This window comes from Cervus elaphus, chromosome 18 (assembly GCF_910594005.1).
Source record: "Cervus elaphus chromosome 18, mCerEla1.1, whole genome shotgun sequence".
NCBI classification, from domain to species: Eukaryota; Metazoa; Chordata; class Mammalia; order Artiodactyla; family Cervidae; genus Cervus; species Cervus elaphus.
In genome coordinates, this window is record NC_057832.1 from 84,304,928 (window position 1) to 84,372,883 (window position 67,956).

Sequence of the window (67,956 nt, forward strand, 5' to 3'; positions counted from 1 at the left end):
CCCAATTCACAAATTCAATGCCTCTCCAGTGCAATTATCAGCAGCATTATTTTAGTGAAATGGGATGAGTAGATTTTAAGGTTTATATGAAAGATAAGAGGCTTATGGTAAAAAAAATTTTGAAGGGAAAAAAAGGGAGATGTTTGTCCCAACGGATATAAAAAAAGCTAAAAAGTTATGCTGACTGAAAGAGTGTGGCATCCACAGGAATGGACAGAGAGATGTCTAGTTCATAGACAACTGTGGGGCTAAGACGGGACAGGCAGAGTTCTGAGAGTCATTTTTGCATTCAGACAATTTGTTACTGACACAGGCAGCAACTTGAAAAAGAAAGAAAGAAAAAGGAGAGCACCCAAACGTGCTGTTTTCCATCCTTGTCCCATGTACCGGAAAGAATGATACTCAACCAAAGAGGCAGGATGCCTGCTCCTCAAGTCACCCCAAGGCATTACCTCTGGCTGGGACCCCAGTCAAGATCGCAGCTACATGCTGAGGGGCTGGGGCAGACAGCCTCACATCTCAGAATCAGAGAGGAGGGGGAACTCTACTGGATGTCTCCTGGGCAGATGGGGAGAAGAGTGTGAGGTGGCCTCGGCACAGCCCCTCCCAAGTCCAGCTTCACTTCCTAGAACACCACAATGCTTAGGCCAGCTGTACACCTCTGTGCACCTATGTGTAGTCCTGCAAGGTGACCAGAGCTGACCCGTTCCCTCACAACAGAGAAATACAGCAACGGAGCACAGACTGTGGTGCAGCCAACAGCACAAGTCAGTGGGAAAAGGATAGCCAACAAGTATTAGACTCAGTTCAATGCCGTTCAGTTCAGTCGCTCAGTCATGTCCAACTCTTTGCAGCCCCGTGGACTGCAGCACGCCAGGCTTCCCTGTCCATCACCAACTCCCAGAGCTTACTCAAACTCATTAGACTCCTACCCTCAAACTATGCACTAATTAGAGGGACAAAAGTGCTGAACATAAACAAATTTGGAAAATATTAGAAGGAAATGTGGAAAAGCATTTTTCTAATTTGGGTGGAGAATGGTTTTCTTAGCAAGACAAGAGCTTCACAAAAGAAAGCAAAGAATAAAATTCATAACAAAGAAATACTGTGTGATGAAAGACATCAGTGATCAAGCCATATGCTTAGCAATAGATGGGGGACAGGTATTATAGCATATTTAACAAGCAAAGGATTATTAGATATTATGGATGGAATATAAAAACAATTAATACAAACTGAAAAGTAGAAGACAATTTAATAACAAAATAGTTAAGTAATAAAAACAAATCATCCTTATGAAAAGAAATACAAATAACTATAAACATATGAAAAGGTGTCCAACACTTTGCCACTCAAATGATAATGAAACACAACAGATAAGTAAAAGTTATAAAGATTTATGAACTCATGGGTTGGTCAGCATGGAACCAAACTTCCAGTGACTGTGGAAAGATTAATTAGTGAAGCCATTTGAGGGGATAATGTAGTCTTTTGCAAGCAATCCTAAAACGTGCCCAGCATCTGACCTAGCAATTCAGCCCCTAGGAACCATCCAGGAGAAACACATGCATGTGTTGACTCTGGTAAAAGACCAAGATTTGCAATGGAGAAAAACTGAAACTGCCCAGATGACCATCAGTACAAAAGTGGCTTAAAAATGTTACAGTGGATCCATTTGGAGAATTCTCCCTGGTCACTCCTTGCTCCCTCTGCTGGATACTAACGTAGCTCAGATTTCCAGATGGTAGGCAGGGAATGCAGTGACCAAGCTTAAGAGTGGTCTGAGCACGTGTGGCCATGCCAGTGGCTAAGACACCCGTCCCCTCTCCTCTGGTTCCCAGAACCCCAGGGGCCTCTCCCCCTTAGGACTTGAGTTTGGAAGACCCTCTGAGTCTCCCCTGGGAACTGGACAGGTGGCAAAGCCTACAGTGATAAGACGATCAGGCTGTCGCTATGGTGATGTCAAGATGGAGGCCTTTTGCCATCAGCCCCAGTTTTCTGCATGGCAGCTCTAATGACAGGATGGTCAGCCCTGCAGAGGCCGGAGGGCGTGAGCACAGAGGCCTGCTCCTGGTTGCCATGGCAGCGTGGGCCCTCACAGGAGTGCAGAAAGCCCTGGCAGGAGAATTCCCCACTCCACACCTGGTCGGAGCAGGAAGTGTTGGGCGGTGACGGAGCCTCAGGGAAGCAGGTTGGTGTGTGAGAGACGCACAGTCTGCAGCCTCATGACTCAAAGGCTGTCCCCCAGACACGGGAGGAAGGAGGACCTTTTCTGCTGAGTCTGTTTAGAGAGCACCACACCGTCACAGCTCAGCACAGCCCAAAGAGAAAGCTGACCAGCCCTGGGAGCCCAGCAATGGCCCTCCCCCGACCATACCTAGCCTGACGAGGCCTCAGTGGGGAAAGGTCCCGACTGTGACCCAGGAGAGAAAACTGGAGAGCAATGAAAAGGAGGAAACTCTGTGATTGAACATCAAGCCAGAAACCAGCCAGAAGGTGGACCATACTCAACCAGACACCTGGGCCAGCCGTGACCCTTGGTTGGGAGAAGTCCAGGGATATTTCTGCCTTGGAAGCCTGTCGAGGAACGCTGAGGGGTCCCAGCTCCCCTGGGCTGGCTGCGGGACAAATGCTGGATGACAGAGCCAGGATGGAGATCGCCAAGAAGGAAAAGGTAGCTCTCTGCCACAGTCAGTTTTCTAGAAGAGTTTCTTCCATGTTCTTGCATTCCGTGGCTTGTTTAACTTGACCGAGTGTTTGTGCCTCCGTAGCCGAGTGTATGCGCAGGCGCTTTAGGGACAATCTGCTGGGAGTGAATTGTGGGGCACTGGCTTGGCTGGGCACGCTGAGTCCTCTACCTGCTGCTCTAGAGTCCAGCCCTGTGACCTGGAAGTCATTGCTGCCAGGAGGCCTGGGAAGTGACCCCTGCTGGGTGGAGGGTCTGGGGAATTTAAAACCCCAGCTGGGGAGGGGGGTGGGAGGATATGGGATCTTAGTGGCAGAACCAACTACTTAGCCATGAGGCAAGACTCAGCAGACATCGTGAGAGCTCTCAGATGCCCACACCTCCCCTCCAGAATCACTTAAGCCCAAGAACTGTTGCTCCTGGTAAGAAGTGGAGAGCAGTTACTTTTTCCAAAACAAAGAAAAATCCAGACATCCTGTGAGCCAGCTCTGTGCCCCAAGCAATGAGGAAAGGAGCCAGAACTGGTGACAGGGCGGAGGGGAGCGCCTGCCTGCTCCCCTCAGCCAGGCAGGGTGGGGGAGATGGGGGAGAGGGCCCAGATCCAGTCCCTTTGGCATGGTTTCCCCCTCACATGTCTTTCCTTCTCCTTCTTCTGTGAAATGACGAGGTCAGCATAAACACTGGCCTGGTTCTGCTCCTGGCAGGGCTAATGATGTTAGGAGAAAAACAACCAGCCCGGGTCGGGGCGCCCACAAGCTGCAGGCAACAGGAAGCCCGCATCTGCTGGTCACCGGGGCTCTGGCCGGAGTTTGGATGAGAAATCCTATGCGGAGGGGCCATGGAGGGGGGCAGCTGGAGAGAAGGGAGAGGGGGTCTTTGGCACAAGCAGAGAGCTGGCACGGTGGCAGTGAGAGGTGGGGCCTGTGGCCTGCTGTGGGGGAGCCCACCACATCAGACAGGGGCTGGCCCATGCCGCCTTCTTGTTTGTCCCGGGGATACAGTGCTTCCCATGGTGAACTGTTTCTGTTCCACATGCGTGGGGTGCTGGTTGGCTCCAGGGTACTGGGGGGATGGGGGTCACCAACAGCCTTGTCAGGGTCAAGAGGAGAGGGAGGCCCCTCCTCTGGCCCATTCTTTAAAGGGGCACCAGAAACATCAATCGTCAAGATAAATATTTTAATGCAAATTCTAAAGAATCAAAAATCAATGCAAAAAATTCTGATGAGCAAAATGCCGAATTTCCAAAGAGGGCCCAAGTACTGCTGATTTGTTCACTTGTCTCAGGCCTGTGCTGGCTGCCCTTACAGCACCAGTCAGCAGGCTGCCAGGGCCAGACAAGGGAGGTAGGGGCTGCTGGCGATGCGCACACCCCTCCTGTCTGTCCCGGCTGCCCAGAGGGCCCACCTCTTGTCTGGGAGCCGGGAAGCTTCAGCTTGGTTTCAGGGCCCTCCTGAGGGTCTGAGGTCTTGCTGCCAGGCCTGCCCAGGTCCAGCCCTGTGCCCCTGGCAAATGCCATCCTCACCACTAGCCATTTGGCCTGGAGCAGTGAGCAATTTCAAAATTGTCCTCAGCAGGTTGGCTGGGGCTGTATCCACTGCAGGCTCCCAGAAAGAGAGTGTTCTGGTTGCATTGGAGGGGCCTCAAGTGTGGCTGATTTTGTTCTTTCTGTTTCCCTGGTGCCTCTTGCCTATGCTGACATCTCAGATCACCTGGGGTCATCCTCTAAGTTTGCAGGACTGTGTGGCCTCAATACCATTTTTAGTGACTTCCCCGGGGGGATGGCAGCTTCATACATGGTTCTTCTAGAGCTCCTTGGGAGCAGGCCTACTCCTGTGATGCCGCTTCCCCCCACCTCCAGCCTGTGGCTGTGGAACCTCAATACCGTGAGTCATTCCCTCGGCGTGGAGCTCTATCTTTTCCCCATAGTTCCATCCTCTGTAGACAGGTTAAAAATATCTTTTTCTTTTTTTAAAAGAATTTTTTGATTTGTATTAGTTCAGGTATACAGCAAAGTGAGTCAGATATATATGTGGGCTTCCCTTGTGACTCAGCTGGTAAAGAACCCACCTGCAATGTGGGAGTCCTGGGCTCAATCCCTGGGTTGGGAGGATCCCCTGGAGAAGGGAAAGGCTACCCATTCCAGTATTCTGGCCTGGAGAATTCCATGGACTGAATATATATATATCCTTTTTCATGTTCTTTTCCATTATAGGTTATTACAAGATATTAAATATAGTTTCTGATGCTATACAGTAGATCCTTGTTTTTATCTATTTTTTATATAGTAGTGTGTATCTATTAATCCCCAATTCCTAATTTACCCCTCCCTCCCTCTCTTTTCCTCTTTGGTAACCATATGTTTGTTTTCTATGCCAGTGAGTCTATTTTTGTTTTGTAAGTTAGTTCATTCGTATTATTTTTTAGGTTCCACATATAAGTGATATCATACGGTATTTGTCTTTGTTTGACTTACTTCACTTAGTGTGATAATCTCTAGGTCTATCCTTGTTGCTACAAAGTGGCATTATTTTTATCTTTTAATGGCTGAGTAGTATTCCAGTGTATATATGTACCACATCTTCTTTAGGGCTTCCCAGGTGGCCCAGTGATAAAGAATCTGCCTGCAAATGAGACTCGGATTTGATCCCTGGGTCAGGAAGATCCCCTGGAGGAGGAAATGGCAACCCACTCCAGTATTCTTGCCAGGATAAGTCCATGGACAGAGGAGCCTGGCGGGCTAGAGTCCATGGGGTCGCAAAGAGTAGGACAGAACTGAGCAAGTGAGCACACACACACCACATCTTCTTTACCTGGTCATCTGTCAGTGGACATTTAGGTTGCTATAGAGTTCTATCTCTTGATGGCCACCACTTCTGAGTGGCCTCAGGTTGGGTTCTTGGAGCCCCCTTGGAAGTTTCTGGTCTATTCTTTACCCTCTCTCATCTGTGCCCCTCTGCTAGTGGGCAGGAGGGATGGGGGCTCCATAGCCCATTTAGTTAGCTGTGTGTGGTGGATTTGGGGAGCACTTTTCAGGAGGAAAACTGGGGAGGTGTTTTAGTCTGCCCAGGTGCCAAAATAAAATACCATGGACCAGGTGACTTAACCAACAGACATTGCTTCCTCACAGCTCTGAAGACTGGAAGTCTGAGATCAGGATACCAGCATGGTCAGCTTCTGGGGAGGGCTCACTTCTTGGCTTGCAGACTGCTTCTTTATTGCTGGGTCTTCACATAGTGGAGGGGGGATGCAGAGGTAAGACAGCATGTTGGTCTCTTCCTCTTGTGGGGACTCCACTCTCATGCCCTCACCTAACTGATCATTTCCCAAAGGCCCCACACCCTGATACTATACACTGGGGGTTAGGGCTTTGGCATATGGATTTGGGGGAACACAGATTCAGTCTATAGCACTGGGGTGGGGGGAGAGCTGGGGAGGAGGCGGACCTCTCTTCATTCAGCCTCCACAGCTGCCCTGGGCACTGTGCTGCTGAAGCAGAAGGCTCAGAGATGGGGTGAGAGTGCATCACTCAGCAGGCATGCTCTCCCAGTTTCCCCGGCAGAACTTGTCCCAGCCTATCTGGGGCCCCTGCCCCCTGAGCTGGTTGGAGGCCCTACTACTGCCAGATGCTCAGGACACAAAGCTCCAGGTGGCCCCCAAGCAGATGTGTTGGCAGAGGGGCCAGAGTGGGGAGGAGCAGATGGCTCCCCCGAGCAGAGTGGTGATAAGACCCTGAGCACGGGGCGACCGGGCTCTTGGGACCCAGTAAGGTGTGGATTCAGCAGTGGGGGCTGGGGCCATGCCTGCCTGCCGTGGGCCCCTCTCAAGCAGGAGCTGCTGGCTCTGAGCATGTGACACGCTGTCCCTGCGGTCCCGCAGGGGGGCTGAGCTGGCAGACTGTGAGGCAGAGACTGCTCCAGGAGAGCTGAGCCTGCATCCCAGGCCCCAGGGTCCAGGCGCCTCAGAAACAGAATTAGAATTCCAAACATCTCCCTGCTCCAGAGAGGCATTGTCGTCTGGGGTTTCTGGGGTCAGGAGCAGGCCAAGGGGACCCAGCAGTGAGAGGCAGTAGGGACCCGGCGAGGCCCATGCCTGCTCCGACAAGAGCAGGACCGGAGGGCAGACGGGCTGAGAGAGAGAGGAACAGAGAGGAAGAGAGAGGAAGAGAGAGAGAGGCACAGAGTGCTCTCGGCCTCCTCCCCCAGTTTCTGCAGAGCTGCCCTGAAACCACCCTGAGGCAAGAGAGATGAGAGTTGTGATGAAGGGAGGCCCTCCCGGGAAGGATCTGGAATACCCGCCCCCCCCAGTCCTGTGTCAGAGGAGCAGGCCTGGCCCCTCCCCTCCACCTTCATCTCCCTTCCTGTCTCAGATAGATACTGATCCTAAGGACAGTTCCTGTATGTGTGTGTGTGTCTGTCTGTCTGTCTCTTCCTCTGTCTCGCTTTCTCTCTGTTTTTCTGTCTCTCTCCTCCTGTCTCTTCATCTCCGTGTGTCTCTCACTGTCTCTATGTGTCTCGTTTCTCTTTCTCTCTCTCTCTTTCTCTGGCTGGACACACAGTGAAAAGAGACCCCCTTTTCCTCCCCAAACCCCCTCCCTTCCACATCACCCCCTGCGCAGGTCCCTCCAAGACTGGAATCCCCTTGGCCCCTGCTCTGCACCCCTGCTGTACTCAGCCCCAGGGTGTCCCTGGGCCCACACACTCCTCTCCCAGGCCCCTTCCCTCCTCAGCCTCTGAGGGCCTCTGGGGATGCTGCTTGGCGTCAGCCAAGGCCCCTGGAGCTCTGACTGCTGCCACCTCTTCTCTTGTGCCATGTATTCTATCCCTTTATTTCTGAAACAGCAGCTGTTTCCTGGTGACCAGTTTGTGTACAGGCCATCGAGCTATTTGGAAAAGCCTGTTTTATAGGACTAAGTTCCAGTAAGTACACGTGCCTGGTGAGGATCCATTTCTGTTTGTTTACTTCTGCTCCAAGGAATCCCTTGCTGCAGCCACTCACGTTTCAAATATAGCTACAGCACTAGCTCCAGCCTCCCCTTTTCTCAGTGAGGTTTAAACCCATCTGGCATGTTTCTTAAAAAGCGGGGTTTATATCTAGAAAGAGATGTACCTTCTACCCCAGAAAATGGACCACTTCCCCCTGACTCAGATGATGGCTTTTTTGGTGGTGGGGGTGTCTTTCTTTGCTTTTTGGACAAGTATTTACATTTCCTCTCTTTGGTCTTGGACCCTCCTTTCCAAGAGAGTCGAGCTCCTGGTCCAGGCCTCTCCCTGACCCCTAAAAAGGCCAGTCTGGCTCATCCACCTCCAGCCATCGATGCCAGAGGTCCTGGCTGTCCTCCTGAGGGCTGGGCTGGGTCAGGGTGCTCCAGCTCTGAATCTTCCCACAGGCTCCTTGAGCTGGATGCTGGGGGTCCCGCCAGCAGCTGGAATCAGCGGGAATTGCACCAGCCATAAGCTAGACTGCAGGGAGGTACCTGGGAAGGGGCACTGGAAGGAGCGGGGCTACAGAGGCCGTGAAGGTTGGAGGGTGTTCCTGGAGCCAGAGCAATCCTGTGGGATAAGGGGGATGAGGGGCCAGATGTGGGGGCTGGCCATACCAGAGAGCCCACCTTTCCAGGTGGGCAGCTAGCACCCCCTGGACCCCAATTCCTCAGCCCCTCTGCAGTCGTCCTGCCCTACTCTTGATCCCCAGCCCGTTCCCATGTTCCTCATGCATCTTAGTCCATCTCTGCTTTGCTCTCTTAGCTGACACCTGCCCAGGCGGGGGCAGGGGCAGGCAGGGGAGGGGTGTTCCAAGTATCCGCCCCCAGTGCTGGACCCAAGCAAGAGGGGAAGGGCCTCCGTGATGGGTCCTTGGTCCCAGGTCCCCACCGGCCGGGTCTGCCCGATGCTCAACTGCACTGGCTGTTCTGCTCAGAAGCTGTCCTGCCCCTAATGTCACAGAAAGAAGGCTCTGCAGGCAGAGAAGCCAAGTGACTTGCTGAAGTCACAGGGGTGAGTGATGGAGACCTGGGTTCAGTGAGCACATTTGTTCTTCAGCAGTGACTTCATGAGCCCAAAGGCGGCTGCTGGTGAGGGCAGAGCCTGCCTGGGCTCTGGAGTTGGCTTCCTTGAGGCCTTGTGAGATCTGGGCGGCTCTGGGCCTCACTTGCCTGGTCTGTAAAATGGGTTAATAGCAGCATGTGCCACATGGGCTGGGTGTGGAGACTTCTGCGAGGTGGGGTCAGAGGGCGATCGGATGGAGACTGGGGGAACCAGGAGCTTTTGAAGTTATGCTGTCTGAGAGCACCAGGGCTCTGGGTGGAGGAAGCATCCCCACACCCACCCAACTCTGTGAAGGAAGGCACTGCTCACTGCTCTAGCGTGGACACTGACTACACTGCTCCTTGGCTCCCACCCCTCCAAGGGGCCTAGCACAGCCTACCTGGGGATATGTAGTCAGGACCACAGCCTTTTGTCCAACGAATGCCTATAGATGCCTGCTGACCTTCCAGTTGACCCTGACCCTCCACAGCTTGGCAGACCCCTAAGCCCTGGGCAAACCACATAAATGCTGAGGAGTGGTGGAGCTAGCTCCCCACGGGCTTTGGTCCTTCAAGCAGGGCCCGTGGGGGCCCACTCCTGCTGGCCATCCTGCCCAGGGGGGAGCTCTGCTGACCCCCCACAGGACAGTGGGGACAGACCTGGGTGAATGTGCTTCCTGCCCATGAAGACCCAGCAGATCTGTCCTTCATCTCCAGGGGAGGTGAGGGGTGGGAGAAAATAAAAAACTCCTTTGGTTAGCACTCCCAGAAAAGAAGAACCAGTCTGGGCACCCAGCAGGGAAGGAGGTGGCTCCACCTCCAAGGACTGCCCTCTGCCCCCAGCCTGTGCCTGGCAAGGCTGTGGGTTCAAACCCACTCTTTCCTTTCCTAGCAGGGAGGACTTGGTAACTTTGAAATCCTTCCAGACCTCAGTTTCCCCTCCTGTACTATGACCTGCCAGGGCTACTGTGGGGGTGTGAGCCCCTAAGTGTGCGCCTCTCAAAGGGGTGAGTAGAGGAGCCCCTCATGCTGGGTAACCAAGCACTGACCTTTCCAGAAGAGCTTCCCACTGAGTAGAAGGCAGAGAAGTCCCACAAGTAGACAGGCAGAAGGAAGGTGATGCCACACCGTGACACACCCTCTTCCAGATGATACAGTATCCTCACTCTATGTCTTGGGACATCATTTTCCCATCCACAGGCTCACATGAAACTCGTGTCATGTACATCAAATATATATGTATATGACCTGCATGGCTCCTGGATCTAGCCAAGGTCCTGTTTCCTCCAGAGGTTCCAGGGCAGCATTGTTTCAGCTGATGGGGCTGAGGGCCATGCACACAGGGAGAAACATCAAGACCAGTGTGCTGGGGGAGAGCAGCTGCTTTCTTCCCCTGGCCCTGGCCCGTGTAACCCCCTTAGGCTCACCTGCAGGCAGGGGGTCCCTTGAACATACTATGAAAAAAGCCAATGCATACATTTGTAAAGAAAAAGTCAATGAGAATGGTGATAGATGTCTTTTAAAATAGCCCACGAGGGGCCCACTATTTTGCGGTGATTTCAGTCCATTACAAAGAAATAGTGAATGTTTCCCTATTCACACACACACACACTCACACACACACAATCATATAATCACTGATAGAAGCAAATCACTTGGAAATTATAATAGTAGTGTGAAAAAAATACCATCAGGCAGGACTCAGGCTTTCCAATGACCGAACCTTAGCCTGCCCAGGAGGAGATTATGGGACAGGAGCAGCATTACAGCGCTGGGTGCCAGCCCCTCCCCTGTGTCATCCAGCTCCCTCTGTGGGTGTACATTTACTACCTCCATACCTGAGAGAGGGCACCTGCCTGGAACCTGCTTGACCAGGTCTGTCACAGGCCCACGTCTCATCCCATGGTACAGCAAACGCTCGTAAGTCACCATGAGACCTCAGGCAGGGAAAGATGTGTCAAGGGGGACATGAGAGTGGCCAGCACCCTCTCTCTGAGACCCCTGGGTCCAGTGAGGTCCACATGCCCACATGTGGTGTCTTGGTCCAACAGGTGCTGGTGGCCGTGTCTTCTCCTTTTGTGGTCCAGCCAGTTTATGTTCAAACTGCTCCATGGGATGGGGTGCATCTCTATACCTGTATTTGCTTGTGATGAATCGGGAGCCGTCAGAGGTTGTGCCCAAGGTCACACAGGTGGGCACGTGCAGAGCCAAGATATAGCCAGACCTCTGGACTTCCAAGAAAGCCTGGACCCATTCAGCCTGGATGCCAGGCCTCACAGGTTCTCTGCCATGCTCTGGACCAGTGATCTCCTGCTGCTGTGTACAGTCCTCCTCCGGGGGACTCTGAGGCTTGGCAGTCCTCTTAAAGGCGGGTACCAGCTGGGGACACATATGGTAGGGTGATCCCTTCCTACCCCACAACACTGCTCATCCCTCACAGCATGTCTGGGAAGCACAATTGCCCAGAGTTATATTTATTAATGTGGATACTTTTATTAATGCTAAAAGGGATTCCCAGGTGGTGCAGTGGTAAAGAATCCACCTGCCAATGCAGAAGACTAAGAGATGTGGGTTCAGTCACTGGGTCAGGAAGAACCCCTGTGGTGGGAAATGGCAACCCACTCTACTATTCTTGCCTGGAGAATCCCATGGACAGGGGAGCCTGACAGGCTATGGTCCATGGGATTGCAAAAAGTCATACACTACTGAGCACATATTCACACAGTTGAGATAAAAATATAAATGCTGGCCCCTCTTTGCATGAGTTTCTTATAGCTTCTGTAAGAAATGATCACAAATAGTGGTTTAAAACAAAACAAATTTATCAACTGATGGTTCTGGAGGTCAGAAGTCTGAAATGGGTCTTCTGGGCTAGAATCAATGTGTCAGCAGAGCCAGTTCCTCTGCAGGTTCTAGAGGAGAGTCCATGTTCTTGGTCTTTCTGGCTTCTGAAGTCCATGTGCATTCCTTGGCTCATGCCCCTTCTTCCACCTTCAAAGTTGGCAGCTGCTCCCTCCAGCCTCTGCGTCTGTCATTACATCTTTTCTGACATTCCTGCCTCCCGCTTATAAGGATGCTTATGACATTATTGGGCCCATGAAATAATCCAGGACCATCTCCCCATCTCAGGGTTCTTAAACATCTGCCACGTCCCTTTTGCCATGTAAGGTCACGTTTCACAGATTCCAAGGGCTAGAATGTCTTGGGGGCTGTGGCTCTGCCTCCCACGCTGCCCCACCCCCACCTCAGTGATGAGCGCAGCCCTGTCTGCCTGCCTTACACTTTGGCTCACTGGCTTCGAGGACTTTTTCTTTTCAGCTGTACATCACCTCCCCCATCCCAACATACATACACACACACTTAATCAAATTCTGACACGTTTAGTCAAAATAAAATAAAAGAGAACATACAGAGCTATTTCCCCTCATGGGCAGCCCTGAGGAGGGCAAAAGAGGAGGCTTCCCAAACCCAGACCCATGCAAGGTCACAGCTTGAAATTTTCTTTGCATTTGGAAATTGGTACCAGTGTCCTGCATGGCCCAGTGGAGGGCAGGAGGGACCAGGCTAGGGGAGGGGCTAGGGGTCCACTAACAGTAGAAGGAAGGGACTGAGGACCAGGAAGGGTGGCTTGTGGGCATCTTAGAGAGTTTGGGATGAGGTATAAGTCCTGGCCTTCCTTTCTGTTCCTTTCCAGGTGGGTTGGCCAGGAAGGCCAGCAAGAAGGGATACTGCATAGGGACCTGTGGAGGAAGCTAGCCAGACAGGATATGTCTGTGAGGGCTTGGAGGCAGGGAGAACGTCCAGGAGGGGACACCGTGGGTGACAGGAAAGAATCACTAGTGCTGGAGAGAATCACTGTCCTAGGGGACGGGCACTTGGACTTGGCACTTCCTGTCTGTGAGGATGAAGGGACAGCAACACAGGAGTTGACTGCTTTTTCCCTTGTGCACGGCTGAGTGTTGTGCTTGTGTCTGAAGGTGACTCTCAAGGTGCTAGCCTTCTCTCTAATGCAGGCACAACTCCACACATCACTGTCCAGGGGAAATGCAGGGTTTTCTAGCAGCTGTGTTACAGAAGTAAAAAGAAATAGGAAGATTAATTTTCATAAAGCTTTATTTAACCCACTATAAACAGAATATTAAGGGCTTCCCTGGTGGCTTAGATGGTAAAGAATCTGCCTGCAATGCAGGAGACCTGGGTTTGATCCCTGGGTTGGGAAGATCCCCTGGAGAAGGAAATGGCTACCCACCCCAGTATTCTTGCCTGGAGAATTCCATGGACAGAGGAGCTTGGTGGGCTACAGTCCATGGGGTCGCAAAGAGTCAGACACGACTGAGAGACTAGCACACACAAACAGAATATTATTGGGACTTCCCTGGTGGTCCAGTGGTTAGGACTCCACTACACTGTTGAGGGCTCAGGTTTGATCCCTAGTCAGGGAACTAAGATCCTGCAGCATCCACACTATGCAGCATGGTCAAAAGATTACATATGTATATAAACAAAACAAAAATCCAGAGTATTATCAGTGAAACATGCAATCCACATAAAAATTGTTAATGAAATATTTTACACGCTGTGGTTTATATTGCCTTCCAAAGCCATGTGTATTTTCCACGTACAGCTTCTCCCAATTTGGACTTGCCACGTGTCAAGTGACCAAGAGCCACATGTAGTCAGTGGCTACCACCCTGAAGAGTGCAGTTGACAGCTTCTCTGATAGATGATTGTCCAGGGATTCGTCAGGATCTCTGGCCATAAGCAATGCAAACTCAATGGAAGCAGGGGAAGCAAAGAGGGGATGGACTGGCTGATGGGACCAAGTTCCATGTGCTGAGGTGAGATGAAGGGAGGGGAGCAGGATCTGAGGTCCAAGGGTGGCTGAGGGCCCTCTGTCCACCTCTGTCTGGGGCTGGTGTCGCCTTCCCCTCCGGACGATGTGGCCATAGAAACTCCAGACCCACAGCCTTACAGTGTTACAATCAGAGCAAAAGGAGAACTCTTCTCCATGAGTTCCGCTACACACGATTCCCAGGAAGGACTGGGGGCTCTGCTGGGGCAGCGCACCCACTGGAGTTCCCAAGGCGCTGGCTCCCTGAGGCACTAGAATCAGCTGCCTTCTGGAGTCAGAGAGCTGGTGCGGGGACACAGGACAGGGGTTCTGTTCTGGGCAGGCCCCCTGACCCTCGTCCACGCCTGTCCTTACTGCAGTGTGGTCTCCAGGCAGCCCAGCTCCCTTCACCAAGCCACTCACGTGGGTGCTCTCAGCTTTGGCCCAAGGCCGCCTGTCTGTCTCGCAAAGTACATTGTTGCTGTGTGTTCTCCTGTGGCCAGCTGGCCCCCAGCAGCCTTTCTGCTCTCCTGTCCTCCCCACTCCCCTTGCCTATGCTGGCTGTCCCACTCCAGATCCTCGCCTTGTAAGTCAGCTTACTTTCCCTACAGGGTCCAGAGTGAGCCATTATCAGTGCAATTCCAGCGGGGCTTCCCCTGCACAGAGCCTCCCATGACCTCAGCGCAGAGCCAGACCCTGAGAAGACAGCCCTGACTGTAGCCTCACAGCCTGAAATCTGCCACCACACTCTGGCTGCCCTAGACCCAGTGCATTCACTGTACCCAGCCCAGCTCCTGGGACTTGGCTCCTGTAGGTATCCTGCCTGGCTACTGACCCCAGGAGCAGGGCTGACCAGGTTGCAGTCATAACTTTAAATTCTGTGGGGCTCTTCCTGTATCTCTTGTGGAAGCATCCCTCCTCTGAGAACCAGGACCCCTGGGCCCACAAAACCTCAGGTTGCAGGTACAGAAAGAACAAATCCCCTCCCATCAGTCATGAGGAGTGATGAAGAGCCCTTGGTTCCCAGACCATGTATTTTACCTTTTAGGGACACAGCATCACCCAGTGGCGGTTAGAGTGGACACTGCACTCTGGAGGACACGGGTCCCTTCTACTTGGGGGTGGGCATCTTCAAGCTGACAGCTCAGCTGTGCCTTCAGGAGGTTGTTTGACTGCTCTATCGGGGGCAGCTGCTAGGTGGGAGGACTAGTGCGTCCTGATTGTGTGCTCACTGCCAAGCCTCCTTTGCCATGAAGCAGGTCCTTGTTCTGCGGTCGTGTTGTGGGGGATCTCGAATCAGTAGATTTGAGGTCCCTTGGTTGGTGGTACTGGCACTGGCTGAGACAGTGAAGGTAGGAAAGGCAGATGTGTGCCTGGAAGAGCAGATGAGTGGTTGCCCCTTCTAGAGTGGAACGGTTCTGTGTGATCAACTTGTACCAGGTTGTGGCTGGTTGGTCCCCTGGAGGAACTGTGTCACCCCAGGGGTTTAAGGTTGGTCTCTGACACTGGCAGGTCATACATTTGACAACAGCAAAAGCTAGGCTGGCCTTGGCAAGACGGAGCTTATGCTTTGGGGCGTAGACACAGCTTCCACATCCGCCGCCATGGTTAATGGTTTGTGGTGGCATCGTGGTAACGCCGAGAAGCTACTGACATGAGAAGCTGCCAGCCAGCCCTCCGCGGGCTTGTGCCGTGCCTCTTCTCTAGTGGGTGGCTTCTCACAGGCTGGAACTCTGCCGACTTGTTCCTGAGCACCTGGATTTCTCTATACTCCTCCTCCCCGCCCCATTCCTGTCCCCAGTCCTCTAATCTCGCTCCTTCCAGCTAAGCTGTTCACTCCTGTCCATGGTCTGTGGGTACCTTCACCTGTGGGCCATTTCTCTCTCCTCACAAGGGGAGTCACTGGGTGCCTGCCCCAAACTCTGACTCTTGAGAGCCTTTCTCCCCATTTCTGTCTTCCACGGCCACACCCCTAAGTGGGACTGCTATCTGGCAAATGCCGGTTTCCAGCTTGCACCAACAGGCCAAGCTGACCTGTCTGTGGGCCAAGCGGGTGGATTTTGCCCCCTTCCGGCAGCCAGACAGAGGGAAGGCCATCTGTGTGAGCTGAGGGGGGCATGGGGGCATCTGTGCAGGAGTGGTAGTGACAGGAGGTGGGTGTGAGCCTCCTGCTCCTGCTTGAGCCTGATTGCAGACGCCCTTCTTCCGTCTTATGATGGATGGCTGTGGCGTCTGCCTGATCTGATGACTTAGCAGCTCTGACATCACCCAGCTCAGGATGGGCATTTCTGGCCACATGATCGGTCACTCAGTGTCCCGTGGTTAGATGTTCTGTCTCTATTGGGGCCCAGTAACAGACCAGGAGCTGCCTTTCAAGTGGTGTTTTGTTCTCTGCTGCAGCTGGTGGGCCCTTGGTCTAGAGCCTGGGGTCCGGTCTGTGACACTCCTCTTGGGGTTTATCACACTCCACACAGTGTAACATCTCAAGTATCACAGCTGCCAGGTCACATGGCCTCAGAGTCAGGGCTGACTGTGGCCGACTGGCTGCAGAGCGCTTTCTTTCTCTGGCTCCACTTAACCTATCAGCCTTCTGTTTCATCCAATAAATATGTTAGAATAGTATCGCCAAGTGCAGAATATGCTGCTTCCAAAATCTGAAGAGGCTTATCAAGCTCTACACACCTTTCTTAGTGATAAGAGAAACAAGGCACAATCATTTGTTACTCACTTTAAAGTAATTGCCCCTGGCATGTCTCAGACCACTGGGCCCCTGCAAATTTTACGGAGGTGGCAACCCCTGAGGCTTTTCGAGATGTGCCTCACCACGAGACATCCACGGTACTTGACTCTTGTGTTCAACTAGCATGATGTCCAACTAGGATGATGTCATCAATGTGGTGAGCTGATATAATGTTCGGTGGTCTGCATAGATCAGATGGTTTCGGTCTCTTGGGACCATACTGTGACGGAGAGCAGGAGAATTCACAGACTGAGGCTGGGTGCATGGGGGACGTGGCAAGACAAGGATGGAGGCAGATTCACATTTAGCAGAAGTCAAGCTGCAGTCTAATCCCATGGGGAGCTCTGGGGCATGAATGGCCTCATGTGTGAGTTGTCTCTCCTGAGGCCAGGTAGCCTTTGCCCTTCTATACTGGGCAGTTATTGGTTGGGGGCCCTGGTAGGAGGGTAGGGGCTGCCAGATTCAGCAAATAAAAATGTAGCAAAAAAAAAAAAAAAGCCCAGTTATATTTGAATTTCAGATAAACAGCAAATAAAATTTTAACATATGTCCCAAATATTGCACGACATACTGTATTTTCTCTGCCAACCCTGGAGGCAGATAACCTCCCAGGTATTTCTGAATGGGATGACTTTGTAGATTGAAGGCAAGTCTTAGGAGAAGGGCCCAGCTGTGAGCTGTTGGGAGCCAGCTGGGGCAGGTGGGGGCGGGTACAGTACCTGTACAAGGGGATCATGGCAGCCTCCAACATCTACAACGTGATAGGTTGTGACATGAACAGGATTGTGTGTACTCCATACAATTATAGCCACCATTGAACTCTTTAAGAGTTAAATAATTAGGTAATCGGTGTTTTGAATGTTCCATATTATGCAAAAATCACTGGTGGGTTGCTATATATGAACAGAGTTTTAGTGATACCTGGATAATTGGATGGAGTTTTTGGATGGGCATCTTTGCCTTTCATTTAAAACAAGGAATGAAAAAATAAATAAATAAAACAAGGAATGTAGGCTCTTGCTGTTGTAAATTAGTTCTCTAAGATGTTTTCAAAGTGATTGCAAAGCTCCTGAATATAGCTCGACCATGCAGGGAATCCATGTGGGGAGCAGCAGCAGACCCAGCTTGACCAGTGGCATCGTTAGACCTGGTGTAAGTCAGAGGGTGGGACAGAGCCCCCACTCCATCTGCAGGTGGTAGGGCCAGAGCGACAGGAGCGCGTGTGGCGGACCCCTCGTGCTGTGGTCCCACAGCCCCTGCCAGAACCGCAGCCTCTGCGAGGTGGCCCAGCTAGGTCAGAGGACCAGGTCCTAGGGAGGCTGGGGCGGTGGCTGCAGCCCGTCTCCACTCACTTCCTCCACTCGGGCCTTTTCCCCTGGAGAGCCAGTTGTTAAACATTTTCCAGCTGAGTTTCCATAACCTTGAAGGGAGTGGAGTCCAGTTCCTGCCCCACCTCCTGGGGGCTTTCCTGAGCCACTCTGTTGAGGGTGATTACCAACATGTGCCCCTCTTTGGGCTTGCTCACATGAAGAAAAGCAGAATAACTTGTTAGTCCTCATGCGACAATTATGGTCTGTTAGGCTGTACCCATGGAGAAGGCAATGGCAACCCACTCCAGTACTCTTGCCAGGAAAATCCCATGGACAGAGGAGCCTGGTGGGCTGCAGTCCATGAGGTCTCGAAGAGTCGGACACGACTGAGCGACTTCACTTTCACTTTTCACTTTCATGCATTGGAGAAGGAAATGGCAACCCACTCCAGTGTTCTTGCCTGGAGAATCCCAGGGACTGGGGAGCCTGGTGGGCTGCCGTCTATGGGGTCGCACAGAGTCGGACACGACTGAAGCGACTTAGCAGCAGCAGCAGGCTGTACCTGACATCAACGAACACTGAATTCTTTGATAGGCTCATAATCTCACATAAAAAATAGTCCAGAGGTGGCTCCCACCCCAATACAGTGACACCCCGATGGCAGACTCTGGGTCAACCCCACGGTTTGTCTTGTCCTCCCCATCATGACTGTATGGGGTACCAACAGATCCAGTGATGCTCCAAATGCAAGAGGGGTGGGGCTTCCGCTGCCACATGTTCCCTAGCTGCCTCCCTCCTGTTGTCTCCAGAAGAGGAAGGGGGTGAGGCCAGGCAGGTCCAACTCCCAGCACTGGGTGCGTTGCCACAAACGGAGGCTCTTTGAGTAAGAATGAAGGGGAACCAGCTGTGGGTGGCAAGAAACAATGTTTGCCCCCACCCCTAAGAGCACACATGTCTAAGGTACTGCCCAGGAGCAGGCTACCCACCTGACCAGGGCCAAGGCTCAGGACTGTTTTATAGGCACAGAAACTGAAATTTTGAATATATCACTTATCTGAGATCAGGTAGGTTGCAAGATCAGGTAGGTTCCAGCTCCCTCTTCCTGTTCCAAGTGCCATGAGGGAGCTGGAACAAGGACTTCCAGGGTCGTGTTTCCTACAAGGGAAAGACCACTGCCCAGGGAGGCTTGAGGATGAGGCAGCTCTCTCCAGGGGCCCTTGTCTTTTTCCATCAGTAATTCGGACCCCTGACTCTTCTACTTCGTCTGTTACTCTTCTTATTTTAATGTTGATATAAAATACATGCAATGAAATTCACCTTTTTAATCAAGATTACTTTTTGTTTTTATAGATATAATTTAAAAATATTTATTTATTCATTTGGCTGTACCAGGTCTTAGTTGTGGGATTTTCTTTTAAAAATTTTTTTATTTGTTAATTTTTGACTGCGCTGGGTCTTCATTGGGCTTTCCTGGTGGCTCAGATGGTAAAGAATCTTCCTGCAAACAGGAGACCCAGGTTCGATCCCTGGGTCAAGAAGATCTCCTGGAGAAGGGAATGGCAAACCACTCCAGTATTCTTGCCTGGAGAATCCCTGGATGGAGGAGCCTGGTGGGCTACAGTCCATGGGGTCTTCATTGCCAGGAGAGAGAGTTTTCTCTAGTCGTGGCAAGCAGGGGCCACTCTCTAGTTGCAGTGCTACAGACTTCTCATTGTAGTGGCTTCTCTTGTTGCAGAGCATGGGTTCTAGGACACTTAGGCTTCAGTAGCTGCAGCACATGGTCTGAATAGCTGTTGCTCATGGGCTCTAGGGCACAGGCTCAGTGGTTGCTGCTCACAGGCTCAGCTGCCCCACAACATGAGGGATCCTCCCGGACCAGGGATCGAACCTATGTCTCCTGCATTGGCAGGTGGACTCTTAACCACTGGACCACCAAAGGAGTCCTAGTTGTGGGATTTTCAATCTTCAGTTGTGGCGTGTGGGATCTAGTCCCCTAAACAGAGATCAAACCTGGGCCCCCTGCATTGGGAGCATGGAGTCTTAGCCACTGGACCGCCAGGGAAGTCCCTCAAGTTTGCTATTGTATTTTTTTTTTTTAATTTTTAATTGAAGGATAATTGCTTTACAGAATTTTGTGGTTTTCTGTCATACATCAAGAAGAATCAGCCATAGGTACATCCATATTTGCGTATTTTCTGTAAATTTGTTTCTATTTTTATCATTGTTGATTCCTTTATTCTTAGGTTTACTTTATATTCTATGTGTTGGGGTTTTTTTTTAATATCTTTAGAGAAATTCTTTGCTCGTTGATTTTTCTGTTTTCTTTTTGTAAGTGAATTAAGGGTTCCTTTGAGTTTTGCTTTAGCTATTATTCGTACTTTTTATATTTGGTACACTCATGGTTATACATTTATAAAGAGGGCTGTAACCCAACTCAGATTTCCTCTTTAGCCGAAGTGCCATTTACAACAGCCTAATTTCCTTTGTGTACCCTTTGAGTGCATTATTTCAAGTCACTATAAATATATGTATTGCTCCAAATGGCTCTGACTTTGTTCTGCTGGCCCCTCAATCTAGAATGTGCTTCTCTGCTGGCCATTTCCTGCTCATACATCAAGGGCTGCAGGAAGAGGTCCTGAGAAACCCTGTTCTCCAGAGAACCCTCCCAGCCTCTTTCGTGTTCCCCCAAGACTCTGCAGCTCTGCCAGTATCAGTTAGTATTTGTTTATTTGCTTGTCTCTTCTGCCAGATTGTAAGGTCCTTGAGAACTAAAAACTAGTCATTTTCATAACCTCGGACTGAACACAAATTAGGTGCTCAATAAATCTTAAATAAATGTGTGATTCAATCCCTTCCGAAGCTCTGTTTGGGTCATTAGTGCTTTCATTCTGAGAGTTAATTAGGGCAGGTTTAATCGCTGTAACCAATACCAAACAGGAAATGGACCTACAGAGCCGAATTGTGTTTGCTCCCATGTTACCTCAGCATTATCCTGCCTCCTTTGGGTCCTGAATGATCCTGCAGCTAGCCGATATGCAGGACACACCCTGTTCCTCACCCAGTCTCTGCCCCGATCCCTCCCATGGCCCCAGCCTTTAGGTTTCACCCCCACATCTGGCCCCAGGCCTTCAGGCCCACCTGTTGTCAGAGGCAAGCACTGTGCTGGACAGACCTCTGCGGCTGCTGCGGCTCCCCCCAGCCACCCCTTCACTCCTCCCCACCTCCCCTGGCTGAAGCTGAGGTCTCTGAACATCTCCATCATGGAAGCAGCTCCAGAGCTACTTCCTGACCCCCAGCATGTGCTTGACCCTGGAGGGACCCGCCCCATCTAGTCAGACTCATCTTCCAGCACACCCAGAGTCAGGCTGAACTGGGGGTGAATCCTGGTTAAGTCACTGATGGCTGCTGTGTATCAGAAATCCCTTCACTCCCCTGGGTCCCAGTGTCCCCACATTTAAAAGGACGGCCCTGAGCTTGCCGGCCAGTTGTGATCCATGTAAGCATCTGGCACAGCAGCTGGCCCATGGAAGGCACTGGGTCCTCACCAGCCGTGGTTACTGGGACCCCAGCCCAGTCTGCTGTCTCTTGGCTCATCTCCCCCTTCCTCTGTCCCTGACATGGCCACACTACGTGATACCCTCTCATCACCAGGCCCCTGGTCTGCCCTTACACGAGGGCGCAGCCAGTCTCCCGGCAACCCTGCTGTAAGCAAACACTTGCAACACCATACTGACCTCCAGGCCCTGTTGCATCAGGTCAGGGAGTGCCCACACTGTTGCCCAGCTGGTGGGGAGGGCTGTCAGGCCAGTGGGGAAGGCGCTTGCAGGCGGGGTTCTCCGATTCCCAGCCTCACTTTCTTTCCCATGGAATATGGAGTCTGGTAATCTGACCCATTCAACTTTGAGCCTCCATCCTCAGAGCCTCTGTGCAAAGATAGCAGATAAGGCCCAACCTTTTGTTTTTAACTTGATTTTTAAATGCTATTTCATTAGTACAAATCCATTGCAGAAAATGCAGGACATACAGATAAGCAAAGAGGAAAATAAAGTCACTCATATTTCCATCATCAAGATAACTACTATTACTATTTTTCTGTATTTCCTCCCATGTGTATATCATATATACACATATATGACAGGGTCTTCCCTGGTGACCCAGCAGTTAAGACTCCAAGCCTCCACTGCAGAAGGCACAGATTCAATCCCTGGTTGGGGAATTAAGATCTGCATGCTGTGTGGTGTGGCCAAAAAAAAAGAGAGAGATTTAAATATATATATGTATGTATAAATAAATATGGGAAAAATGGATTGTGTTATATTTTTAACCTGTTTTTGCTCTGTATTTGTCATCTATTACTATATAAACACTTAGTGGCTTGAAACAACAAAACTTAATCTCACACCATTTCTGTGGGTCTGGAATCCAGGAGTGGCTCAGCTGGGAGGTTCTGGCTCAGCATCTCTCCTGAGGTTGCAGTCAAGATGTTGCCTGGGGCTGCATCATCTGAAGGCTTGACTGGGGCTGTTGGATCTGCTCCCAAGGTGGTTCGCTCACCTGCCTGGCAAGTTGGAGATGCCCGTTAGCAGGTGGCCTCAGTTTTTCTCAGTAGACCTCCTGATAGAACCTGAGTGTCCTCATGACCTGGTGCTGGCTTCCCATAGAGTGAAGAAGCCAATAGAGAAATGCGGAAGCTTCTTTGTCTTTGATGGCCTAGCCTCACACTTCAGTCCATCATTTCTGCAATAGCTTGTTAGTTACACAGGTTAGACCTATTCAGCATGGGTGGGGCCTACACAGTGGCTTGAATGCCAGATATGAGGCTCACTGGAGGACCTTTCAGAGGGTAGCCACCATGTTCTCTCCTTTAAAAGAAAATTATTTATTTGGCCTTGCTGGGTCTTAGTTGGGGCATATAGGACCCTTGATCTTCACTGTGGCATTTGGACTCTAGCTGTGGCATATGGGATCTAGTTCCCTGGTGAGGGATCACACCCGGGCCCCCTGCATTGGGAGCATGGCGTCTTAGCTACTGGACCACCAGGGAAGTCCCACATTCTCTTTAAACAAAATGTCATTAACATCTTTCCATGCCAACTAAAGCAGATCAATCTTATCATTTTAAATGACTGCATATAAATGTAGCATAGTTTATTTAACCAATTTCCTAAAGTTGGGTGTGTGGATTATGTCTCATTTTTTGATCCTATAAAGAGTAACCTGGAATATCTATCACTGAATTTGTTAGATTATTTCCTAGAGATAAATTAAAAAGAAAATTAAATCATGCCTATCAATCAGCTCCTTGAGCAACCAAAAGATGAGGACACTAATGAGGACATAGAAGTCCTTCAGCTCCTACTCTCTCTAATACCCCACATCTCTCTCTCTCCCATTAAGTCAGGAGCTTACTATCTGCTGAGACATCCTAGCCCATTGCTGGGCAGCTCTGTTGTTTTATTTTTGAGAAAGTCTAAGCAGAGACCACATACATCCAACTTCCTTAGAACAACCCTTGCAATACTGAAAACTCTGTGTCCCGGGCATCCCTCAGGAGCCATTATCTTTGATGTCCTCCCTCTCCTGGCCTCTCTTCCCTGGACAGGTCTGTTGCTTGCTACAGTGATCCTTGACTCCAGCCCAGTGCTGACCCTCTGGTGTCACTCCCTCACCTGAAAGGGAAGCGATGAGCCAGGGCACACCTCCTGTGGTGGGAGCATAGGAGAGCTGGCTGAGGCATGAGAGTCTGGCTCTGGAGGATTAACTAGTGTGGGCAAGTGGGGGTGTTGGCCTCCTTCCTTCTTGCCCTCACAGGTGTAAGGAGGAGGCCTGGGAAAGGGGTCTGGGGAAGGATGCTCACTGGTCAAATTGAAAGCCAGAGAGGGCCCCGGAAGTCCAGCAAACCAGAAAGGGACCCAGTGATCTCTGCCCAGCCCTGTCCTCTCCAGCCTCCCAGAGGACAGAGCTGGGGGATTCTGATCCTCCTGTCAGGTGCTGTGAGCCTGGACCAATAGAAGGGCAGCTTCTCCTTGGTCTGGCCTGTCCAGAAGGCCAGTGTGGGGACTCCAAACCCAGGGATGAGTCCTGCCCCCTCTGTGAAGACAGAGGCACAGAGCCAGGGTCTGGTGGGACAGTGATCTGTCACATGTGGGTCTGGTGAAGCCCTTTTTGCTCTATTTTGGGAAAGAGATCAATCATGTCAAGGGCTTCCTTGGGGATGACCACACTGGCCATTGGCTGGAGAGCCTGGCATTCTGTCCAGACACCCGGCCCACTTGTGAGCTCTTGCTAATTTTAGCAGTGCTTGGCAGCTGCAGGCAAGTCCCACTAGACAAGTTCACTCCCAGGCAAGGAGCTGGGAGGTGGGGAGGAGGGATGGTTCTCAAAGTGAGCGCTGGCCTGGACTTTGCAGACCCCAAACCCAAGAATGACCTTCCCCACCTTTTGAGGCAGGTTTTTATGATTTACAGTTGAAGACTTTTGATGAAAATAAGCATTTTCTACTTGGGCGGGGAGGAGGGGGCATGGCCCTGAGGTAAGGGTGGAGCCAGTCATCAGAGTGGTGCCCTGCCTCCATCTACTCCCCACCCTTGCCCCACCCCTCCCCTTCCCACCTCCTGGCCCCACCCCCAGCCCCCAGCGACCATCAATCCTCACCCCCAGCCTACCCCTGCCTCAGCCCAGGCCTGAGCCTGGCTCTCAATGACCCAAATGATGTCTTAGGTACACCCTCCAACCCCTCATTCAACCCACCTGCCTGATTGGACAAATGATGGCTTTGAGGGCTCAGGAGAGGAGCCGAGAGTCTCAGGAGGTCTCTCACCCTTTGCATCCCAGTTTCACAAGGAGTCTGCCTTGCTCAGGTCCTCAGGCCAGGCCTCCCTGCCACCAGCCTGCCTCTCCCCTCCCAAGCGCAGTACAGACCTCAGGGGAAAACTGGCCAGGGGTCCCCATGGTCCAAGACCAAGACCAGGTCCAGATTCTTCATCCCACAAAGGATCAGGCCCTCAGCAGCCCCCTCCCGGCCTGCCAGCTCTTCAATGTGCTTTCCTGACCTGGGCAGTGTGAAGACTGTCCATCCTGGATGTCCAAGTACTGGAGGGGACATAGACTGGTTCTGCCCCCTCTCCAGAAACTCTGGGCAACAAATCTCCACCCCCGTGGGCTGAAGGCATGGGGCACCACTCCACAGCCGTTGTCACTCCTGACCCCACGCAGGCCTCCTTTGCTCTTTTGGCCCTGCCTGACTCTGTGGCAGTGGGCAGAGTATTTTAGCAGCTGCCTGCTGATTGTTCTCTGCAGAAGCCCCCGGCAGCCTGAGTGGGCAGCTCTCTGCTCCAAGGCCCATAGCTGCACAAGTGGGCCCCTGACTTCCAGGCTACAGGCCAGCCCTGTGCCACAGCAGATGCAAGTGTCTCCACCTCCCCCCAAACCTACCTCTTGGCCTCTCAGAGAAGTGGTGATGGAAGCCACAAGGAGCCAGGTCCAGACAGCTTTGAACCTGGTGAGGGTCACTGCAAAGCCAGGTGAGTGGTCCCTGGGGCCATGGCCGGGACAGCAGAGGTCGGGGTGACGCTGGACCCCCTGGAAGGAGGCACGGAAGCTAGGCAGCAGCTGATCCCTCCACTGTCCAGCCTCTCTAGGAGGGGTCTCCATGGACAGTGTCTTCTTGGGGACTTGCTCCTGGGTTGACAGAGCCAGACTGTCTGCTGCACTCTGGCCTCACAAATCCAACTGCTCCTTGGCACCAGTCTCCCCTTGACTAGCAGACACACTGACATGCCAAGACCAGGTGGATTCCCCCAGCCCTACCCACACCTCTCGGTCCTTGGAACCTCCCCTCCTAGTGCGCAGCCATCGGTATGCAGATAGTCCTTAAGGCCACAGGTCTGGACAAAGCCATTGGATGTATAGGTTGGAAGCAAAGTGGGAGGGGCCAGGTTGGTTGGGCAGAGATGATGGGGGCTGGGTCTGTGGGACTTGGTTGAGGACGACTGCCCTCTTTATGCCATACTCGGCGCTTTGGGACCCCACTTCCTTGGCTCAAGAAAGAAGGCAGGACATGCTGCCGGGCTAAGTCCTTCTGATGGATGAGATAGGTGAAGGTGTGAGAGTGCCTCCCACCCCAGCATAGTACTGCGAGGGCCCCAGAGGGCCAGGGCATGGGACCGCTGGGTAAATGCTGGACACCCTGTGGGCTTTAGAGCCCATCCATTTCCCTGGAGGGCAGTGTGAGCCCCATGTGCATCCAGCTGCAGCCACTGGATGGCTGTGTACACACAGAGGGTGACCCTGGGCCAGCTGCCACGTACTCCTGGGGAAGCAGTTCCCCAATCTGCCAACCCCATACCTGCCTTGAGAATCCCAGGAGAGCCAAGATGGGAGCACCCAGGAGAGCCAGAGGGCCGGGGCACCAGAAGCCGGGATCCTGGGGGCCATGGCACTGTCAGGTGGCGGCGGTGGCCCTGCCTGGAGCATAGTAGAGTTACTCAGGCAAGAGACCCCCCCCACCCCACACACACACACAATATTCGGGTGTAGCCGTGAGCCTTGATGCTGTGTCCTGTGACCTCTTGGTGAGCAGGCAGGGGTGCAGTTGTGGGGTGAGAGTGGGAGACAGGCTCTGTCTGTGACCTGGGGGACAGGTGGCTTCTTGGGGTTCCTCAGGCAACTCCCTGCTGTCCCTAGGCTGCTCAACAAGACCTTTAAGCCAGGGCTCCTGGACACCCGGCCCGGGCTCTGGGAAGGGCTGGGCAGCCCACTGGGGTGGGGAGGGGAGGTGGTCTCAGAGCCAGTGCCCGGGTTCAAAGCCAGATCTGAGCTGTCTAGATCTGTGGCCTCAGAAAGGAAGTAGGGGTAATAAAATGCTTGGGTCCCAGGGATTAAGCATAAAGGAGAACTGGAGATGCCCTGGGCAGGGTCTGGTGCACAGTGCCTGCTTCTGGGGATGTTCGCAGGGGGTCTGTGAGGCAGACCTCTTCCCTGTGACTTGAACCCCACCTGGACACACAGCCTTGAGAGTTGAGGGACTGTGCAGTTAGGAGCACCTCCTCTCGGGGTTGCAGGCTAAGCGTGGCGCCTGCAGATACTCAAGGAAGGGGTTTGCACCGTCTTGGAGGATGATCCCCACGTCAGTCTATGGCCACCTGCAGTGTTGGTCTGCAGCCACGGAACCTTCCAGACCCTTTCCAAACATGTGCCCACATGGGCCTGGACACAGGAAGTGAAGCCACTGGGTCACGACCCCTCATGGTGCCAGGCTTACGGCTATTGGACAGGCTGCCATAATGGAAGGAGAGGGGATAAAACCCAGCGGGGCCTGAGGGCTGGGCCTCTGCAGGACTAGCATTGCTTTTGATAAGAGCCCGTGATGTCCCACAGTCCTGTTTGGGGAAAGATGCCAGGCAGCCCTTGTGTACCTGGCCTTGGGTGCTGGACCCACGCTGTGTGTTGGCTGCCTGTGGCCACCATCCAAAAGATGAGCAGACTCTAACACCTCCTCTTATGCCAGGGATGCGAGGCAGCTTGTATAGTATATTCAGCTCAGCACCTGGCATACTGGAAGGATTTAACGAATGTTAATGTTACTATTCCTTCTTGGCATGTTTTATGTTTTAAAGTGTGTGTGTGAGAGAGAGAGGGGTCCAAGCTGTAGGTGTGGGCCTCTGAGGACAGCCTGGATGGATTCACAGAGCATGGGGGCCTCTCCAGGGCTGTGTCCTGTGAGAAGAGCCTTGGGGCAAGCTGCACCCCACCTCATGCCCAGAGCTGCAGAATAGCTTAGCAAACATTGATGTTTGAATCTGCGTGCTTTGTTGTAGACTTTGTCAGCCCCATTCCTATGTGACCTTCTGTGGGTTTAAGTTTTAAGCAAGGGGTCTTGGTAAGAGAATTGGTTCCTAAGTAAGGATCTGTATCCATTAGAAATGCTTTGGGCTTCAGGAAATGAAAGACCTGACTAACCATGGCCTTAAGTGATGAGTGCTCGCTTCCACAACCAGCACAGGGAGGTGTGTGGGTCCAGGGCTGACTCAGCCTGTCAGTGACGTCATCAGGGCTGAATTCACTCTGCCTCTCTTCACTGCCATCCATAATATGCTAACAGCCTTTTCTCTTCAGCCTTGTCTCCTCATGGTTCGGGATAGCTGCTACAGTGCCGGTTATCACACCCTTATACAGCTATGTACACAAAGTTGGCAGGGCACTGACCTCCCCCAGAGGGCCCTCCTCCTGCTAAAAACAGGCTTCCCTTCACCTGCCATTGGCCAGAACTGGGCCACAAGCCCAACTATTAACCAAATCACCAGCAAAAACGGGACAGGATAACTGGGCTTGGCTTAGCTCAATCATGGGATGTCCCCTCAGCCTGGTGAGGGGCAGTCTCCCAACAAAATGTGGGCTATCAAAACTGAGGAAGAAGGAGCAAATAGCTGTGTCGTCTCCTTATTGGAATTCAGAGCATCTCCACCCCCGAGCTCACATGGAAAACTGCCAGCAAAAGAGGGTGAGGTTGTTGAAGAGTGGATCCATGGCTTTTATTTGAGTATCTGCCCTTTCTTTTTTGGTCCGAATATCCAGGGAATCAAAATGGCCTTTTCTGCATGAATACGTGCTATTGTGCAAAGAAGGAAGGGCCGGCATACCACTGTCCACATGCAAGGTCAGAGCAGGGTCTCTGCTTCCTGGGGATTCATGGGCACGGGTACTGTGTTTACACCCAACCTCGTGCCACCACGAAGGGGTGAGTGAATGGCCCACTCCTCCAAAGAGTGTTGGGAAGAGACCCTCGCCCAGGCTGTCCATACTCACAGGAATGGTGACATTGAATCTATCTTTTATACATAGGGACCCTTCCTCCCTCTAGCAACTTCCAGGCTGTGGACACATGCCCAACAGACACCTCTAACTAACTGGTGTCACCTCTAACTGGTGCCTTGACTAACAATGAAAATTTGCACCACTGGCCCATTTACTCCTTTAGCATAAACTCCTAGAGGTAGAGTGATCGGATCTTTTAGACAATAATGCCAGCTGCCCATCACCCTCTAGACAGGCTCTTCCAGCCTGTGTCTTACCCACTCTCCTGGTTAACACCTCCCTCTTCCCCTGACCTGGATCAGGGGTACAAAGGGAGGTGCCTCATCTGCCCTCTGCCCCTCACCCCCAGGCTGCATTTGTTTAGAAGGAGTGTTGGGACTCCACTGTCTTAATTTTCCAACTGGTTTTAACTGCGGTAGTTTGAAATGATGGGTCATCCTGGACTCAGGGTTAGGGGGCAAAAGGAGACCCTTGGTGTGGGTGAGAAACACCCTCTCCGCAGGTCCCCCCTCCCCAACTCTGCACAGCTCCTCTCCCACCCAACTGCTCCCCATCCCCCTCCCTGTGCAGGCGGAACAGATCCTGGCGGAGTTCCAGCTGCAGGAGGAGGACTTGAAGAAGGTGATGAGGCGGATGCAGAAGGAGATGGACCGAGGCCTGAGGCTGGAGACCCACGAGGAGGCCAGTGTGAAGATGCTGCCCACCTACGTGCGCTCCACCCCAGAGGGCTCAGGTACTGTGGTCAGGACGGGGCTGGGGTGGAACCCACAGGGGAGCCAGCAGGTCCTCAGCCATAGGCAGCTGTCCCCTGGCTCCGGCAGGGAGAAGTGCCCTAGGCCCTTCCTAATAGCCCTGACTGTCCCTAGCAGCCTCAGTGTGCTGGGCCCCAGACACTGGCCTGTTCTTACTCTTGGCTCCATTGGCCCAACCCTGGGGCCTTCAGGCTCATTCTGACCTCAGAGAAACTGGCTTTTTTCATTTCACAAGGAGAAAAATGGTTTCCTATAGTCATTTGGGGGACTCTCAGCCCAATCCTGAGTCTGGACCATTTTCCTAGATCTTCGGGTGGGCTCTGGGCTTGCGGGGACTTCAGTCCAAGGCAAGGAATTCCTGCTGACTCACCCAGTTCATCTTTGACCCTTTCCACAGTTTACTCTGGGGTCCGGTACCAGGGGCCCCTCTGGTGCCCCCACCATGCCTTTACCTCCTCTTCTCCAGTCTCAGGGGTCCTGCCAGGCGGTGCCCATGAGACTGATGTACTTCTCTCTGTGGCTGCAGAAGTTGGGGACTTCCTCTCCCTGGACCTGGGTGGCACCAACTTCCGGGTGATGCTGGTGAAGGTGGGAGAAGGCGAGGCGGGACAGTGGAGTGTGAAAACCAAGCACCAGATGTACTCCATCCCTGAGGATGCCATGACGGGCACTGCTGAGATGGTGAGCACCCTGGGCTAGGGAATAAGGGGATCAGGGGCGGGTGGTGCAATGACCAAGGTCAAGGCCATCCAGGATCTTGGAGCTTGGTTAGTCCTGGTGTTAGGGCCTACCTGTTCATCAAGGGCAGGTGGCTGGGGGCCCAACTTCAGGGGGCCCTGCTACAGGAAAGGGAAGCAGCTGAGAGGCCTAGGTGGATGGCCGTGGGGCATGGCCCCAGAAAGTCGCACCCCTGCCCAGTTTCCCAGAAGAATCAGAAACATGGTAGGACAGTCAAGAGAACACTCTGGTCCAACAGGCTCACAGTCCATGCACGCATTCTACTTCCTCCCCACGTGGCGTTCCCTCATCCTCCACCAACACAGATGCCAGGTGGCGTGACTGCAATGATAATATCTGCCCATGGGGAGAACTCAAGAAGGACCACAGAAGTAGAATGAGCCCTAGGGGACATGGATGGAGCCAGAGCCAATTTCCTTGAGGCACAGGGTTTTAAGAGCCAATTTCCTTGAGGGACAGGCCCATGGCAGCCTCGTCCTTGCCATACCCTGGAATGCTGCAGGACGGGGCTTGCACCAAGGAAGCAGGATGGGTTGCTGCCTCCCTGGGCCTGGAACCCACTGGGAAGCTTAATCGACCAGCAGGCACTCAGTAATGCCCAGCTCTGTGGACAGGCCTATGTGAGTGGGGTGGTGGCCAGTCCTCACAGGTCCAGGGGTTGGGTGGCCAGGACACTTGGAGGCAGCAAAGAACATTTTGGGTTTTGAAGCCAGAAACCATAGTTACAGCCAGGGATACACTTCTGTCCAAAGTCTGAGGCTAGATGCTGCTGGGTCCAGCTGGGAGGGCCAGACTGGCAGAGCACAGCTGGGCTGGGGACCAGCCCCATTGTCCTGGCATTGCCTGTCCTGAGGACTGCTGTCTGTGGGACTCTGGCATGGGGGTTGCGCACAGGGCTTGCTTGAGTCCCGACAAGCAGTGGTGATCAGGAGCAGGGGACTGAGGGCAGGTCCAGAGGCCATGCTTTCAGGCACCTACAGTTCAACAAGGGCTGAGGAGCATCCTGGCATGAGGCTTGCCCTCTGCAGCCGATGGCCACCTTGGTGTTGTCTTCCAGCTCTTTGACTACATCTCTGAGTGCATCTCTGACTTCCTGGATAAACATCAGATGAAGCATAAGAAGCTGCCCTTGGGCTTCACTTTCTCCTTTCCCGTGAGGCATGAAGACATCGACAAGGTGGGGCTAGGTGTGAGGTTGGCAGGGGAGGAGATGGATGGATGGGTGGACAGGCACCCCAGAAAAAAGGGCCCATGAACTCTGCCCTGGGCTGCTTTCAAATGCAGCACCCCATGTTGGGAAAGAGCCTTGGATTCAAACAAGCTCCATCACTTAACTCCTGTGAGACTCTGGGAAATAGTCATAATATTAGCTGATTCTTACTATTTGACTCAAGCCTTCTCGCAACCCTATGAGGTATGTATAACACCCCCATTACAGAGTAGGAAACTGAGGCATAGCAACTTGCCCACAGTGGGAAGTGGCAGCTCTGGGGCTCAAACTCAGGCAGCCAGGCTCCAACACACCAGCATGTCATCACTACACTATACCTTCTGTTGGGGAGGCGGCAATGTCCCAGGGCTGCAGCTCTACCCTGCCTTCTGGCAGGTAAGTTAGCCTGCCAGTTATACATGCCTCCACACACACGCACATATATGTAAACGACACACACATAGACACATGTAAATTATGTGTATATATGTGCATAAGTTATACATGTGAATAACTTGTGTGCACATAAATTATATATGCATGCACTGCATGTGTTTAAATTACACACATGTATGCACTCATGCTGATTATACATATATAAACACATAAGTTGTACATGCATATTTTTATACATAAATATATTACACATACATATATACACACACAGGTCAGTTATATATTTGTATATATCTACACATGTCAATTATACATTCATATATACATGTAAATTATACACATCAAGTATATATACATATACACATGTAAATTACACCTGCATATTTACACATGTCAATCATACCTACATGTGTATATGCATGTGATCATATATACATATACACACATTCACAGGTAAATGATACATACTCATTTACACATATTAATTATACAAATATATATACATGTGTGTGTGAATTATACATACATACATACACACAATTATACACAACACACGAGACCTCTGGGTCAGAGAGAAAGCCAAAGTCAGTACTCCTGGCAGAAGCAGCTGTGGGAGCAACATCTTATGTTGGTTTTCCCATCCCCAGTCCCCACTGGACACTGGGGGCCAGATGGGACCTTCACACACAGGAGCTGCACACAGGGGAAGAGCCCTGGTCTTACATTGGCTGCTCCCCTCCGGACCGCCTTCTCACTCAGGGATGATGACTCTAGGCTTAACTATATAGGCATTCTTAAATTGGCTGGAACCCAGCTCTGCAGAAATATGAGATATGGATAGAGAATTGTCTCCAACACTTTTCAAAGTTATATGACTGCTTTGAGCCTCAGTTTGCTCAGCTTTAAAGTGGGTGCACCTTGTACTTCCCTGGCGACCCAGTGGTTAAGATTCCATGCTTCCAATGCATGAGGCATAGGTTTGATCCCTGGTCAGGGAATTAAGAACTCGCATGCTGAGCCACATGGCCAAAAATTTAAAATAAATAAATAAAGTGGGTGCACATCCCTGTGGTCCAAGTTAGCTCCCATACCCTCACATCTAACCCTAGCATCCAGCAGTCACTGAGACCCTCCTCTCCCCCCAGGGCATCCTTCTCAACTGGACCAAGGGTTTCAAGGCCTCGGGAGCAGAAGGCAACAACATCGTGGGGCTCCTGCGAGATGCCATCAAACGGAGAGGTGTAAGTGGCATCTGCACCTGCCCCTGTGACTGCCCTGGACCCTTCTCCCCTCACCTTAGGCCAGGATGCTAGCGAGGGCCTGCTGGGTGTCCCCTCAGGAAGGGGTCTCTGCCTCCTGTTCCTGGTTGGAACGGCTTGGAGCCCACTAAGCTGAGACCCCCACCCCCATCCAACCCCATCACCACTGTCTCTCCACCTCTTGGCAGGACTTTGAGATGGACGTGGTGGCGATGGTGAATGACACTGTGGCCACGATGATCTCCTGCTACTATGAAGACCGCCGGTGTGAGGTTGGCATGATTGTGGGTAAGGATGCACGCGCTGCCCGACCCAGGGGCCCCAGCCACCCAAAGACAGAGCTGAGGCTTCTCATCTACAGCAGGCTGCACAGGGCCTCTGTGCCAGTCACAGCCACCCGAGCTGCTGGAGCCCAGGGTGGTCTTGTGAGCAGCAGGGGTGTCCCAAATGCATGTGCTATTTATTGGTAGGAAGCATTTCAACACTCGCAAGTCACTGCCTCAGATGGCACACCAGCTGCATGTCCACCTGGCCCGTCAGGATTTGATTAAATCACCTCATCTGGTAAATTGACCAATGTGGACAGATTTGTCCAAGTGGAAGAGGATAAACCCAAGTGGCGTCATCCCTTCCTGGACAGTCTTACCACACCCCAGGGCAGCCGGCCACCCTGCTGGAAATGAAGGCAGGTACCAGGAAAGGGGACAATGTGGGCCCCAGTGGGCCCTTCCCACCAACCGTGGGCCTTTCCCAGAAGTTCCCGAGGCCTTTACAATGTTTACTGCAACGCTTGAACACACAGGCATGTGGGTATTTCCCTGGACTCTCTGGGCCCTGGTTACCCAGAAAGGCAGCGTTAAGTTTATTTGCTTCTACGGCCCCTTCAGAGTCAGCCCTGAGGGGTCTGCATTCATGTTCTTACCATCCCTCTGCAACTGTATGAACACGTCCTAAGGGGCAGCCTGGTCGACTCTGCCTCTCCTCTAGTTTCTCACATCTCTTCCTTCCACCTTCGCCTTCCAGCTGAAAGTTAAGTCCACCCCTGAACAGAAGCTCCAGGGGCCCTGGCTCTCTCCTCCCTGAGAGGAGAGAGAACCGCCTGGGTCAGTTCCCCAGCCCACCTCCACCTGGGCTCTGTGGCCGATGGCCTCTGCCCCTGGAGCAGAGATGGTAGAGTGGCCCATGATCACATTTGCCCTGCAACACTCTAGGTGTCTCTGCTCTGTGGTTAAACACGTTTATGATAATTACCAAGAGTTAAAAGTTGGGAGGAATCATGTCAAAGGCTGGATTTCTGTACTTTTTTCCCTCATACCAGGCAGCTCCACTGCTGGTATGAGGTTGGCATGACTGAGTGGCTGTCCCTCACAGCTTGAGGGGTGTGCAGTCACGTTCAGATTGATGCTCTGCTGTCACCATTTTGAAACTCAATTTATGAACAAAGGACTCCATGTTTTCACTTTGCATGGGGCCCTGCAGATTATAAATTCCATAGCCAGGCCCACCTGCAGTGGCCCGTGTGCTGCTCCCAAGGACCCACACTCTGCCTCAGTCACCACTGGGTACGTGCGTGCGTGCTCAGTTGCTCAGTCGTGTCCAACTCTTAGTGACCCTGTGGACTGTAGCCCGCCAGGCGCCTCTGTCCATGGAATTCTCCAGGCAAGAATACTAGAGTGGGTTGCCATTTCCTCTTTCAGCAGATCCTCCCAACCCAGGGATTGGACCCATGCCTCCTGCATCTCCTGCATTGGCAGATGGATTCTTTACCACTGAGTCACCTGGGAAGCCCTACCTCTGGGTGCCCCCCCCCCAAAAAAAAGAACAGGGGCTGAGACAGAGAAGCTCAAATAAATGTTTAGAAAGTGCCAGAAAACAAGAGAGATGCACAGACAAGACAAAATCATAACATTCCACTCACATCTGTAATTGGCAAAGCACTTTAACATACATTCTTTCCCTCACTTCTCTCAACTCCAGGTAACAGGAGGAGTAGGTGTTACCAATCCCTTTTGGGGAAGAGGAACCACCCAGGGAGGTGGGCTTATCAACCTGAGGTCACACAGCAAACCCTGACCTCCCAGCTCCTGGGAGAGAGCTGGTTTTCCTTTGCTGCAGGGGGATGGAGGGAGTGGTGAGGATGGAGGGCTCAAAGAAGCTGGGAAGACAGAGCCACATAGGGCTTCCTGCAGGGGTGATGCACCCAGGACAACTGGCATCCCAGGTGGGGTCTGATGATGCCACTTCCCATAGGCACGGGCTGCAACGCTTGCTACATGGAGGAGATGCAGAACGTGGAGCTGGTGGAAGGGGACGAGGGCCGCATGTGTGTCAACACCGAGTGGGGCGCCTTCGGGGACTCAGGCGAGCTGGACGAGTTCCTGCTGGAGTACGACCGCGTGGTGGATGAGAACTCCCTGAACCCCGGGCAGCAGCTGTAAGGACCGCCCCTCCCCCGACCGCGCGGCAGATGGGGCCTGCCAGCAGATAATGGGCTTGTTTTTAAACAGCTCTGGGGAAAAGCAAACTGACAATCTCTTCATAAGCCTTCAGCTCAGACACGAGTGCCCCTCTGTGAACTGGAAATAGTGAGAAATGCCAAGATTAGTCTTTAAAAAGAGGGTCTATGGACAGATGAGCAGGGACCTCCCCCGTTCCAGCAGGTGACCACTGGCACAGGAAGACTCTGAGAAGCCCCCAGCAACGCTGACTGGGCTTAATCCAGAGGTCCCCAAAGTCCGGCTCTAAACAACTTGCCAGAATGAACTGGAGTAATCTGGAGGATATTACGGTTCACAGAGCTTGTCCTGAGTCAGGGCTTTCCTTTATCAACTGCCTACTCTGCACCAGGCACCTGAGCTTCTTCTCTGGCTCTCCTAAACCTCGGCGAGGTCAGTAGTATTCAGTGAAAGAGGAGAACACTGGAGGCCTACAGACTCTAGGGCTGACGTGCCAACTCAGTGGATCCAGGAGCACAGGGACCCTAGGAGCCCTAGCAAGTGGGCAAAGGCCTGCTCCAGGCTGGCCACTAGCCACTCTGAGCCTGAGCTTCCCCAAATGTCTCTGGGTGATGAGAAGAGCTCCTATCACATACATGCGGGGAAATTGAAGTGGGCTCAGCTCAGGGTCCTTCTGGAGGAAGGTGTTAGAGGGACTGAACGGTGGCCCCACCATGGAGCATTCTCCCAAGGCCCCAAAGCACAGGTGGATTGATGCCAGAATGGGCTTGAACCCAGAGTCACAGCGTCCCACATGGCCTCCTTTTGGCTGTGATGGGGGCGGTGGCCGACCTCCGTCCGCTCGTGGGGACCTCCCTGCGGGGAATGACCTGGCTGTTCTCTGCCCAGGTACGAGAAGCTCATCGGTGGCAAGTACATGGGCGAACTGGTGCGGCTTGTGCTGCTGAAGCTTGTGGACGAGAATTTGCTCTTCCACGGAGAGGCCTCAGAGCAGCTGCGCACGCGCGGCGCCTTCGAGACACGCTTCGTGTCGCAGGTGGAGAGGTGCGTGGGGCTCTCAGGGGCTAGTGGTAAGGTACGGGTGGCGGTGTGCACCCAGAATTTCCAGGACCCAAACGTGGAAGTCATGGGCGGGCGGGGCTCCAAGTGCGGGCCGGGCCCGGGCGGAGCTCAGGGGGGCAGAGGGCGGGGCCGGGACCCGAGTCGGGGTCCCAGGGTAGCAGTGAGGTCCTGGGACGCGTGCGGGGAGCCGGGCTCAGAGGGCAAGGCGCAGGGCGCAGGGGCTCAGGACCGGCTAAGGTCCCGGGTTGGGGCACCGGGGGTGGGTATGCCTTCCGGCTCCAAGGGAACTCCCTGCGGGACAGTCGACGGAAACCAAGCCTCCCTTCTGTGGCTCCCCGACACGCCGTGGACCTAGGCTCATTTCATCCACACAACAGCCCAGAGGCGCGGCAGTTATCGTCCACGTTAGGGTGGAGACCCTGGACTTAGAGAGACGAGTAATGACCAAATTACTGCTGGTCCCTGGCGAAGTCAGACCCGCTCCCCTCGGGACTCGGTAGACCCAAGCTCTCTGCCTGGGAGAGGTGGGCAGGGGGAGGGGCAGAGGCCGCCGCGGTGGAAATCTGTCTGGTCCCAGGCCAAGAGACCCTCCCTCAGTGCCCTCCCATCCCCTCCCTGCAGCGATTCCGGTGACCGCAAGCAGATCTACAATATCCTGAGCACACTAGGGCTGCGGCCCTCGGCCACTGACTGTGACATCGTGCGCCGAGCCTGCGAGAGCGTGTCGACGCGCGCCGCGCACATGTGCGCCGCGGGACTGGCGGGCGTCATCAACCGGATGCGCGAGAGCCGCAGCGAGGACGTGATGCGCATCACCGTGGGTGTGGACGGCTCCGTGTACAAGCTGCACCCCAGGTGAGCCCGCGCGGCCTTCTGCCGGTCCAGCCCTGGTCCAGCCTGCGCCTTGTGAGTTTGCATCCTTAGGGCAGAACCCGGGCGTTGGTCTCCATCTATGATACGCAGGCTGAGACGGAAACTCTCCGAGGTCCCAAGAATTCTTAAACTCTCCGTACTCCCTTGGCCCCCAGACACAGGAGGAGGGTTCCCTTGTTTTACCCCCTGTGCTGCATTCAGCGCGGTAGCAGCAGCCAAGCTTCCCCTCTACGCAGCTTCAAGGAGCGGTTCCACACCATCGTGCGCAGGCTGACACCCAGCTGTGAAATCACCTTCATTGAGTCCGAGGAGGGCAGCGGTCGGGGCGCGGCCTTGATCTCCGCAGTGGCCTGCAAGAAGGCTTGCATGCTGGGCCAGTAAGAAGAAAGGCTGCAAGGCAGGAAGGAAGCTGTGGCCGGCTACTGGACCTGGGCGCCAGGGGACACTCTCCTTACAAGTCTCCCCGACCTGGCCCAATTGAGAGGCTTCTCCTTGTGAGGACCTTGGATGCCTTCCATCCCGGCTGTCACCCCCAGAAGATGGGGGAAAGCCTCTGGAGAGGTTGCGGAGGGTCCAGGCAGGCCTCTTCTCTCAGGGTCAGTTGGTGAGATAGCCCTAGGGCCCTGACTGGGTTGGGAGCAGAAATGAACAGGAATGGAGAACCCTCAAAGTACCTCGCCTTTCTTGCTGGAATCAAGGACCCAGAAGGGAGTTATTCACTCAGGATTTTGTTGCATTTCTGCACTGCTTGTCTCGGAGCTTTCAGCCTGGCTCAGCCTTGGCTCTGAGAAGGGGGTGCCCTCTGGATCCTACCACAGCCTGGTTTCCCCATGAGCTCAGCCTGTGTGGGGAGGCAGCCCTCATCACCTGGCCAGACCTAGACCTGGATTCCACAGGGGCCCTGGGGAGCTGCTGATCACTCAGGCCCAGGAAATGGAAGGGGCAAGCTCCACAGTGGAGGCTGTGGTTACCCTGAGGCCTGGAGATGGCAGCCTTTTCCCTCCTATCCTGCCATCCCTGAGTGGTCTGTGGTTCTGGGATGGACCCTCACAGGAGATGCAGGAGACAGAGTCCCCAAAGTCTCTGCCCAGAGGGGCCCAGGAAAAGGAGGAGTTCCCCCACCCACAGACAGGCCTGGGAGCATCTCTGAGATCGAGTCCCTGGCTCCCATGGCCCTGGGCACTCAAAAAGCCCAGCAGCACTCAGCACACATCCCAAGGGACAAGCTAGGCCTCTTTCTTCTCAGCAGACTTCCATGTACCACACCAACATATCCATGCCCAACCTGGAACTGTGTGGTTTTGTTTTGTTTTGTTTTTTAATTAAAAGTTTTAAAAGTTTAGAACATGACCTTGTCCGCTGTTCTTTGACCTCTGTGTATGAGACTGTGGGACAGCACACATACAGATGTGATCCTGTGCACACAGACATTCTGCAGGCCAAGGTGTGTCTTGAAATTTGCCATCCTCTCTGGTGAGCCATGCTGGGGAGTATGAAGAGTAACACACAAGGCTGCAGGAACAGGAATGGCTTGGGGGCAGTGTGGGGGGTGTGGTTAGGGGTCCTGGACTTGACCAGGCCTCTGCCCACCGGCCTGTGGGATTCAGGGTGTAGTTCCACATGTCTGTAATCACTCAGCAGCTCTGAGGTCTCTGAGAACTTCAGGTGCAATCCTGGAGGGAGTGGGGCTACTCTAAGAAGGGGGACAGGGCTGATCTCTGGGGACTGGTCCTGCTGCAGATTGGTCTCAGCAGGGAGTCCCTGGAGCCACTTAGGTTGTGACAGTGATGGAAGGGGTTGGAGACAGAATTACAAGAAGTCACATGGGGACTTCCCTGGTGGTTCAGTGGCTAAGACTCCGCACTCCCAATGAAGGGGGCCTGGGTTCCATCCCTGGTCTGGGAACTAGATCCCACATGCCACAACTAAGAGTTTTCATGCTGCAACTAAAGATCCTGCGGGCTGCAGTTAAGGCCCAGTGCAACCAAATAAATATATTTTTTAAAAGAAGTCACATGATTTCTGTGATCCTTTCAAGCTTGCTCCTAAAAGAAATGCCTATTTCACATTAGCCAAGCCTCAGGGCTAAGATCTTCTTACACACAAACCCAGTTACATATGAACATGTAAGATTTTAACATACACTCACTTTTTTTTCCAGGTTTTTGGATGCTGTTATCTTTTTTAATTTAATTTTTATTTTATGTTGGAGTAGTCGGACATGACTGAAGAGACTTAACACATTGTTGATTTACAGTGTTGTGTTAGTTTTAGGTATACAGCAAAGTGGTTCAGTTATACCTATACCCATTCTTTTTCAGATTATTTTCCCCTCTCAGTTATTACAGAATACTGAGTAGAGTTCCCTTTGTTATACAGTAGGTCTTTGTTGATTATCTATTTTATACATAGTAGGGCTTCCCCTGTGGCTCAGTGGTTAAAAAAATTCACCTGCGATGCACGAGACATGGGTTCAATCCCTAGGTCAGGAAGATCTGCTGGAGGAGGGCATGGCAACCCACTGCAGTACTCTTGTCTGGAGAATCCCATGGACAGAGGGGCCTGGTGGGCTACAGTCCATAGGATCGCACAGTCGGGCATGTCTGAAGTAACTGAGCACACATGCGTAGTGTGTATTACATTCACTTTTCAATGAGAGAAACCAGCAAATCTGGAATGACTATGTTGTTTCATTCAGTACTTAACCCAAAGTTGTGATTTTGAGTTTTCATGTCCTCCTTGAGACGCTATCTCATTTTATGGTATGCCACATGTGGAATTACTTCTGATCTTTTTCTTTCTCTCAAGTCTAAATTATGCATTAGAAGTCTGTTCGAGTCTTTGATGATGTCATTATCAGTACTAATGTACTCACGTTCCAGCATTCACCTACAGTATTGGATCTCACATTATCATAAATTATTTTCTAGGTGTCCTTTATGTTATAATTCAGAGCCCTGTATTGATTGTTTAAAATTCTCCATGGAGGTAGGTTATAGGAATAGCCTATGAATTTCATTTTAGGAGAGTAAAAGAGGTGTTACAAGCTACTTGTTACACAAAAGGGACCTTGGGTCTGATGGACAAGAACCCTGCTCTCCTAGCTGGCCTCCCTGCATCCTCGCCTCAATGGGCAGAGGGACAGCCATGGGCCCTCTCCTGTTCTGGGTTCAGGGGAGCCTCCAACTGCTCATTCTTCCTGCTCTGGCAAGTCCCCAGCCCCCCAACCCCTTTCTGCCCTGGGCCCACAGGGAGCTGAGAGGCTGCTGCTCTGGCACAGGCCCCTCACTCTGTAGTGAAGCTCCACAAGAAGGGCTTGGGACCCACTTCCCTGGGGGTCACAGGGGATGCTCGGGTCCAGGCAGTGCTCCATGCTCCAACAGCATCACATGCAAGTTCTCGTCGGGGTCACCATTAGCTCAGGGCTGCCTTTTGCCCCTTGGTCAGAGGGGCGAGAGGCCAGGGCCAAGTGTCCTCACCTTGGGGAATCCCTGGTGGGGGGGCGGGTCTCGGGCCAGAGACCATCCTCAGAACCACTGACTCCCTTCCCAAGCCCAGCTGTCCCCGTGGCCTGGGCTGGAATTGCAGGAAGGACGTCTGGTAACAGGGGCCCCTCGTTCAGCCCTGGAGCGGCGAGAGCTGCGAGCCTGCTCTTCTCTCAGGAGGCGGTGCACTCAGCAGTGCCGGGACGGGTGGACACTGCATGTCACACGTCTGTCGGGGGCCTGAAGGTCGCTGGGAACGTGGCTGGAATCTGCTCGGGGGCCCTGTCTTCCCCCAGCCCAAGCAGAGCCTGCCAAGTTTGGGCCTATCCTCTCCTCCTGTCCTTATTTGGCGTTCCAGGTGATAAGGCTGAGACATAAAGGGGGCTGTGGGCCCCTCGAGGCAACCAGGCCGCTGCAGAGAGAGAGGATGGTGAGTGCCAGGTGGGGGACTCCAGGCTGGCGGACTCCCAGGTGCTGTCCTCTGGGCTGGGGGCATGGAGCTGGTACTTCTGTGCCTGTGCTGGGCCCAGAGAGGTGGTCTCCAGGGAGAGAAGCAGGAGCCTGCGCCCCGGTTCTCCTGGGAATGTTCTAGGGTTGTTGATGGCAGGGAGTCTTTGGGGAGCTGGGGAGAGGACCCATCCCCACCTGTGGTGTTGCAGGCCAGCAGGAAGGCAGGGACCCGGGGCAAGGCCGCGGCCACCAAGCAGGCCCAGCGAGGCTCTTCCAACGTCTTTTCCATGTTCGAGCAAGCCCAGATCCAGGAGTTCAAGGAAGTGAGTGCCCCACTCCCACTAGCCTGGGCCCCATCTGGGCACCATGCCCCCAGTACATCCCTTCTTCCCTGTAGATCAGGGGTCTTGGCCCCTGTCCTTGTTCCTCCCACCACCTAGGACCCCCTCACCTCCTGCCTTGCCTGGGGTGTGGGCTGCTCCCACTGGAGACTGTGGGCCCCCCCCCCCCCCACCTCACAGGCCTTCAGCTGCATCGACCAGAACCGTGATGGCATCATCTGCAAGTCGGACCTTAGAGAGACCTACTCCCAGCTCGGTGAGGGCACCCGTCTCCTGCCTGGCCCAGCCCCTCTCGCACTAGGAACCCGGCTCAGAGCTGCTGGCTGGCCCAGCTCAGACCCGCCTCAGAGCTGCTAGCTGGCTCTACTCCTGTCCTGGCTCACACCACCCACCCACCCCCAGACCACCTTCTTTCCACGTCACCTCCCCCACCCAGAGAGCATTCTCTATCCTTGGTGGCTGGAATGGGGGAGGGGCAGCCCAGCCCTACTCAGGGACACTCAAGGGCCCTGTGTCCATCTAACATCCCCACAGGGAAGGTGAATGTTCCAGAAGAGGAGCTGGACGCCATGCTGCAGGAAGGGAAGGGGCCCATCAACTTCACCGTCTTCCTCACACTGTTTGGGGAGAAGCTCAATGGTGAGCCCGGGGCAGGTCTGGAGTCCCTGGCTGAGGAGCAAGTGTGCACTCCACCTGGACCCTGCTTGGACCCAACCTGAATCCCACCCAGAGCCTGTCCAGACCCCATCTGGCCCTTGCCCACCCAGAAGATGTGGGACCCACCTCTGCATTCCATAAGCACTGATCACTCCAAGCCTCAGGACTGGGAAATATGCCTTCGCTTTCACTCCCAAATCCCCAATCCCAACCTCCTGGCCAAGCCTGCCATTTCAGAAACAGCCGATCCCAGCTTCTCTGAGCCCCAAGGAGCACTTTGTATTGGGTACCCTCCCCCCTCTCTGTGATATGGAAGGTTCCCTCCCGCACCCCGGGTTCTTCCTCGGTGGGGCTGGGAAGCTGGCGGTGTGGGTGCTCACCTGGCTCCCTTGGCCTCCCAGGGACAGACCCTGAAGAAGCCATCCTGAGCGCCTTCCGCCTCTTTGACCCCAGTGGCAAAGGCGTGGTGAACAAGGATGAGTAAGTGGGACAACGGAGTGGATGGTGGGGGGCACCGTGCCGGAAGCAGGGAGGGAGGTGGGTCCCCTTGTGAGGGTGGCCACCTGTCTTTTGGGGTCCTCTCTGCTTTTGGGGGGAGCTGACCATCTGGGCTGTGAGAGCCTCCATCCTCTCCCCGTGCAGCCAGCCCCACCAGGCTCTCCCCACTGTTCCCCACTTACTCCCTCAGGTTCAAGCAGCTTCTCCTGACCCAGGCAGACAAGTTCTCTCCAGCCGAGGTGAGGATTCTGGGCTCCTTCAACCATCCCTCCTGGGCCCCTTCACAGGGCTCCACCCCACAGGGTCTGGAGGGTGGGGGCCTCAGTGACCCACTACCCTTGTGGGCTTAGAGCCCAACTTACTGGAGGAGGTGCTGCCTCTGTTGAAATCTGGAGGGTGAAGGACGTGGAGTCAGAGGTGTGCGGGCTGGGCAAGCTCTGTGTGCAGAGGTCCAGGGGTGAGAGCACAGTGAACCTTAGCATCTGAAAGATTTCCAACACAGGAGGGAGGGTGGCTCTGTGAGCAGGGTGGGCCCTGTGGCCCACTGCACCCCTCACTCCTGCCCCAACCCTCCGCCCGAAAAGCTGAGGGGCAGTGCATGGCCCCAGAGGCAGGGCAAAGGTCACAGGCCTCTGTCAGATCACTCTGCCCAGCGCCTCCGCAGGTGGAGCAGATGTTCGCCCTGACGCCCATGGACCTGGCGGGGAACATCGACTACAAGTCCCTGTGCTACATCATCACCCACGGGGACGAGAAGGAGGAGTGAGCCCGAGGTGCCAGCGGCTGGGACTCAAGGCCAGGCCTGTGGGGACACCTCAATAAACACTATTTCCGAATTAGATCTCAGTGGTGGCCTGTCTGTGGCAGATGGGGTGGGGGCGCCGAGGTGAGCTGAGGGGCCAATGCAGAGATTGCTGTGACAACCAGCCTGGCCCTTGCCAATCCCCTGCATGCACCCCACACTGCCCTGTGACCTACGAACCCTGATGTGCCCAGGTTATAGATGAGGACACTGAGGCCTGCGAGGGTGGGCATGGCACCCAAGGCCACTCCTCTAGGAGAGGAAACGGGGGCCTTTATGCCCATCTCCACCAGGCCTAGAATGAGCCACATGAGGTTTCTCTGCTCAGCAAACACCTGCCAATGGCCCGGGGACTCTGCCCTCCTGGGACCCCCCTCCCCCTCACAGCCCCCATCTTTGCACCCAGGCTCAGGTGGGCTTTCTCTGCACACGCATGTGGTGTGCTGGGCTCTGTGTGAAAGGCACTGAAGGACCCATGTGAAAACACAAGTGAGGTGCCCTGACACCAACGGAGAGGCTGGAGCACACACAGTTTGTAAGGGAAGTACACCGAAACGGGCCTCATGCCTCCGGGTGAAAAGATGAGGCTGCTGGAGAGAGGAGAGGGTTTCTCTGGTGGGAACTGTGCGTGTTCGTCCCCCACCTCACCTGCAGAAACCGGGAGCTGGGGGCACCCAGCCTCATCGTAGGAACAGGAGGGGCAGCAGGGCAACCTCCAGAGTGTCAGCAGCAGAGAAGGGGAGAGGAGAGGGCAGGAGGGTGCAGAGGGGAGGGCAAGACCTAGAACACAGGAAATCCTTCTCTGCCTGACTCCTCCCCACCCCAAGCCCTGATGCAGTACCCCGCCCCCACTACAGGCTAGGGAGGTGGGAGGAGGTGAGGGAGAAGGGGGAGCTGACCACAGTCCCTCCAGAAGGCAAACAAGAGGAAAAACAATTCACCCGAGAGGTGTTCCATTTTGATGTTTACCTGGAACTTGGCAAGTTTAATTCTTACATTGAGACTTCAGATATAAAGTTATCAATGGTGCCTTCTACTGCTTATTTGTGATCACAGAAGTCATGGCACTGCCTGAATCTTCATCAGGGAGCAAGCAAACTGCCCCTCCCAGCATGCTTGCTATGAAGATGGGTGAATAAGATCAAGCATGTGTTATGATTCTAGCTCATGAGTTCTGCTTTTTCATCAAACTGATTTCAAGAAGCGGGGGATGGGGACTTCCTTGGTAATCCAGTGGCTAAGACTCAGTGCTCCCAGTGTCCGGGGCCTGGGTTTGATCCCTTGTCAGGGAACTAGAGCCCAGATGCCCCAACTAAAGATACAGCATGCTGCAACTAAGACCTGGTGCAACTAACTAAATAAAAATAAATATTAAAAAAAAAGAAGTAAGGGATGATTTAATAATTCAAGCCTCTATAAAGAAAAGTTGTGAAAGACTCTGAAACAGACCAAAAAAATCATAGATGTGTGAACAAAGAAAAAAAAGTATCATTCACCACCCAGTTCTACAAGGGTTAACTCACAACCCGCAGCAGTCACCCACCATCTGGACGGAAACAGAAGGAAGCACTCTGTGCTGTGGATAACCGGAGCCCCTAGATAGTTAGATGCGTATCTCAGGGAGGATTCCAATGACCCCAGAGTCTTATCTCTTCCCATACATGGAAAAACCCTAAAATCATTACCATGAGATGTCTGTTCTTTGTGATTAGCAGTACTCTTTTACCATGATGTATGCTTGACTGCAGGTATTTTCTAGCCAAAAAAAAAAAAGAAAGAAAATCACATAGAAACTGGCCTCTCCCCTTCCTCTTCCAAGCAGTTCCTCAGAGCTAACTATCAGCTATCTCTCAGGCTGAGTCCTCGGTGAGACCTGCAGGAGGGCCTGGAGCCAGGGCCAGCCCGCTGTGCTGCTCAGTCCCTTGGGCTTTGAGTGCATGCAGAGATGGCTGTAGAGGCAAATGCAAATTAAAAATGAGAAAACGTTAATACTCCCCGATGCAAAGAAAGTAAACACTTTTCTCCTCCCTCTTCTTAGAGCATTTCCTTTAGAAAACCTGTAAGTTCTTTCCCTTCCTTTGTGTGCGTGTGTGCGCGCGCGTGTGTATAAATCTGTTTAAAAGCTAAATCAGCCTCTCGCCAGTGTGACAACCCTGAAATGTTTCCCAAGGACCTGGGGACATCTCTCTGAAGAGAGTAGTACCCTCCTTGCCCAGTTTCCCTGGGACGTAGAAGCCTGACTACCATGGCCCGGCTTGTGAGTGTACTTCCAGTTGTAAAGAGATGAGAAGTTTGCTTTTCCTCCAGATAAGGCAATCAGTAAACAAAGGTGGCCCCCCACCCAGTCCCAGTGGGGCCGGGGGTGTGTGGGGGGTGAGCTATGTGACAGGACTGGTTTCTGTTTCTCTTGGGGAAGGATGGGTTGAACTGCCTTGAAAGGGGAGGGACTACTTCCTGGTCTGATGTCTCTGTGATGAGCACAGGGCCGGGCTTAGTGGTTGTTCAGGACCACATCTGCCTTCTTTCTTGTGACTTTGGTAGAGAGGTTTTCTGGATTGGCAAGACGTTTTGTTTGAATTATCTCCTCAGCTTGGTCCCATGCCACCAGAGCCTCGGCCTGGATGGTGGGGGTGGAAGTGGATGGGGTGGGAGTAGGGGGCAGAGTGGCTTCGCCAGCCTGGCTGGGTGGGCAGTGTGGATCCAGGCTTCTGTTCACTGTATTTTCTAAATTTATCCTGAGACTGTTCAGCCCCCAATCCGGGCCTTGGTCCCTGCCCTGCCCCCACTCCATCTTGGAGGCAGGGTGTACATTCTTTCTTTCTTTAGTTATTTTAACACCACTGATAAAGACCAGCTCTGGCATGAGAAATCTGTGATCCGTCTGCTTCTGCTGAAGATGTGGCCTGTCTGGAGGACTAGGCGACAGGGTCTGATGGCTGTCATGGTCCCCAGCCCACCTTGCCCATCCTCTGCTTTGGGCCTCTCCCAGCAGGCTGAGAGAGAGGATCTGAAAGATGGTGGTGTTGGCGCTTTGCTCTGATTTCACCACAACAAGAATACAGTGATCCTGGAGAGACCAGTCAATTTAGTCAATTTAGGTCTAAATATGTTACGAAGTCCAGGCTCTCTCTGTTTGCCACACAGTAGGCCAATAAATCCAAAATGAGGTTTTGGGATAAGGAGGGGACTTTATTCGGGAGCTGGCTGGCTGAGAAGATGGCAGGGTAGTGCCTCAAAATAGCCATTTTTTGGGGCCTGGATGCCAGGTTCTTTTATGGATCTGAGATTGGGAGGGGGGTGAGGAAACAAAGTAAAAAGACTATTCAATCCTTGCAAATGTCCCCTAGAATGGCAAGCCTCAGGCAGGGGAATGTGTTTGTTTCACTTCTGTACAGTCATTTCAAGGGTGGTGTGAAATGGAATATCTCCTGTCATATCAGCAAAAAAAGATGCCACATTTATCTGTGACTGACTTCCCCACATATGTATTTCTGGGCCATGCTGGTAAGCAGCAAATGAGAGGCCACTACAGCCCTTGACTTTGTTTTTCTGGTTAAATGTGCAGCTGGAGGAACGTGCAGATGGCTTGGGGGTAGACTGGTACCCCAGACAGTTCACAGGTGCTGTCTGCACAGATGACAATTTCCTAGCAGCAACAAGAGGAGGGACAGAGAGCACCTTGAAAGGGTGGTAAGTTGGAGGATTGCTGTCTGCCTTGAGATGACAGAGCCCCTAGGAGCCACGTAGCTCATCCACTCACCACAGTGGAGTGATCACACCATAGTCAAGGCTTTCTGCATGTCACGTTCGGGCAGAGCTGCTCCTATCAGGAGACCAAGTTATTTTCTCCAACCAGAAATCTGGGCTGGCTTATGGCTTGTTGGCCTCAAGTAGTCTGTGGTTCTGTTCTCACTTTCTTGGAACCCAGAGGTCACTGTGTTGAGATAAAGCCCAGGATAAAGATCACACGAGAGGGAGATCTGGCCCTTGGCCAACCCACCCAAGGCTGGACTTTGAACTGAGATGGTTGGACCCACCCCCCCCCCCACCCCCAGTTCCTGTCAAATGTCTGGTCCAAGCTCAAGCAGGAAGAGAGGATGAGCAGTTGGGGTACACACTGCACCACGAGAAATAGGAAACTATTGTTGCTTTAAGCCAGTAAGATGTGGGATGGTTTGTTTTGCAGTTGAACATAAGGAGTACATCATCTTATCTATTGGGCTTCCTTGGTGGTGGCTCGGCAGTAAAGAATCTGTCTGCAATGCAGGAAGTATGCAGAATATGCGGGTTCAATCCCTGGGTCTGGAAGATCCCCTGGAGTAGGAAATGGCAACCCACTGCAGTATTCTTGCCTGGAAAATCCCAAGGACAGAGGAGCCTGGTAGGCTACAGTCCATGGGGCTACAAAGAGTGGGAGATGACTGAGCACACATCCATCTTATCTATGCTGTTGTTGTTGTTGTTCAGTTGCCCAGTTTTGTCTGACTCTTTGCGACCCCATGGACTGCAGCATGCCAGGTCTCACTGTCCCTCACCATCTCCTGAAGTTTGCCCAAGTTCATGTCCATTGCATTGGTGATGCCATCCAGCATCTTATCTATATACTAAAGTAATGTCTGTGAGGAGGAAATTTCCACCACTCCCGCTCTCTAGTTCTTGTTGGGAAGGTTCCCTGGAGTAGGAAATGGCAACTCACTCCAGTACTCTTGCCTGGAGAATTCCAAGGACAGAGGAGACTGGAGGGCTATAGTCCAGAGGATCACAAAGAGTCGGACACAAATCAGCGACTAACACTTTCACTTTCCCCCTCTCGAGTTCTTGTAGTTGGACCAATAATAAAATCGACACAAGACTGATTAACAGGAGAAAAAGAAACACATTTTAATTCCTGCCCATAGAGGTTTCATGGGAAGGGGCCCTAAGAAGTGGCCAAAGCAGGTAGTTTTTATACTTTTTAGACAAAGAAACAAATTTGGGAGGCATTAACAGCAAGAAGAAACTAAGGTTTTGAGTGCTCAATTGGTGAAGAATCTAAGCAGGGTTTGGGTTTAGGGTAGTAAATTTAAGGAGTCACAAGATGTGTTCATACAGGCTTCTCGCCCGAACTCCCCATCTCTATCGGTAAGGGTGTCCTCCGTCCAGATGGAGGGAGCACACCTTTCACATGAGAGATGACTTCCTGTTTTCAGTGAGACAGGAGGCTTGGGGTGTCCCTCCTGCATTGGCCATTTCTTAAGTGATTTTAACTCAAAATAATCAATATGCCATTGTGGCATATTTTGGGGGTATCTGCCCTGAGCCCCAACAGTAGCATTCTTTAAGAAAGAATGCTTTTGTTTGCTTTTAGCAAAGTTTAAGAAAGATTAACTGAAAATTGAGATTCTTTCCTTCATTTTGACTTTCAGTTACTGGAAAAGAGACCCACTCCAACTGACTCATGGCTCACTGGTAGCCCAGGTGCCCATGGTTTTGGTTTGGAGACTTACTGTGATCGGCTCCTCTGATGGGGGACACAGGACACAGAGGTGCCCAGAGTCCAGGCTTGAGGGAACTGAGCCAGAAGGTGCTGGAACAGCTCTGGCCGTCATCCGGGCTGTGCCCAACCCTTCGCAGATCCTGCATCTGGCCTCCTTGGGCTTCAGCCCCAGCACAGGTGTCACCTCCCTAGGAAGCCCTCTCCTGATGCAGGTCTGGGCCATGCTCCACCTAGGGCTCATCCAGCCCACCCTGAGATTGGCCCAGCTTCCCAACTTCAGCACCAAAAGGAAAGATGAGAGTTATCCCACCCGAGCACCAGGTGTGGTATGTAGCAAGTGCTCGGGGAACGTCTCATGAATAGTTAAGGTGATACTATGAATCTCCAGACTCTGGAGCCTGAGACCAGGAGGCTCTGTAGACTCTGTGGGTCCCTGGAGGGCGGGATCTCTGGTTTCTCTCCAGCAAGGCTTTGGCTGCAGGAGAGGGCACAGAGGAAAGAGGCAGGAGTTGTGGTTTCAGGGAGAAGGGAAAGCTCTTCTGCTGCCCGCACCCCCAGCTCTGCCACCTGATGCCCTTCAGTGCCTGTCTGCCCCACCCCAGGGCTCTAGAACAGGCTCTGACCTCCCACCTGCCAATTTGCCTCGGCCCTGCCTCTCCTCACAAGATGGTCTGCTGACGTGCTGAGACACCCAGGTCCAAAATAGAACCTTATCACCCCCGCCTGCCCTGCTCTGCCGTCAGCAACACTTCTCCCATCTTCCTCCTGGGACCCCCTCCTTAATGCTCCACTTCCTCCCCCTCCCGCCACTCCCCCTACCAGGCTGCCCTCCCCAGAGCCACCCCAGGCCCCAGTGAAGTGCCCCGGTCGGCCTGGTCCTCCTGCCCCCTCCAGGCACTGCCTAGTCTAGCCACACTGAGGTCCCACCGGGTTATATTCAGAGCCTCTACTTGCTGTGGCCCCCTTAGGAGATGGGGACTTTGCCTTGGCCCAGGCAATTGGACTGAGGTGACCATTGCTCCCAGAGGGACACAGACCAGAGGCAGCAGGTCTGAGGGGGAGAGAGAGGCAGGGGATCAGACAGGGGCAGAGACACAAGCCCTGAGGTCAAGTGACAGACAGGAGAGGGCCGCCCGTCCTGCCCGTGGTCCCGTGGGGCTTTCCCCTGTGATGAGACCTCGTTTGTGCTTAATCTGCCTCCAGCTGGTTTCCGTGACTTGTGATCAGGACCCAGGTCCTTACTTCAGGACTGATTCTGGGAAGTAGACCAGCCTTATAATCTCCCCTGCACATCCCCCACACCCCCATCCAGAACACCTCCTTCCAAGCCAGCCTCATCTTGCTCTTACCCATGTCACCCCTCCAGGGACTTCCACCGCTCCAACTCCAGCTGTCGGTCTGACCTGACCCCTGGGACCCTTCCCACAGATGCCCACAGCTTTCTGCTTTCATACTGCAAGGAGGTGCCCTGCAGTGGACAGGGGGTCATCTACCAGCTCAGTGCTTGTCCACGTTCCCAAAGCACTGTTTCCCATGGGGAGTAACTGCTCTCAGACCGTGTGTGGCTCTGGTGGGGGTAGTTCCTGGTAACCAACCCTACAGAGACGTAGGGGCTCAGACCTCTTCTAACACAGCAGGCAGTGGGCACTTGCCAGTCAGCTAGACCACCTCTCCCAGACTGTTTCGTGAGCGAGTAAATCCAAGGGAAGTGGGAACTCTGGAGGCTATCCATCCCAGGGCTGGCATCAGATCAAAGAATTCCTGATAGGAGACGGTTGCTGTGCTTCCAGCTCCATGGCTCTCCTATGGGCCCCATCTGCTTGCAAACCCATCCTCCAACCTCCCACCAACGCTGTGTATCCCTGATATCCAGCTAATCAACTACCTTAGGTTTAAGTTGACCATGACCACATGATACACTGAACTGCAGCTGACTCTGCCCGACTTCAGCACTTTTCAAAGGCTGAAGTCTTTCAAGCGTCAGTCCCCTTCAGGGTATATTATCCCATAGCCACGAGGATGGCCACCATCTTGGTCTTATGTCCACCATGTCTTGAGCCAGGTATTTCATGACCAAAGAATGGCTGAAAGCATCCTGGTTTTCAGAGTCCCCCACCTTACCTCCCAGATTTCCCTGTCTGGGTCCTCTACCTCCAGGCTTACTGGCCCTGGTCCACTGCACTCTGACCTTTGCTTTGGCTCTTCCTCCTGTTCACTGCCCCACTATGGCTCCCAAGCTGCCCTGCCCAGTGATGTGGCTCCATCCTACACACCCTGCCACAGGGCTTAGACATCAAACCAGCCCGTCTCCTACTGTGGCCTTTAAGTGACACTCCTGTCTCCCTAGGGAAGCCGAGGGCCACCCAGTCTGCCAGGTGTGTATCCAGTTCTGCTTCCACCTCATACTAATTACATACAAAAAATGTTTCAAACAATGGTGATAACTTTTCTCCCTTTTATGCTAATTTACAAACTTATCATTGGGCCTATGGAAGAAACAACTTTTAGGAACTCAAGAATCACTGTCAAGAAATTCAATCTTTGTCTTAGGCCATATAGGAAACCGAAAGAAAGTGCAAGTGAAGTCGCTCAGTCGTGTCCGACTCTTTGAAACAGCATGGACTGTAGCCTACCAGGCATCTGCATCCAAGGGATTTTCCAGGCAAGAGTACTGGACTGGGTTTCCCTTTCCTTCTCCAACAGGAAACTGAGAATGTTTGTATAGTGTTCAAACAATTACTGATTTTGCTTGCTTGATTTCTACAGTGTATACTCACACTGCTGAGTCCTTTTGTGCGTCCAAGGACACCATCAACAGAGTAAAAGGCAACCCATGGAATGGAAGAAAATATTTGCAAATCACATATTTAATAAGGAATTCACATCTGGAATATGTAAAAAAATCCTAAAGCTCAACAAAAACACAACCCAATTTAAAAAATGGAAGATACAGGAATGAAAATTCCTTATTTTAATTGAAGAATAATTACTTTACAATATTGTGATTTTTTTTGCCATTTATCGACATGAATCAGCCAACAAGCACATGAAAAAATGTGCAATGTCACTAATCAATAGGGAAATGCAAATCAAGACCACAAGGAGATACCGTGTCACATCCATTAAGATGGCTTGTTGTTGTTGTTGTCATTCAGTCACTCAGTGGTGTCCAACTCTTTGTGACCCCATGGACTGCAGCACAACAGGCTTCCCTGTCCTTCACCATCTCCCAGAGCTTACTCAAACTCATGTCCATGATGTCATCCAACCATCTTGTCCTCTGTCATCCCCTTCTCCCCCTGCCTTCAATCTTTCCCAGCATCAGGGTCTTCTATGATGAGTCAGCTCTTTTCATCAGGTGGCCAAAGTATTGGAGCTTCAGCTTCTGATCCAACTCTCACAGCCATCATGACTACTGGAAAAACCACAGCTTTGACTACATGGACCTTGTCAGCAATAATGTCTCTGCTTATTAATACATTGTGTACATTGGTCACAGCTTTTCTTCCAAGGAGCAAAAGTCTACTATCCAAAAAACCCAGAAAACAAGTGTTGGTGATGATGTAGAAAGACTGGAGAAATTGGAACTCTTGTGTATTCTTAGTGTGAATGCAAAGTGGTAGAGCTGCTGTGGAAAATAGTATGATGGTTCCTCAGAAAACTAAACAGAATTACCATTTAATCCAGTTATCCTACTTCTGGATATATACCAAAAAGAATTGAAACAGGACCTCAAACAGATAGTTGTATGTCCCTGTTCCTAGCAGCATTGCTCACAATAGCCAAGAGATGAAAACAACCCAAATCAATGTCCATCAATGGATAAATAAACAAAATGTGTTATACACATACAACCAAGTATTATTTGTCCATAAAAGGGATGAAATTCTGACACGTTCTACAACATGATATACCTTGAAGCTATTTTAATTGAAATAAGCCAGCTACAAAAAGACATATAATATAATTTCCACTTATATGAGGTACCTAGAATAGGCAAATTCACAAAGACAGAAAGTAGATTTGAGAGTAACACAGGCTGGGGTTGAGGGAATGGAGAGTTATTGTTTAACGGATACAGAGATTCAGTTTGGGATCAAGAAAAACACCTGGAGACAGTGGTGATGGTTGCATATACTTAATGACATATACTTATGCCAATAAACTTGGATGGTATTATCTTCAATGGACATGAGTTGGAGCAAACTCCAGGAGATAGTGAAGGACAGGGAGGCTTGGTGTGCTGCAGTCTACGGGGTTGTAGTCAGACATGACTAAGCGACAGAAAAACAAAAACATCAAATAAACTGTATGCTTCATAATGGCTAAAACACTGTTTTATATTATGTTTCACCACAATTAAAAATTTTTAAAAATAAAAACACATTAATGAGCATCACAGAAAGCCCGGTCCCTATAATGTCATTCCACCCAGACCTTTCTTTCAGTGGAAACGAGACTTACTTTGAAGCCCAACCCCAAAGACACTGTTTCTGTTAAGCCTTTTAGGAGACCTCTGCTCTTTTATGTACCTACATACTCCATTCAAAAAAACCTTCATTTATTTGGTTACACTGGGTCTTAGCTGTGGCACAATGGATCTTTGATCTTTGTTGTAGCATGCAGGATCTTTAGTCATTGCATGCAAACTCTTATTTGTGGCATGTGGGTTCTAGTTACCAGACCAGGGAATGGAATCCGGGCCCCCTGCATTAGAGTGTGGAGTCTTAGCCACTGGACAACCAGGGAAGTCTTTACATAATTCATTTAAGAATATGCTTGGTTTCATGTTCAGAAAACTCAAAGTGGAGAAAACTTCAGGGGGTTCCTTTGTTAAAGTGAAATAAGTTAGCAATTGCTGGTCCTGATCCAGTAGCTAAGTGGTATCCGGGTTGGCATCTTTGGCAGGACACTGCCAGGAACTCTATTCATTATAGAAAGAAGGAGGAAAGGGAGTAGGCTGTGGTTCTCCTTCTTTTTTTTTTTTTTTCCACCCAAGAGAAATTTATTTTCTCATAGTTTTGGAAGCTAGAAGTCAGATCAGGATGCCAGCACACTTGGGTTCTATGAAGACTTCCCGGTTTGCAGAGAAAGTACTGTGTGCTCAGATGACCTCTTGGTGTGTTCATGTGGTAAGGAGAGAGAAAGCTCTCTGATGTCCCTTCTTTTTTAAACTTTTATTTTGTATTGGGGCACAGCTGATTAACAATGTTGTGAAAAGTTCAGATGAATAGCAAAGGGACTCCGCCAAACACATACATATACCCAGTCTCCCCCCAAACTCCCCTCCCCTCCAGGCCTGTGCTTTTCCTTTTTATCACAAAACCAGATTTCTCAGAAGCCCAACCTGCCTCCGCATGCTCCGCCCCCCTCCAACCATTCCTGCCAGACTTCCCCTATGTCTTTGCCAGGTCTGATCTCACCATCACCAATGACTGCCAGGGAGGCCTAAAAAGTCAACACTTTAGCCCTTTCATCCTTGCAGTCAGCCAGGGGAAGACAGTTGGGAAGTGCAAGCCACCCAAGGAACTATACCCACTTGTCCATCCCCCGTTACCAGCCACCATCATTCCTACTATGGCTTTTGTCTTGGGGGTCTCTCCCAGACCCCCTTAGCTGCCCCAACTGTGTGCCTGATACAGGCCTGCCAGTAGCAGAGCTCAGCGGAGAGGCCGCCCAGCTTTATGTCTGAGCAAGAGAATCAGGCAGGTTAGTTCCAATTTTGGTCCTGGTTTCCTGGCTGTGTGACCTTCTGCAACTATGAATCTTTCTATAAAATGGAAATCCTAGGACTGGCCTCACTCTTAAGACACTTAGTATATAATATGCACCCAAAAAGTGCTCACCTATTTATATTTATATTTACCTTATAAATATAAGCAGATCTGGGAGTCTCCATGTGCCAAGCACTGCGGTAAGTGAACTAGACTAGGTTTCCACACATCTTCTGAGGGCAAACTCCAGTTCAGTCTAATTGGATGTTTGACAAATGCCTAATTAAATGGCAGGGGCAAAATGAAGTAATGGATAATTAGATGGGAAGTTCAGCTGACCTGCACAAGAGGGCCAGAACACATAGGATGTTAAGGCGAAGAGTCAGGCTGCCTCGGGCTGAATCCTGGTTGTTACTCACAGGGTGACTCCTGCCATGTGGCCTGTGCCTCAGTTTCCGCATTTTCAAAGCGTTATTTGAGGATTAGTTGAATTAGTATGTGTCAAGAATTTAAAACAGTGTCAGGTCCACAGAAAGGGCTTTTATGTGTTATCTGTAACTATTACCTACTTTGTTCCAAAGACAAGACCGGTACTTGGGAAAGAGATGCAGAGTGAACCAGAGGGCATGAGACTGAATCCCGGCTCTGAAGCCAATAGGAAGCTTCATGCGGAAGGGCCACTAGGGCTCGTTTAGGAATTCTGTGGATTGGTGGAGAAGTGGAAAAGAGCCCCCATGAAGTGGGGGATGGCATGGGAACGTCTTGGTGGGTAGGGAGGAGTGAGAAAGATGAGGGTCAGTGAGGAAAACAGAGACTGAGGAGTGTTGGGTGGAGGTTGGGAGGCCTGTTGGCCCTGTGCGTAGGGCCTTAGACATCCAGTTTCCCTAGTCCTGACCCTAACTCAAACCCTCTCCAGACTTTCAGTATCCCAGTGCCCCACCTACTCCTCGGGCCAGCGGCTGAGTAATCGCTCCCCGTGGGCGGTGCGACCATTGGCCTCAGTCCGCCCACCCTGTTGTCAGCAGTGTCCACTGCAGAAGCGGGCACCCAGCGGGGTCCTGTGGTGGGAAAAAGGGCGCCAGTTCTCGAGGAGGCGAGGTGACTTCAGGACAAGCCTCACGAAGGGCCGAGGTCTCTGCGACAGTGCACACAAGCGAGCGCCCGGGTCCCTAGCCACTGACCCCGCCCCTCGTTGCCCTGCAACCTGTGGGGCGTAACCCTGCGCGTGCGCAGGGCTAAGGGGCGGGGTACGTGTCATGGCTGGGGCAGTGCACGTGCGGATTGGCTGGGGGGCGGGGCGAAGCGGGGGGCGGGCCCCGTAGTGATTAGCATAATAAAGCGCGCGGTGACTGGTGAGATACAGCAAGGGTGGGGCGAGGCGCGCGGAGTGGCGGGAGGCGGTGCGCAGCGGCGGGCGGGTCCCGCGGTGATGAGCTTGGTGGAGCGCGCGGTGATTGGTGGGATGCCTCTGTGGGCGGGGCAAGGCGCGCGGATTGGCGGGAGATGGCGCGCGGCAGGGGGCGGGGCCGCGGCGTCCGGAGAGGTGAGTGGGGTCTTGCTTCCCTGGACCTCGTGGAGCCTGGGGGGTAACTCTCTTGGTGTTCACGCGTGGCGGCGGGTTAAGCGGCATCTCGCGAGGGAAGTCTGAGCAGGGTCTTTGCTGTATCTCCCAAGACGGCCCCTGGGTGCGGGCTGGGGCCGTGGTCTGGGGCTTCAGACCGAGAGGCTCCTTTGAGATTGCGGCCGGAGTGCTGCCGCTGCTCTGCACTTTGGGGCAGAAAGTTAATTCAGATACAGTCCCGGCCCAGTATCTGTTCGGTAGGGTCAGAATTCAAGCCACTTATAGCTGTAAAAAAACGGGGTGGGGGTAGATACCGGTTTTAGTACCACATCCTGTTTAACCCATTACATGCGAACTATTATCATCCCTGCACGTCTGTATAGATTGAGCTGCTCCATGAATTGATCTTGGGACCTGCTGTGGATTTGACGTTCTTGGCACATCTCACTCAGGCTCGGGGCTGCTTTTGAAAAGTGGGCTTAAATGCTGCTACCTCTGGTCTCCTAGAGCTCTTATTCTAGTCAGAGGAGGCAGACAATAAGCTTAAAAGGTATTGTTTGTTGAAAGGTAAATGCTATGAAAAACAATAAACATTGGAGGAGCAGACATGCCAGGGGAGGGATGCAGATGGAGAAGGTTTGAGCAGACCTGAGGGAGAGGTGGCAGTGGACCATACTTGTATAGGAGGGCGGAGAGCAGTGCTCCTGGGGTGGGGGGGGGGGGGGGTGGACAGAAGGGCAGGACCAGTGGGGCAGATCTCATAGGCCACTGTAGGAACCTGGGGTTTTATTCCATGAAACGGGGGATATTTGGAGGGTTTTGAGCAGAGGAGTGACTGATGTATGTTTTGGTATTTAATCATAAGCTAATTATTAAAAAAAAATAAGCTAATTATTTTATGGTAGGCTTGTATAATAATAAAGCTGTCTTCACGCCCTGAAATGGGGCAGGTGCCAGGGAGCTGGATGGGGGCAGATGAGGAATCCCCTCATGTGAGGTGTGTGGAGTTTGAAGCCCTGATAGTCATCCAGGTAGATGTGTGGAGCGGTCAGTGGACACTTGAGCCGGGTTTCGAGAGCTCTAGGTGGGAGATGCATTCCCTAACTTGCTCCATCTCCCTTTTTGGATGCAGGTTACTGGGTGAGACGTTGGTAGCCAACACAGTAAGTTCCAGGTGCTGTTCTGGCTGTCTGCTGTGCATGTGGGCTGGGGTTGCAGGACTGCATTTGTGTTTTCACAGGGACCACCTCCTCCTTGGCTTGGACACATCGAGCAGGGCCATGTTTTCTGAGCAGGCTGCCCAGAGGGCCCACACTCTGCTGTCCCCGCCATCAGCCAGCAATGCCACTTTTGCCCGGGTGCCTGTGGTGACTTACACCAACTCCTCGCAGCCCTTCCGGCTGGGAGAGCGCAGCTTTAGCCGGCAGTATGCCCACATTTATGCCACCCGTCTCATCCAGATGAGGCCCTTCTTGGTGAGCCGGGCCCAGCAGCGCTGGGGTAAGTGATGAGGTTGGGGAAATGCTTCCGAGTTTGTTGGGTATGTATTTCCTGCCCCTTGGGGTCATCTGTCTTTCCTAATCAAGTGACCTGGACAGTGCAGACCTTTTTCTTTCTTGCCGGTTCTTCCTTGGTGATCTCTCCTGCTTTAAGTTATTCCTGGTGAAGCAGGACTCCCACCCTCCCCACCCCGCACCACATTCAACTTTCAGGTGATGCTGCATCACCCCGTTCTTAATATTTATACGTGGCTTCCAGGACTTCCTTGCTGGTCCAGTGGTTAAGACTCCACGCTTCCAATGCAGGAGGCATGGGTTCAATCCCTGGTAGGGGAATTGGAATCCCACATGCCACACGGGGAGCAAAAAATTTTAAAAAAAAGAAAAGTAGTGGTTTTCCATGAGTTTTGAATTAATCTGTTATGCCTTTAAACAGAAATTTTGTAGGTAACATTGTGTCTTACTCATTTTTATTGCCTTCCCCCCACCCCCAACTGCCACCTGGGTGGCTGGGTCTCAGCCCAGGTTGCACATTGGAAGCACTTGAAAAGCTTTGTAAAGCTCTGGCTCCCAGGTCCACTCTGTCCCATTAGATTAGCTGGGTGGTGTGTGTGTGTGCTAAGTGACTTTAGTCGTGTCTGACTCTGTGTGACCCTATGGACTGTAGCCCACCAGGTTCCTCTGTCCATGGGATTTTCCAGGCAAGAATACTGGAGTGGGTTGCCATTTCCTACCCCAGGGGATCTGCCTGACCCAGGGAGCGAACCCACATCTCCTGCATTGGTAGGCAGATTCTTTACCCCTGCACCACCTGGGAAGCTCTAGTTTTATTAATATTTTAGGCAGTAAGGAGAATACATGACCCAATCTCCTAGGTACATCATCATATTAAAGATGTTTTCCGTTTTCTTTACTTCAGGCAGAAGTATCATTCACCTTTTCTCCGCCACATAAGAAGGGTCTCCTTCCTCTGGCCTTTCTCTCGCTTTCCATGACGTCCTCAAGGACATCCTCCTCGAGCCCAAGGTCAATGTCATATCTTTTAACCTGCTGTGGTACCAGGTCTCTCTTCTCACAAAGCTGCCCAGTAACAGGAAACAGCCAGTTTATTCTGCTCACAGAGTAGGACCAGGAATTCAGACAGGGGCCCATGATAAGTGGGGCCTTGACTGGATGATGGACAGTGGGGCAGCATCCCTCACTCACCACGTGGCTTCTCCATGTGGCCGGGCTTCCTCCCCAGAGCTCAGCCCCTGGCAGAGTTCCTCTCTACTCACAAGTTTCCTGAACACCTCAAGCCCTTTCTTGCCGTCGGCTCTCCCTGCAACTGGCATGCTCCATCCCCAGGCTTCCTTCACGACCTCAGTTTAGATGTCCTGTGCCTTGAGAGGCCGCCTGGGCCACCAGGGCCTTCTCAGCATCTATTGCCTTCGCTCCCATCTGTTTGTGGCACTTGTCCCAGCAGTGGATCCCTCTTCTCCTGCTGTTGCCTCTCCCTCTGCACCGGAAGCTCAGTGAGAGCAAGGATGGGCCTTTGGGTTCACTCTCAGTGCTGGAGCCTGGCCTGGTGCCCACAGGCTGGAATGGATGGATGTCCTCCCATCAGCACTGGGGTGTGCAGTTCTGCCTGGTGCTCAGACATACATGTTGGATCTCAAGCTGTGTAGCCTTGGACATGTTACTTAATCTCTCTGTGCCTCAGTTTCCTCAGCCAGGTAGTGTGTGATAATATCTCCAGTGATGTGTTGTCGGGGGTAGAAGAGCTCCACGCTCAGGGCTGGGCACAGCTCCCTGGGGCTGAGTGAAGGCTCAGTGGACATCATGGCTTTGAGATCTGTTGTTCCCGTTGGTGTCTGGCATTCTATCTAGTGGCAGCATTCAGCTGCCCTCCCTATCTTACTCTGAATTACTCTCCTTTGCTCCCCAGGGTGTAGATCTGTGGAATGTTATTGGTTAGGGTTAGGGCAAGAAAGGCTTGTGCTGGAGAACCCGGCTAAGGAAAGGGCCGGTCCCACAAACAGCAGAAATGTATTCCCTTCCAGTTCTGGAGGCCAGGGGTCCAAAATCCAGGTGTCGGCAGCACCACGCTCCCTCTGATCCTTCTTTGCCCCTTCTAGCCTCTGGTGACTGACCCAGCACTGCTGGCCTGTGGCCGCATCCCTCTGGTCTCTGCCCCTGCACCATCTTCACACTGCTTTCTCTGCATGTCTGCCTCTCCTGCAAGGACACCTGGCATCCAGAGTCCCTCTCTCCTCCTGGGGCTGATCCTTTAGGTCCAGGGGGTCCTTGCATTTGATGTTCTCTCCCTCCTGGTGGAGACCAGGGCCCCAGGGCCACAGTGCTCAGTGAGGACTGGGCCAGTGCTTTGTGGGGAGAGGAGGGCCACCTGGTCTCTGAGCACATTCTCTTTGTGCCCCAGGCAGTGGAGTCCTAGTGAAGAAGCTATGTGAACTGCAGCCTGGGGAGAAATGCTGTGTGGTGGGGACCCTCTTCAAGGCCATGCCGCTCCAGCCCTCCATCCTACGGGAAGTCAGTGAAGAGGTAAGGCCAGCTGGCTCCCACACACCATCCCCAGAACAGTGTTCCCATCCCAGAGGGCACGATGGGGCTACCTGCCTTGGATCCAGAGAATCAAGGCTGGGCCTCTGCCCATGGGGTTGCTGGCTGCAGGGCCATCTCACTGATCCAGCACTGGAGCCTTGCTGGGCTCTGGCCTCGTGACCACTGTCATCTTTGAATTCCAGCACAACCTGCTCCCCCAGCCTCCTCGGAGCAAATACATCCACCCCGATGATGAACTGATCTTGGAAGATGAATTGCAGCGTATCAAACTGGAGGGCACCATCGACGTGTCAAAGCTGGTCACAGGTGGGGAGTAGGGAGGGGGTGGCCTGTGCATCTGGGTGCTGGCTCACACTTGCATTCTTGGAGCAATGAGTTTGGGTTCAGGGAGAGGGTTAGACTATGGTAGCATGTTGGGTGGTAGCCTCTCGGAGGATCCTCCCAGACCTGACCCTGCTGCTCCCCAGGAACGGTCCTGGCTGTGCTGGGCTCTGCGGGAGATGACGGAAAGTTCCTGGTGGAGGACCACTGCTTTGCAGGGCTTGCCCCTCAGAAGCCTACACACCCCCTCGACACAGACAGGTGAGGATCAGGGGCCCAGGGTCTGGGCAGTGGTCCAGGGGAGTCACAGTCACTGCCTCTATCCCCCCGCTTCCTTGTGATGGTGAGGAGCCCCACCAGTAGCTCCAAACAGCCCTCTTGGGAGACCCCCTTGCTTTCCCAGCACCCAAGAGGACCCTGACTTCTCTGGCAGGTTTGTGCTGCTGGTGTCTGGTCTGGGCCTGGGTGGAGGCGGGGGCGAGAGCCTGCTGGGCACCCAGCTGCTGGTGGACGTGGTGACAGGGCAGCTTGGGGATGAAGGGGAGCAGTGCAGCGCCGCCCACGTCTCCCGGGTCATCCTTGCCGGGAACCTCCTCAGCCACAACACACAGAGCAGAGATTCCATCAACAAGGTATGGCACCTACCTGCCTGCATTCAAGCCCTGCTTTCCCCACGGAGGGCTGGGGATGGGGTCTTGCAGGTCTGATGACCCAGGAATCTCTGGTGCTTGGGGACCCAGCCTCGTTCGCAAACCTCCCTTCTGAGGGCAGCATGGGGCCAGAGGCCCAGAACTCTTACTGTCCCCCTAAAAGTGGGGCTTCGCTCTGCTCTCAGCCCTCCTGGCAGGGGCTCTGAGTGTCCCTTTGATCTAAGTCTCCCTTGGGACCTGACAGCCTGTGTATGGACTTCTACTCCCAGGCCAAGTACTTGACCAAGAAAACCCAGGCCGCCAGCGTGGAGGCCGTCAAGATGCTAGACGAGATCCTCCTGCAGCTGAGCGTGAGTGAGCTGGGCCAGGCCAGCACCCAGGACCAGGAGTCTCTGGTGGTGCAGTTGGGCACTGGAAGGCGGGCAGGGGAAGCAGACTCCAACGGGGTGACTGTGGAGGGCGCTGGGCCCCACAAGCTCCCCTGCTCCTGTGCCCTCCAGGCCTCCGTGCCCGTGGACGTGATGCCGGGCGAATTTGACCCAACAAACTACACGCTTCCCCAGCAGCCCCTGCACCCCTGCATGTTCCCTCTGGCCACTGCCTACTCCACGCTCCAGCTGGTCACCAACCCCTACCAAGCCACCATCGATGGAGTCAGGTAGCCCCACTCCAGCCTGATTCCTGGCCTTTTGCGTTGGTGACACCAAGAGGGGAGGATGGCACCCAGGGCTGCAAGAAAGCCCACCTGGGATTGGGCTCTTTCTCAAGGCGGGCTTGGGAACCTGCCATGAGGGCGCCAGGCCAGCAACTGTGGGAGGAGCACAGATGGTGGCCGCCCCAGGGAAGGGTCAGCCGAGCCTTGACTTGCAGATTCCTGGGGACGTCGGGACAGAACGTGAGTGACATCTTCCGATACAGCAGCATGGAGGACCACTTGGAGATCCTGGAGTGGACGCTACAAGTCCGGCACATCAGCCCCACAGCCCCTGACACCCTAGGTAACGGGGCTTAGACACGTGAGGTGGGAGCAAAGGATCGGGAAAGACCAAAGGGGCTCCAAGGATGCTCAGAGGGTTCCCAGCATGGATTTGCACCCACCAGCCTTGCTGTGACCTGTCTGAGGAAAAGCCCCGAAGCCTGACCTTTGTTTTGAGAGCTACTCTGGAATCTTATCTCTGTTTATGGCCAAGGCCCTGCTTAGGGCTGAAGGCCATGGGAGCATATTGGGAGCTTGAGCCAGTCAAGAGTCCTGCACCCTGCCACACTGCCCGAGAAGGACAGAAGCAGCAGCAGCACAACACGTTGCCCTGCCTCTGGGGTCACGTGGCCAAGTCTGGAGGGATTTTTGTTGTGACAGCTGCAGGGTCTCGTGTGTGAGATGGCGCTCCATGTCCTACATGGGACGGCCCTACCCCGAATGTGCAGGTGTCTCCTGTGTGAGGCTGAGAAGTCCCACTCTCAGCTGTACCTCCTCCTCCTCCAGGTTGTTACCCTTTCTATAAAACCGACCCATTTATCTTTCCGGAGTGCCCTCACGTCTACTTTTGTGGCAACACCCCCAGTTTTGGCTCCAAAATCATCCAAGGTAAGTTCTGGGGGCCCCAGGCCTGGGCTGTCACGAGGGACATGCTCTCAGCTGGGGCCAAGGCTCACAGAGAAGGCCTGTGTTGGGGTGTCCAGGCCCCCATGGGGTGGACAGGCCAGGCTTTGCAAGGGCTGAGATTGTCCTTGCCCAGAGCTCATCCTGGTCAGTGTGGCTCTAGCTTTGGACCTTTACAGTGTTCTTGGCCCTTTTTCATTTCTGGTCTCAAGGAGCTTCTGTGGTCAGTGCTCCATGGTATTGATGGCAGGAGGTGGGGGAGGGCTCCTGTTTACCTCTTGTGACTTCCCTTTGAGACAGGGCTCACCCAGAACCTAAGATGGGCTCCCACCTGGCTTCTTTGCAGGCCCCGAAGACCAGACAGTGTTGTTGGTGGCTGTCCCAGACTTCAGCACCACCCAGACTGCCTGTCTCGTGAATCTGCGCAGCCTGGCCTGCCAGCCCATCAGCTTCTCAGGCTTCGGGGCAGAGGACGAAGACCTGGGAGGTCTGGGTCCCTGACTCACAAAGGCAGCCTTGTCCAGAGCAGCCCTGGCCATTCTTTCCCTGTGGCGTCAGCACCATGACAGCTTTGGCTCTGTAAATAAAGCCTAACTATTTACTGGTATTGAGCTGAGCAGTCCCTGTGCGGGGCCGGGACACTCCTGTGGAAGGAGCCTCCCTCCTCCTCCCCTCTCCCGGCTGGTCAGGATGGCAAGTGGTCAGTGATACATCTGCCAGTGAGCTTGGTTTATTGGTGTGGCCTGGGCAAGTGGTTGAGAAGTCTGCCCCGGGACTTGCTCGTCCGGCCCCATCCCAGCCCTGCAGCGGAGCAGCAGGTGATCCTGGCTCTTAGGTCTCTATCATTCATGCCCCCTCCTGGCAGAACCCACACCGCGGGGGGGCCTTCCCTGTGCTGATGGCCGCGGAGCTGCCCAAGGCAGTGTGACTACTGGTAGAAGCTCGCGTGTTGGCAGACCTGTTCTCAGAAGTCCCCAAAGTTTACTGTGTAGGTCTCAACTGTAGTGAAGGGGAAGTCCGGGCCTGTGACCATCTCTCCCTCCTCCTCCCCTTCCTCCTCCTCAGGCCCCAGCTCTGTCCCAAACTCCGTCACCACCTCCGTGTAGGTCTCTGTCTCCGTCTCCGTCTCCGTCTCCGACTCCTCCCAATTGACTGTGGTCTCTGGTAGAAACTGCCAAGGCCCCAGCGTAGAACTTGGGGTTGGGGAGGGGGCAAGGTCGGCGGTGGGAAGCAGTGTTGGGGTGGTGGGGGGCGACGTGGGGGCGGTGGCCGGGCTCGTGGTGGCGTTGAGGCGTCGGAGCCGCATCTGTTCGCGCATGCGCAGCCGATACTGCAGGCGGCGGCGTTGCATGCGCCTCTGCTGGGGGGTCATGGGGCGCGATGGGTCGATGTGTGGGATGGGGCGATTCCCGTTCATGGCCATGATCTCACGGATGCGCTTCCAGTTGGAGCGAGCCAAGATGAAATTGCACTGAGTGGCCCCGATGTCATAATCCACGTTGCAGGTCTTCGAGCTTGGGGTGTAGCCCTCTGCATGGGCTGTCACGCGGTACTCACCAGGGTTCAGGATGCGCCAGTAATCACCACCACTGGCTGCAGAGGGAGGACGGGTTTGGCTACCTGGGAGTCCCCCCTCCCTCCCAGGCCCCAGCTCTGTCTGAGAAACCCACAGTCCCTCCAGCCCTCCCTCTGTCTGGTCGGGATCCAGAGGAGCAGGGACTTCAGGGCAGGACAAGCCAGGCTTGCTTTGTCAAGGGCATGCACAGGTTTGGCCCCCCATCCTGGGAAGTGGAGTACAGTTGTACACTTGTGTACCTGTTTTCACTCCATGGTTAATGCCACTCACGGAGATGGTGGCATTGGCTATCGGGATGCCTTGTTCGTCTGTCACAACCCCCTTGATGCCACGGTGAACCTGCAGGGAGGAGGCAAGGTGGTGTCTACATGGAGACCCCACAGGGCCTGCTATTCCCCTGTCCCATCCACGAGGTCCCCCAGCCCTTCACCAGCCTCTCCCCAAATGCTGCCCCACCCCTCTGCCAGTCCTCATGGTGGCCCTCACACCTGCTCCATGAAGGTGAGCAGAGCTTCCTTGTTGTTCTCCCACTCTCGGGGCAGCTCGCTCTCATGAGGGAACTTATCGCAGCCCAGGTAGATGGAGAGCTCCAGGCAGTTGGTGTGCAGGTAGCTGAAGTCGTTGATAGCTGGGCAGGGAGGACACAGAGCCGCAGTCACCCCTGCCCATGCCAAATGCCCCACCACAGACCCTCCCAGGCCAACTCACTCCCAGAGCGGGGTTTCCACTTGGCCCCATTGACGATGCCCATGCCGCCAGTGTAGTCCTGTGCCTGGCACCCTCCCCGGTAGGGCTCGGTCATGGTGAGGTGGGTAGAGGCGAAGGAGATGGCCAGCCAGCGGAAGATGGCGTGGTCTGGGGTCTCCTGGGCCTCAGATGCCTCTTCTTCATCCTCTCCCCGGGCAGCCGCCATGGCTGCAGCCAGAAGCTGCTCCTGGCTGGGTGTGCGGGCCATATCGTAGGGGTAGGACACAAGCCGCTCGCCACCATTCAGGTTTGCCCCCAGCACGAAGGGGTTCTTCTCCATCCAGGCAATGATGGCCCGAACTTCCGTGGATACCTGGGGGTGGCCAGGGGGAGAGGTCTGGTCCACAGCCTCCATCACCTGCCCTGCAGACCCCGCAGCAGAACTCACATCCCCTTAGCCCCTCAGAGCCCCTGCAGTCTCAGCACAACCCAGCAGTCTCCCTTAACCCACCCCAAGTCCCGAGCTCCACCCGGACCCCAGGTCTAGGTTGCTCCCCCAGGCCCTGTTGGCCAGGCTGTGGCCTCACCGTGGCGTCTGGAGAGAGGTAGCGTTCGGGGATGGGCAGGTTATTGTTGGGCACCCGGTAGGGGACCCACTTCCTCTCCTCGGCTCCCCAGAGCACAGAGTTGAGATCCGGGAAGTCCTCATAGATGTCAAAGCCCTCCTCGGTCCACAAACCCAGTGCCCAGTTCCCAAACTCTGAGCCCTGGGGAAGCCAGGAGAGAGGGGGTCAGCATCAGCAGCCCACTCCCAGCCCTGCCCCACCCAGGCTCCGCCCTGACCCCCTTGCCTCCACTCACCATCTGCGCTGCCACCTCGTAGCCGTCAGGGTTCAGCGAGGGCACCAGGTGGATGCGCGTGTCGTGCACCAGGCTGCGCACGCGTGGGTTCCCATCGCGGTATTCACGGCACAGGTATTGCATGAGTAGGAGCAGCAGCTCTCGGCCCAGCACCTCATTGCCGTGGATGCCAGCTGTGTAGCGGAACTCGGGCTCCCCTGTGAGGGTAGGAACCTCAGCAACCAGCCAGCCTCCTGAGGCCTGAGGCCCAGGGGATCTGAGGGAGGACGCAAAGGGGCCTCATTCCCAGGAGACTGGGAGTGGCTGAGGCTTGCAGGGCCAAGGAGGGGCTCCAAAGACAGGTGGGAGGTGGTGAGCCGGCAACATCAACAGCGCAGGCTCAACTGCAGTACCAAGGCCTTGCCTCTATCTGTTGGGCTTGGGGAGGACCAGGCTTCCAGGGGGTCCAGGGGGCTGTGCGGGCCCTCACCCAGCTCGTGATCCCCAGGATTGTCCGAGATCTCCATGGCGTAGATCTTGAGCCCTCGCGAGCTCTTCCCCAGGCTGTATGTGCGGGTGATCGTGGGGCACTGCTCATTCACCACCTTCATCAGCTGGGTGCCAGAAAAGACAGGGCATTACACAGCCCACCCCCCTGCCCCCAACCCACCCCCAGTGACCACGCCTTTCCCACGGCCCCATCTGTTCTGTGGGGAAGCACCCGTTAGCCCTAAGCCCAGCCCCTGGACAGGACCCCAGCCTCAGGACAAGCACCCCACCTGCCGCATGTCCTTGTAGTTGTGGTGCCGAAAGTCCAGGTCGTCGGTGGTCACCACCTCATTCTGTGTGTAGTAGCTGTGGACAGCTGCAGAAGTGGCAGGCGGGCAGGACCTTGAGCAGTCCACCTGCCAGCCCAGCCCAGGTCGCCCCAGCCACCCGTCCGTGCCCCTGCCAGCCCCAGGCACTCACGGGACACGGGGCACCCCAGCACCTCCAGGCGCATGCACAGGCTGCCGTTCCAAGTGAGTGGGTAGATGCGGATGAAACGGGCCACTACTGGTTCCGGGAGCTCGCTCAGCACGGGCGTGTCCTTGTCCACGTTCCCATGGAAGGTCTGGGGAGAGGCAGGCCTCAGAGCAGCCCCCAACCCCAGCTGAGACCCACCTGTGGCCCAGGAGGGTAGAGCCAAGGGCTCGGGTGCCCACCATTTCCTCGTAGCCGTTGGTGTACATCACCCATGTCTGGCTGTCGTTGCTGAAGCCCACGAAGAAGGAGGTCACAAAGTCGTCACTGGGGGGCAGATGGCGGTCAGGGCAAGGCTGCTCTCCCCACCCCAGGCTAAGGCCCAGGCCTTCGGGCAGCCTGAGCCCCCTCTTCTGGGCCCAAGAACCCAGAGCTAGCACATGTGGGGCTAGCTGGGGATCAGGAGAGGCTGCCATGCCTGCTGCACGCCTGAGGGTGGTTGCTTTGCTTATCTGGACTCAGGGAGCTGACCGGCCACACCCAAGGAGCCAGGGTGGGGGCCCTCGAGAGCCCACTGGAAGGTTCTGAACGGGACTCGGAGCCACGTCTGGAGCCACCCACCCCCACCAAGTGCCTGTGAGCCTGGCGGACGTACTGGATGCTGGAGTCGCGGCCCTGGGTGATGACGCCTGTGAACTTGGTGGTCCTTCTCGTGTCTACCTCGATCCACTGGGTCTGGGAGTCATCCTCAGCACACCACGCCCCATCGTAGTAGTCGTCCTCAGTGTCGCCGGCCTGTCAGGGACAGCAGGGAGGCTGAGCGGGCAGGGAGCCCCTATGCAGCGGGGAGACGGGCCCATCCTGACACCCACCTGCATGTTGAGCCGGCCCCGCTGTGCGCCCAGGCCGTGGCGCAGCATGGAGGAGGCCCGGATCTGGTTGTCCTCAATGCGGTGCGACTCCATCCCGATGGGGGGGCACTCTGGAGACACGGCACCCCAGGCTAGTGGCCCATTGGCTTCATCCCTCCATCGGTCCCTCCCTTCACTAAACCCAGAATGGAGGAGCCCAGTACCCACTTCTCCTCACATCAGGGGGTGCTAGTTAGGGCAGCTCCACCCCAT

General features: G+C 53.5%; 4 protein-coding genes across 9 annotated transcripts in view; 3 read left to right on the forward strand and 1 right to left on the reverse strand.

The window, feature by feature from the left end:
- The first annotated feature begins 2,058 nt into the window (after positions 1 to 2,058).
- On the forward strand, positions 2,059 to 38,500 carry GCK (glucokinase). 2 transcript variants are annotated; one of them, XM_043872364.1, is made up of 10 exons: positions 2,059 to 2,674; positions 28,975 to 29,137; positions 29,683 to 29,837; positions 30,952 to 31,071; positions 32,646 to 32,741; positions 32,948 to 33,047; positions 35,010 to 35,193; positions 36,104 to 36,259; positions 36,899 to 37,132; positions 37,387 to 38,500. In XM_043872364.1, the coding sequence occupies exons 1-10, from the start codon at positions 2,630 to 2,632 to the stop codon at positions 37,529 to 37,531; spliced, it is 1,398 nt and encodes a 465-aa protein (XP_043728299.1). In that variant the 5' UTR covers positions 2,059 to 2,629; the 3' UTR covers positions 37,532 to 38,500. The 2 variants fall into 2 exon arrangements, with proteins under 2 accessions (XP_043728299.1, XP_043728300.1); XM_043872365.1 differs by lacking the exons at positions 2,059 to 2,674; positions 28,975 to 29,137; positions 29,683 to 29,837; ... (3 more) ...; positions 35,010 to 35,193; positions 36,104 to 36,259 and adding an exon at positions 36,480 to 36,773.
- Positions 38,501 to 40,889: 2,389 nt separating this feature from the next.
- On the forward strand, positions 40,890 to 43,422 carry MYL7 (myosin light chain 7). The gene is made up of 7 exons (XM_043872368.1): positions 40,890 to 41,065; positions 41,295 to 41,408; positions 41,607 to 41,682; positions 41,961 to 42,065; positions 42,485 to 42,563; positions 42,772 to 42,820; positions 43,246 to 43,422. The coding sequence occupies exons 1-7, from the start codon at positions 41,063 to 41,065 to the stop codon at positions 43,345 to 43,347; spliced, it is 528 nt and encodes a 175-aa protein (XP_043728303.1). The 5' UTR covers positions 40,890 to 41,062; the 3' UTR covers positions 43,348 to 43,422.
- A 12,562-nt stretch (positions 43,423 to 55,984) lies between these two features.
- On the forward strand, positions 55,985 to 63,373 carry POLD2 (DNA polymerase delta 2, accessory subunit). Of its 5 annotated transcripts, XM_043872115.1 has the most exons (12): positions 56,192 to 56,391; positions 56,518 to 56,684; positions 57,375 to 57,634; positions 60,053 to 60,174; positions 60,378 to 60,501; positions 60,663 to 60,777; positions 60,950 to 61,148; positions 61,436 to 61,516; positions 61,667 to 61,824; positions 62,037 to 62,164; positions 62,650 to 62,751; positions 63,113 to 63,373. In XM_043872115.1, exons 3-12 carry the CDS (start codon positions 57,415 to 57,417, stop codon positions 63,265 to 63,267), a joined length of 1,404 nt encoding a protein of 467 aa, XP_043728050.1. In that variant the 5' UTR covers positions 56,192 to 56,391; positions 56,518 to 56,684; positions 57,375 to 57,414; the 3' UTR covers positions 63,268 to 63,373. The 5 variants fall into 5 exon arrangements, with proteins under 5 accessions (XP_043728048.1, XP_043728052.1, XP_043728049.1 ...); XM_043872113.1 differs by lacking the exons at positions 56,192 to 56,391; positions 56,518 to 56,684 and adding an exon at positions 55,985 to 56,116; XM_043872117.1 differs by lacking the exons at positions 56,192 to 56,391; positions 56,518 to 56,684 and adding an exon at positions 56,140 to 56,159.
- A 101-nt stretch (positions 63,374 to 63,474) lies between these two features.
- Positions 63,475 to 67,956, reverse strand: part of AEBP1 (AE binding protein 1) — a 9,506-nt gene continuing 5,024 nt past the window's right edge. The window contains exons 10-21 of the mRNA XM_043872112.1: positions 67,705 to 67,814; positions 67,488 to 67,627; positions 67,075 to 67,159; positions 66,839 to 66,983; positions 66,649 to 66,734; positions 66,360 to 66,483; positions 65,891 to 66,087; positions 65,617 to 65,796; positions 65,051 to 65,402; positions 64,831 to 64,970; positions 64,582 to 64,681; positions 63,475 to 64,359 (exon numbers count right to left, since the gene is read on the reverse strand). Coding sequence (XP_043728047.1) covers positions 63,731 to 64,359; positions 64,582 to 64,681; positions 64,831 to 64,970; positions 65,051 to 65,402; positions 65,617 to 65,796; positions 65,891 to 66,087; positions 66,360 to 66,483; positions 66,649 to 66,734; positions 66,839 to 66,983; positions 67,075 to 67,159; positions 67,488 to 67,627; positions 67,705 to 67,814 — 2,288 coding nt within the window. The 3' untranslated portion in view covers positions 63,475 to 63,730. The remainder of the gene's footprint in view (positions 64,360 to 64,581; positions 64,682 to 64,830; positions 64,971 to 65,050; positions 65,403 to 65,616; positions 65,797 to 65,890; positions 66,088 to 66,359; positions 66,484 to 66,648; positions 66,735 to 66,838; positions 66,984 to 67,074; positions 67,160 to 67,487; positions 67,628 to 67,704; positions 67,815 to 67,956) is intronic.

Coding starts and splice junctions, on each gene's coding strand:
- POLD2 (XM_043872113.1), top strand. CDS start 57,415: ATGTTTTCTGAGCAGGCTGCCCAGAGGGCCCACACTCTGCTGTCCCCG. Junction 60,175..60,377: donor TACGGGAAGTCAGTGAAGAG/GTAAGGCCAGCT, acceptor TTTGAATTCCAG/CACAACCTGCTCCCCCAGCC. Junction 62,752..63,112: donor TGGCTCCAAAATCATCCAAG/GTAAGTTCTGGG, acceptor GCTTCTTTGCAG/GCCCCGAAGACCAGACAGTG.
- MYL7 (XM_043872368.1), top strand. Junction 41,409..41,606: donor AGATCCAGGAGTTCAAGGAA/GTGAGTGCCCCA, acceptor CCCACCTCACAG/GCCTTCAGCTGCATCGACCA. Junction 42,821..43,245: donor ACAAGTTCTCTCCAGCCGAG/GTGAGGATTCTG, acceptor GCGCCTCCGCAG/GTGGAGCAGATGTTCGCCCT.
- GCK (XM_043872364.1), top strand. CDS start 2,630: ATGCTGGATGACAGAGCCAGGATGGAGATCGCCAAGAAGGAAAAG. Junction 29,838..30,951: donor TGACGGGCACTGCTGAGATG/GTGAGCACCCTG, acceptor GTTGTCTTCCAG/CTCTTTGACTACATCTCTGA. Junction 33,048..35,009: donor TGAGGTTGGCATGATTGTGG/GTAAGGATGCAC, acceptor CACTTCCCATAG/GCACGGGCTGCAACGCTTGC.